Source organism: Lactuca serriola, chromosome 9 (genome assembly GCF_051521515.1).
Source record: "Lactuca serriola cultivar US96UC23 chromosome 9, Lser_US96UC23_V15, whole genome shotgun sequence".
In the NCBI taxonomy this organism is placed as follows: Eukaryota; Viridiplantae; Streptophyta; class Magnoliopsida; order Asterales; family Asteraceae; genus Lactuca; species Lactuca serriola.
This window is the reverse complement of record NC_136416.1, coordinates 221,050,410-221,122,498: the sequence shown is the minus strand read 5'-3', so window position 1 is coordinate 221,122,498 and position 72,089 is coordinate 221,050,410. Positions and strand designations below refer to the sequence as shown.

Below are 72,089 nucleotides of genomic sequence, written 5' to 3'. Positions count from 1 at the left end.
GATCTTCGTCAGAACTAAGTGGCACTACAGAGACGTGTTTGGGAAACGGAACAACAGCTAGTTGAAGACAGGCTTGAATCAAGTACCAACTAGAACAACTCCCCTTGCGAGTAGAGTCTACTTTATTTTGCCATTTGGATATAATTTAGGTCTTTGTATAGACTCTAGTACTAACTTCCTGCTTATATTAAGACCTTGAACTTTCAGTCTATTAGGTCTTAGTATTGTCAAAATTTTCTCATTTCTGGTTTGATGCAAGACCTACTTTAAGGTCATTTTCCCGAACCTACTACATCTTTAATGCCTATGATATTGACAGACATCTAATCTTAAGGGAAAACCACGCATGTTCATACGATGTGTTAAATTGTCATTTTCTTCATAGTAATAACTGATTCAACCTAGTGAATTAGTGATTTCATTACTCGCATTGGGTTCTAAATTTATGGTCTTTTCTGTCATGACTAACAACAATAAATCGGATCATGAAATCTCAATTGAGAGTGATTATTTCTCAAAACTCATAAGTCTCTTTTATGTAGAATCTATTATGAGCTACTTTCAAATCATTTAGAAAGTTAGAACATGATATCCTACAACCGAAGATAACTTAATTCGAATGACACCCGCCTTATGACAATTCTAGAAACTTACTTCTATTCCTTACCAGGACTGCATCATAGGGATGTAGGTCGAATCATAGGAAAACAGTATAACAAAACAAAAGAGTTATAGTCACATAAATGATTAGAACACATCTAGAGCCAACCATAAATGCTCACAAACTCATTTTCTTATCATATAGCAGAATCATGTCCAAAGAAATGAAATCAACCCGTTGGCAAAACACCAATCCTTCAGATGGATATGGCTAACTTTCAAGTTGCAGTCACAGCTGCTGTAGCAGCTGTCATGACTTACCTTAACACTAACGACGCAAATGGTAGTGGAATTGTTATCGGCAATCCTAATCAAGGTGATAACCAAGTACAACGAGTGCCTACTCGCAATGACACTTCGAACCTCAAATCTAAGAACAAGAAACGGATGTTTTAGGATAAAAAGAAGGGCAAATCCCCTCAAAAGTTAGCCAAGAGACAACAACCAGTGGCAGCCTCTGCGACCACAACATCTATTGCTCCTACTACCGTTTCTACTGGTATCCCCATTGCCCTATCCCAGCAAGGTAGTATGCCGGAAATCTACCCAAGTGCAGAAAGTGCAGCTTCCATCACCTGGGAGTCTGACGAGTGATACATTACATGAACTACAATAGGACCATGCACACTACCCGTTTCTGCCGAATTCCAATCCGGCACATTACTTCAACCACCAATGTTGGAACCAGTCCAATATGCCACCTTTGTGGTGAAATAGGACATTTCAAAGGGGAGTGTCCAACAGAGAAGAATATCGGGGGAGCAGGAGGAGTTTAACCCCAAAGTATGGGAAAGCATCAAAGAACCCTGCTATAATATTGGTACGCTTACAAACCCCATTAATTAATTATAATTACAACTACTCTCTTGTTCAAACCGAATCATAACACTCGTATAAAACTCAGAACCCTAATAGGTAAAGATATGATGGCTTAGTGTATGCGTTATGGTCATTTATAATTAAGATTTTTAAACTTTGTGTGAGTGACTTCGCCTCACTTCCTGTTCCTTGTTTGGTTGTGGATTTAGGGCAGGGTCACTCAGTCAACTGTCCTTCCAATCTTAATTATACATAACTGGTGTACACCAAACGATTATAGAGAGACCTAGTAGGAGTCATTTCACGAAATCTCCTTGTTTCAAATTATCATAACCCTCGTTTAGTTATATTTGGTAATTTTGGTAAAATAGGGTTCGTCGTAATCATTTTCTCTTCCAATCATCATAATGTCTAATTCATCAAGAAGTTTCGACATTATCATCCGACATGGTTTGGCTTGGTCCCTACCATGCAACATTTTTGTGTTGTGTAAAAGAACTCTTCCTTTAATCAACCGTCAGATGAAATTCTTCCGATCCATAACGCAAACCCTTATATCATCTCTCACTTCAGAACTTCAGGAGTACCCATGCGAGGGGTACCCCGCCCTTCTAACCTACCCAATAGTTAATAGCCTTGAAGCGAAAAACACCAAAGAAGTCTCAAAAGTCAGTAACCACCCGAAGTATACCCAATAGATCTCCGAGAAAGACCACTTGTACCGCATGCCAAGTTTAAGAATAAAGAATAAGAGCTCATTAGGTTAATCAACTGCTGCTAAGTGTATACGCAAGAGTGGTATATAATTTAGACTTCACAAGATTTAGGATGTGTGATTCTGTCCTATCTCCTATTCCTTGTCTGGTTGTGGATTTGGGGCAGAACCACCCATCCGAACGTTTAGTCAATTTAAATTATATACGAATTGTATACACGAGGTGATGGTGGAGGACCTAAGTATGAGTCTTATCATGAACTTCAGAGCAAAAGCCCACAAGCTTAATACAAACAACCGGAGATACCTGAGTGGAGGTGGTAGCGGATTGCAAAGAACTTCATAGTCAAGTTAACCAAGGCAAAAAGTGGACTTGATTGCTATTTTGGGTGATCGTCGTCAGATTCGCCAAATCCGCGCCCTTCCTACAAATTTTAAGGAATCAGACAAAATATAGAAGTTAACTAGGCCATGTGTCCGAGAAATTTGTTAGACTGCACAGTGTTCCAATATCTATTATCTCCGCTTGAGATAGAAGAATCATCTCCCAGTTCAGGCAGTCACTTCAAAAAAATTTGGGAACTAGGCCAGTCATGATGCATAACCTACCATCCTTAAAACAACAGACAGAATAAGAGAACGATTTAATCATTAAAAGTTGTGCGGCTAGCATATGTGATAGACTTTGGTAGAACATAAATACCCACTTACCAACTAGTCGATTCCTTGACCATATTAGCATTTAAAATTTGTTCCATTCGAAACCCTCTTTGGTCGCTAGTGCAAATCCTCTATGCATTGGGTTAAAGCAGGCGACACATAACTAGCTAGAGGTCCAATTTCCAGACGGCACCTTTGCTACTCCAGAATTCATCCAAGAAACGACAGAAAAGAGAGTACAAAACCAGGAGCGTCTTGAAGCTCCCAGGTTCAGGTAGAAAAACTAACGCCTTCGATAAGAGAAAACCCTTGGAAATTCCAGGTTGGTGACCTCGTCAGGTGATGGTCTCACCCGGAAGGGCAGAATACGCTTCGGAAAGCGGGGAAGGCTAAATCCAAGGTACATAAGATCATTTTAGATTCTTACTAGGGTTGATCCAGTAACTTATCGACTCTGACTGCCTCCGGAATGCAATGACATACACCCTACTTTCCACGTCTTTAACTTGAAAACTAGTCGTCCGACGAGACTTTTGTTATCCCACTTGATTTGATCGTGGTAAGCGAGAACCTCAACTTTGTGGAAGAACCAGTAGAGATCATGGACCTTGAGGTCAAGCAAACAAAGCAGAGTTGTATTCTCGTTAGTGAAGGTTTGCTAGAATGCCAAGTGGGGACCTGAATTCACTTGGGAGCGGGAGGATCAAATGAAACTGAATTATCCCCATCTTTTCCCTTAGTTTATCTATAATTTCTTAAACTTTAATTTTGATAAAAAAATTCCCTTTAACATGCGAATGATGTGACAACCCAAATTTTCTATCTTGTAAAGCCAACCAACTCAATCAAAAGTCAGACTTGTTTCTGGTATCATTTAGCATTGTTAAGGTTCTGTTTAAGAGTTATAAGCCTAGTACATCCAAGGATTGTGTTAGGATGTATTAACTTAAATTCATTGAGTTGAAATCGAGCCGGAAGCACCTTCACAAGGAGTTCAGGGCCGCAAACTAGGGTTTACGTACGTAAACCCATTGTAGCTGTGAACCCCTCTCCATAAGTATGGTTTTCCTTCATTTCTTCCTCGTTTCTCACATCTTCAAGGCTAAAAACTCATTTCTCTCTCAAGTATCATCAAGAACACTTCCATTTCTCTTCAATATTGTAAGTGATTCTTTCATTATTGGTGGATATCCTTCTTATTCAAGAAAAAACCCATTGATTTCATCCATGAATTCAACTCTTTTGGGTTTAGCTCTTCAAATCACCAAGAACACACACTTGTTCTGTGGGCCGTAATCACCATATAAGCTTCCAAAATGTAAGTATCCTTTTCATATACGTGTTATCCATTAGGAGCTCTTGAATCCCCATGAAACAAACACCTGTTAAGCATCATCTTCCAGAGTTCACGGCCGTGAACCCTTCTTGTGGTTGTGAACCCTTCAAGTGATCTTGTTAGGGCCGTAAACCCTTCTTAGTTCATGTGGTAGCCGTGAACTCTTCAACCCATGGCCGTAAACCCTTCTTAGACCAAGCTTTGTCCGTAAACACTTAAGCATTATTGGCGATGAACACATCCTTGCGTGGCTTAACACCCTTTCATACAATCATATGTGATTGTAACAATTCATTCCAAGTGTTTCCTAGTCCCTAAGGTTGTTTCCCTACATGATTAGTTGTTATATACTCTAATTATATACATATATGTGTCATTATATGCTTAATAGGATCCGTTTGTGCTCGAGACTTCACTTGGCATACTTAGATCCTATCGATCTTTCGTTCGAACAACTCACTACAGGTGAGTTCATACCCCTAAACTTATCTTTTAATGATTTTAAATGCTTTTATGGGGGAATACAAGTAAAAAAACATTATAGTTATAATATCAATCATATGTGATTTATAACTATCAAACAAAAGGATTTCTTAGACTTCAAAACTGTATTATCAAACAAAGTGTTTCAAAACCTTTTTATAAGCTGACATCAAGTGATCAATAACCATTCAAATGGTTAAAACTCTTTTATATGATAAACTCTTTAAATCACTACAAGAAAAAGACCCTTTTACGACGCGCAAATCACGACGCTCATTGATTTATGTTACGCAAAAGAGAGTGACATTAAAAACGTGTCATCTCTTCAAAAAATTTAAAGATTTAGGTCACGCATTGTTGCACGCCCTTAATTTAGTGTCTCATGTAAAAAAATTAAAAACACGGAGGGCATTTTATCTAAAATGTGCGTCCTTTTCGAATGTCGCTTTATGATTTTTACTCGAAACGCGCGTTTCTAAAATTTTTAAATACCCGCTTCAAGATCTCCCTTCGCTCTCTTCTTCCCTTCTCTCTGCAAACCCTAATCGCGATACCATCTCTACTATACACCTCCACACCTCATATAATAATTCTATAATTTTTTTCTTAAAAACTCGCGTTCATTCCTGAAGATCAGAAAATGGCGACCAACAATTAGGGCTTTTATTTCCCAATTACATATAATCGTGATTTTTGTCAAGAGTTTCAAAAACACCTCCCTCACATACGCTTTTATTCTTCAATCTCACATCCAACAACAAGGGCTTTTATTCCCTCACGGCAACTGCAAGGTTCGAGGAAAAACTTCAATCGATTTAGGAATGGCGCGAGAATTGAAATTACGGATCTGTAATCAGGTGCCTAGAATAACGAAGCGTCAAAACTCGACTCTCAGGAAAGAATCAAGATGGAGACGAGGCAAAGCAGTAAGCCAGTAACTCTCAAGAATCATTTATTCTGTCTCTCTCTCAATTTCTGAATTTTGGATACATCCAATTTCCATATACCCTCGTCCATCTTTCTATCGACTTCTAAATACCTCTCTGTAGCTTGTGATTTTCTCATAACTTAGTTGCAAAACACGTATTGCAGATCCTACTTCTTTGGACCGCAATGATTAGGCATCGCCGAGCTCTTTTGGCAGTTTCTTTTTGACATCAATCAGGTACTTTACGTGTTAATAGATTTCTAGGGCTTATGTATGTTTCAGTTTCTATGCAACTTCCCCAAATTAATCTACATAAAATTCAAGGGTTTGTAATTTTTTAGGTTATATGCAGTGATTAGGTTAATTTACTCATAGTTTTGATTAAATTTTTTTATCATCATGTCCAGGTCCCTTCTCTACTGTGTTCCGTGAAATGATACTCTCCTACATTATGCAGCCATGTTTTATAATCTTAGCCATTACACCTGCAAATTCAGATTTGGCAAACTCAAATGCACTTCAAATGGATGGGATTGTTGATCCTGATGGTAATTATCAAATATACTATGCTTTGTTAATGGTAATTATCAAGAGTTCCATTTGTAATTCACATAGCATTTCAATTTTGAGTAGCTAAATGCTTATGATAATAATATAAATATATATATTTTTTAGATTGGATCTTCACCTGGATTTGAAGATGGAGAGTTTGAATCTTCTAAAATAATTCGCCCTGCTGCTTTGTTTTATCACAATGAGGATGATTCTTTCTATTTTGTTGACTCAGAGGTATTCTTTTTTAAATGAATAATTACAAATATATTGATGGGGATATAGTCTTATTATGGTTTTTACTTTTCATATATCAAAAATAATTAAGAACAAAAAGTAGTTTAGTGACTTGGATCATTGATAAACTTTAGAGTGCGAAAGACATTCCTTCAAATTCTGAGGAAGTTGATCCTAAATTACATTTTTACCCCTGGCATCTTCTCAAGTCATTGGAAAATTACCACATTTTACATGTCATATTTTAATTAACATGATATACTATTAATCTGCTATATAATGTTTTCATGCAGTTTTGAAACTTTATGGATCATGGATCTGTCATCTGGTATCATTCAATAAGTGGTCAAAGGTTTGACTTCTATTGTCCACATATTCTTTTGATGTTTCTAGCTTAATTATGATGTTATTCAATAATATTTTTTGTGGTGTGAAGGATCTTCAAAGATTATAGAGATCTGTGCACAGTTGATAAAGGAGAAATCATCCGTTGTAAAAGAAATAATGCCTAGTCAGCAGCTGCCACAAAATAATTTCTCGGTGGAGGGTATTTCACGTGCGGGTCTGCTTTATTCTGTGGTAACTTTTCAGGACAATATCGTAATTTGTGACACAGGTAAAATTAAATATTTTCTTTTTGTTTTAATTGATGAACTACAATATCCTCTAAGAAACAAGAGTGTTTAGATGGTCAGGTGGTGCGGAAATACAACAAAACTTGTGAGCCAATGACAAGCTTTGAGTTTTCAAATTTTGGAATGCTAGGATTGCCATACTGGTTGTTGCCCCTTATGAAATCAACTTATGATGTGTGAGTAATCTTATTCTAATTCTATAACCCATGAATCGACCCGCCCCACCCTTTTAGGACACTCATGTATGTATACCTTTTTCTATCGATGTGATAGTGGTTTTGGTGTCTCGGGACTTCCCATGGATCATATTCAACATTTCAGCTTGTTACCAGGTAATTAATTACCTGTCTCTATCTACATGCTCTTTCACTTGATCATTGAATCTTAGCTAGAAAAACAGGTTAACTAATTTAGTTAAGTAGGTAACAGCTTTTGAAATAAATTACATGGCAATGTAATGGTTATTTTATATGAATATTTTTTTTTTGTAGGAAAGATATTCTAATATAATATATGGATAGACATTGAATCGTGCATAGTTGGTAGGGATGATACAGTCACATTAACTTACATCTCAATGTTTATTAGATTAACTCTCTAATAATCTGTAGTTGCCATGTGGAATTGGATTCCAATTCCTGCCAATCCCATGGAGGGTCATTATGAAGTTGGAGGTAGTCCTGCTCGACCTCAACATGAAAATCCCATGCACTTTCACTACCAGTCAAATCTGTCTCTTTTAATCTTGTATAAGGAAAGTGGCCTTGGGTTAGAATTGAATTTAGATGCATGAATAAATAATTCACACCACTTTTAATCACCCTGTTGATGAGACTGCATTTCAGGGTAATACATTCTACTACATTTGAAATTCCTTTTATAATTAGTAATGCATTTACAGTTGGATCTTATGTAATTTGCTTCCTTTTTTTTCTTCTAGAGCCTTGCTGGTATGCTTGTAAAATTTTTAGCCATTCCAAAAAAAAAAAGTAATGCATTTACATTTTTCTGAATCACTCTGTTGATGAGACTAATAAAATATCGACACAGTATCGCCAACCTAGACAGAAAACTTAATTTAGTCAATTCAAACAATATATCAGCTTCCTAATTACTAAAAAGAAACCTAAATTAAAGTAAAATAATCTTCCATAAAAGGCAAATTAAATGACAGGAGGAAAAATCCTGATGATAGAAGGATAAGTCAAACTGAATAAAAGGATAAAGAAACAAAATAAACAGATAAGGAATCTAAATAAAAAGACAAGGATGTTTACTAAAGGGAGCGTTTGGGTCGCGAAACTGGTCTTTATGTCAGGATTTTGGCTGCAAACATGAAGTAATCATTTTTTTTCTTTTCATTGATTGCCTTTTCAAATTATGTACCTAGGCATAAACAAGTAAGTGATCTCTTCATACTTGAAAGCATATAAATTTGGGCTAAATGCCAGAAATATCAACATACTTTCATCTATTTGTAATTTGTGTATTATAGCATTCCCCTTCTATTACAGCATAGTAGTTTAAATGTGCAAGGGATTTTCAGTCACATTAACTTACATCTCAATGTTTATATGAGCTCTATTTTTCACATGGTCTAGGACCACTAATTGCTTAGGATGGTAACTGGGTTGTCTTTTCACGCCCTCCTTTGATACACCATAAAGGCATGAAGATTCTCTCTCTCTCTCTCTCTCTCTCTCCAAATACTAAAACAAACAACAACAGGTAAATAGATGCCAACATTTTGCTTAAAATTTTGTGAACATTGAAAAAAACGAGGTCGATAGTGCCTTTTTCATGAGATTGTCAAAAGTTGAATAAAATAAAAAAATAAACAAGGGTAATATTGTAATATGGAGGGTCTTAATACATAAAGTGACCAACCTCTCACTTAGCACGACAAGTCATTTTGATTTTATTAAGTAAAAAAGAAACAACCTTATCTATCTACATGCATTTAGTCATGTACTGTTGTCCCACAATTTGTCATCATAGAAGAAGACCCTGTTGTCCCACAAGGGTAATATTGTAATATGGCTGCTTTATATGTCATCATAGAAGACCCTGCTGTCCCATAATTTGTAACAATTTGTATTATCATTATTTGATTTTAATAATAATTTGTTTTGTTTTATTGTTGAGGTTATAAACTGATAGTCTTATGTTTTATTAAATCTGGAGGATCAGCTTTGAAGAGGAAATTACCAGAGGGAGAGGGAGAAGGATCCCATTTGAAAAAGCATATGAAACATGTTCATTACAGCTTTCCCAATAATAATATTTAGAAACATGTTCATTATATATATATATATATATATATATATATTTCATATGTCATTGTCACAGGAAGTAGATCCATTTGAGAGATTAACTGATCAAGACATCCGCACTGCAATCCATAATGCAACTGGTCCTAGATCCGCTTTATTCGTGCCAGAGGTTTAAATTTTTATTTATTTATTTATTTATATTAATAATTTAACCCTTTAATACATATATATATAGGTTCCACTTCAAGTTTTGGTCCGAAGACAAATAGCTTGGTTGTTGGATCATTGTCTTCAATGTGCTAGACTTGTATACAATGAATTAGTAAAGGTATTATCTTTTTTTCTTTTTCTTTTTCTTTTTCTTTTTTTATAATTCAGAATAAATAAATATTTGGGAAATATTTCAGATCAGCCATAGTTTTCTAGTGCATAAACATCAACCTTCACAAACAATGATTGGACACTTAGTAGAAATGGAGGTATTAGACCAAAGTACTTCAATTGCGATTTTTATACATACATGTTCCTGTTCATTAAACCAAAGTATTTATACTGTCAGGTTACTTCAGTAAAAACTTGTAGATTGTATTGACCATTGACTATTGATTGACTTACTTTTTTCTGTTTGATGCAGAGTCAACTGGTAGGGAAATTGTTAATTTTTCAAAGTAAAACAAAGGGTTGATTGAACGAGCGAAAAGAAAACACCAACACTCCATGGCTAATAAGAATAAAAAAAATAAAGATATGAGGCAAAAAAGGTAAAACAAACTCGTATGTATGAATATGATTTGTATGGTAATTAAATTTATAGTGTATGTATGTTTTGGCTTGCATGCAGTCTTTGTTTCGCGGCTTGGACAAACTTTGTAGCACCTGATCGTCCATGCCATTCTTGGTAAAAACAAATTTATAGTGTACTTCTTCCATTCATGTTAGCATTTTCTCATTATGATGTGTTGTTTCTTTTGTAATTTTATTTTTAGGATGTATTTTACTTTCTTAAATGTTTAAAGTTACAGGACATGAGTATGGGCACATCATGGAACATTTTAGGGCAGTTGTTGGTTTTCCTCTTGGTGATCCATCAATGAAGTGGCCAACATCATGTAAAAACATTTTAGGGGAAGATGTAAGTATATGTTTTTTTAATGAATAATGTAATCATATGTATGAATATGAAATAAAGTTTGTTATTTGTATGACAATAAATTTTATGCAATGGGTTGTATTTTTTGTATATTGTATTTTATTTTCTGTTACGAGGCATTAAATGCAAATTTAATTTGAAAATTAGTAATCTGTAACTAATATTTTTTTTGAACATTTAAAATTATGATACGCAAAAATGTGTGTCATCTTCATTTATGACATGCCCTTTCTTGACAGGGCTTCCTTGATACGCATTGCGTGTCATAAACACGCGTGTCGTAAGGTTATGACACGCAAATGCATGTCGTCTTCCTTTATGACAGGGCCTTCCTTGATACGCATTGCGTGTCATAACCGCGCGTTGTAAATGCGCGTCATAAATGCGCGTCGTAAAAGCGCGTCGTCTATAGATGACGCGCAAAAGAGCGTCGTCTCTCTTTATGATAGGGCCTTTCTTGACGCGTATCTGCGCATCGTCTGAGTGTTTTACGACGCGCAAGGAGCGTCGTAAAAGGCTGTTTTTCTAGTAGTGAATGTTTTACAAAACTCTTTTAAACTTATATATTGTCAAAATCATGTTTATATAGATATAGTAATATTAATAAGATTTAAAGCACTTCGGAGTGATAATTCTCTTTATTTCCTTTTCATTGTTTGGATGTGGACTTAAGGTATCGGTTGTTTGTATGAATGTCGTTTAAATCTTAGTTATATATTATGTATATGTATGTAGATATAAAAGTACTTTCAATCAGTTCAATACCTTTAGGTAGCAAAGGTGTACAACACTTGATCAGTCATTCAATTACAGAGCTTACTAGTAAATTATAATTGGTATAGTTTAGGAGGTTACTACTTACTATTTCTAGAGCAATTAAACTTACATGAATTAGTTCTTATGTAACAACGTGAATTTCCAAAACAATTTTTCATTTTTAAAACAGAATTTCATTCATAACAAAATCAATTGTATTACATGTCATCTCAATAAACAACTCCAGAATCTCAAGTACATAAATCTTCAACAGTGTGTACAGATCATGTCGGCGCCTTCCCGCGATCCTCACTAGTAGCTGAAACACATATCACATAACACGGTAAGCATAAATGCTTAGTGAGTTCCCCAAAATACCACATACAACACATACGCCACTCAGGGCCATAGCATTATGGGACCTTCCGATCCACATATCTCAGGGGTCTTCCTTCCCAACCCTAGTAGATCTTCCCGCTCTACTCGTAATGACCTTCCGTCCCTCATCATCTTGACCTTCCGGTCCATACACTGTTAACCTTCCGGTCCATATCATAATGACCTCCCGGTTCATACCATACTACTCACAACATAACATAACACATATATATATCATATAACAGCATACATCACATTCTACTCATAGCACATAAGACCTTCCGATCACACATAACTACCACTCTAGGTAAAGTATAGTGACAAGACTCACCTTGTACGATGTCGGATAACCTCTCGTGCTCGATAACCCAACCTAGCCTCTTCCTATCAACATAATAACATCTCTAATCAATACTTCCTCATGTCCTCATTTCTAAAGGATGGGTAGAAGACCATTCTACCCCTCCCTGACCTCTCTTGAACCAGCTTGACCAAAATCCAAAGGTCAACTGAAGTCAACTCTAGTCAACGGTCAAACTTTGACCAGACTCGTCGAGTGCACTCGGGTGACTCAGCGAGTCCAAGCGTGTCCTCTGAATCCTTCTAAGGCCTCACTCGACTCGTCGAGTGAACCTTCCACTCGATGGGTTACCACTAGTCATGAATCACGGGGCAAGCCCGACTCGACTCGTCGAGTTCTCTTATGGACTCGGCGAGCTTCTTCCATAGCAACACTCAAATGACCTTCTGAGGTCAGATCTGTTTCGCTAACCTATAAATCTGACTTCCCAATGCTCAATAATCACGTAAAGGTCCCATCTTGACACTCATGCATCGTCCATAATGCTTCTTTTGGTGAAATAGCTTCTAAAATGGCAACCTAGGTTCATATCTCTAATGGAACAACATAAAGCAGAATGGAAGGGACTCTCTAGACCTCTTAAGGTCCAGATCTAAGAGTTATTCCACGTTGGGAGCTTAGAAGCTTCGAATCCAAGCTAAAGAAGGTATAAGAAAACCCTAGATTCAAGTAAATCACCATAAACACGAGATTAACCATAGATCCATACCTCTAATAGCCTCTTCTGATAAAATGGTAGCAAATCTAAGCTCCTTAAGCCGACTAGCTTGCCCTCCTTCCATCTTCCTTGCAAAATCACACTAGAGAAGATGAAAATGGCTTCCTCTCTCTCTCTCTCTCTCTCACTATGCTCTTTGGTTCTCTGGTGCTCTCAAGGGTGAAGGTGGCTGCAAATGAGGGCCAAAAGTTCCCTTAAATAGGGCACAGGCTCGAGGATTTAGGGTTTCTACCCACAGTGCGGACTCATCGAGTTAGCAAATCGCGATCCTACTCGACGAGTCTAGGCGTCAACTCGTCGAGTCCCTCTCCTTGACAAAAATAAATAATTAAAATATGATACCTGGAATTCTGGATGTTACATCTTACATGAGTTAGTTCTTAAATGAGTCAGTTCATACATGATTCAGTTCAAATATACAATAACTAGAACAGGAAGGAACATACAATAACTAGAACAGAAAGGAACATACAATAACAAGAATAGAAAGGAACATACAATAACAAAAATAGAAACGAACATAGAATAACAAGAACAGAAAGGAACATACATCCTTTCACAAAAACAGATAACAATAATGTGAGATACTACTTCACGGCATAGCAATATATTTCTTATGTCGTGTTTTGTAACCAGAGTCTCCTGGACGGAGAGCGTGCATTGTGTGTATAGGTCTATACAGGACTAACAATCCCACATCCCAACTATTAGCTATAGTCCGGTAGGCAAGCAAAGGGGGTGATAAATGTCACATAAATTTTGACGCCAAAGGTATAATCATAAATTGTTAGTTCATAACTTTATGAATTTTGCGTTTTTTCTCGGGAAGTCTTAAGGCGAGGATGTGTTGATAGAAGTGTAGAATTTCTCGTTACCTTTATATGGATATAAGGAACGTAGAAAATGCACTTAGAACGAAGGAGTTATAGTCGATTGAAATTTAAGTGTTTTGGAGCTTGGTCGAGTACGTGGGGTGTACTCATCAAATATGTAGGGTATAGTAGATGAAATGGTTGCGGGTGGCATCTGATTATGACGGACTTACTCATGGGTACGCAGGGCGTACTCCTTTCTACTTGAAACCTTAATTTTTGGGGACTTAACCCTATTTAAGCTTCTTTTATTCATTGAGCCATGCAAAAGCTCAAAGTTAATGACTTTATGGATCAAGGCATGTTTTGGAGCTAGATCTAAGCATTAGACATTTTAGCTTAAGGGGTTAAGACATTTTCTAAGTGGATTGTGGATATAGTGCGTACGTGGGGCGTACCTCCTGGTTCGCGGCGCGTACTGAGGAAAGTCATGGTACGTTGAGCATACCAAATGAGTACACGGGGCATACTCAGTCTGTTGGGGTTATCTCAATGTGTTGACTTTTTGACCTTGGACCGTTGTCCAGAAGTTTAACCTGGGTTAACCATTGGGTATTTTGGGCCATTTAGGATATTGGGCCTTCTCGGATTAGGCCTATGACGGGTTTAGGCCCAATTTGGATATTGGGCCTTATGGTGTCATTTAAGGGATTGGGCTTGTGATGCTAGTGGATTGGTCTTTGGATTTTGGCAAAGTAAGGAAAGAGCTCAAATGTACTTTTACCTTGAAGGTTGGTCGTTGGGCTAGAATTCTTGTCAGGGTCAGATTTGGGCGTCGTTTGGGGGTGGGGCACGTACCATTCTGATGGAGGAGGTGCACAGGTCGAGGTTCTCGATCCATCCTGGGGCCACTAAGATGTATTTGGACCTGAAGAGAGACTATTGGTGGCCCTGTATGAAAAGGGATGTTGCGTGGTTCGTTGAGAGGTGCTTGACCTGTCGTAGGGTCAAGGCCGAGCACCAGCGTCTGCATGGCAAGTTGTAGCCACTTGAGGTTCCCCAGTGGAAGTGGGAACATATTTCTATGGACTTTATCACCAAATTGCCAAGGACCGTGAGGAGTGTCGATGCAATTTGGGTAATCATTGTCCGGTTGATGAAGAGCGCTCGCTTCCTTGCTATCAGTGAGAGCTCTTCTATAGAGACACTAGCAGAGTTATATGTGAGGGAGGTGGTATCGCGGCATGGTGTACCGATCTCGATTGTGTCAGATCGAGATGTATGTTTCACTTCTAGGTTCTGGAAGAAGTTGCATGAGGAGTTGGGTACGAGGCTGCATTTCAATACCTCTTACCACCTACAGACGGACGAACGGACGGACAGGGTGAGAGGACGATTCAAACACTCGAGGACATGCTTCGAGCATTTCTTTTGGACTTCGGAGGAAGTTGGGACACGTATTTGTCGTTGGCTGAGTTTTCCTATAACAACAGCCACCATTCGAGTATTGGTATGCCTCCCTTCGAGTTGTTATATGGGAGGATGTGTCAAACTCCCATCTGCTGGGGAGAGGTAGGGCAGCGAGTGATTTGCAGCACTGAGATAGTTCTTCAGACGACAGAGCAGATACAGTAGACCAGACAGAGGTTGTTAACAGCTTAGAACCGCCAGAAGAGTTATGCGGATAGGCGACGGTCCGAGCTCGAGTTTTAGGTGGGAGACATCATACTCCTAAAGGTATCTCCTTGGAAATGAGTGATCCAATTCTGGAAGAGGTGAAGCTGGGACCCCGGTACATTGGTCCTTTCAGGGTGACCGCTAGGGTGGGCAGGGTAGCATACCGTTTGGAGCTACCTGCGGAGTTGAGCCAGATACATGATACCTTCCACATGTCTCAGTTGAGGAAGTATATTGCCGACGAGACAGCAGCTGTACCGCTAGCGGACATTCAGGTGGATGTGAGCATAAATTATGTTGAGAGGCCAATCGCAATTGTGGATCGAAAGATCAAGGTTCCGAGGAACAAGGAGGTGCCCCTGGTTCAGGTCCAGTGGCAACATCGGAGAGGGTCCGAGCTGACTAGGGAGCCGGAGTCAGAGATACGGGAGCAGCATTCGTGGTTGTTTACGGCATGAGACTTCGAGGGCAAAGTCTAGTTCTAGTGAGGGAGAATTGTAATATCCCGAAATTCAGGTATATCTATTTAACCCTTCTTCCCTTCTAAGTTGTCAAGTTTAGTCCTTAAAAGAAGATTATGGCAAATGAGTACGTTGGCGTACTGAAGAGTACAATGCACGTACTCATGTGCTTAGATTGGACGCGGAGTCAGTTGGCTACGCTGGGCGTACCAAGGTTACACCGGGCATAACCGGCCCAAATGCAAAACCCTAATTGTGGCTTGAGCCCTTTATAAGGAATGTTATGGCCTTATCCTCAACCACCATTTCAGAGAGTGAAACCCTAAGAGAGATCTATCCTTCGTTCTTAACCTGTGTGTGTGCTTTTGAACTTGGAAGTTCCTTTGTGTGTTTGTGAAGAAAAAGAGAGGATCATTGTGGGAGCTAGTCTTGGAGTGCAAGCTTTGGATATAAGCTTTGCAAGGGTGGGAGCATCACTTGGAGGTAAAAAGCTCAGAACTTTCCTCTTCATTTTGGTTTTGTGTTTCATGGTCCAATTTCTTAGGGTTTTGTCCCAAGATGGAGACTTTTTTAGTAAATGGTCTCCATAAGCCTTGATCTGCCCCCTTTCATCTTTGGATGTGTTGTAGACGCATAAAAATCCAAACTTGGTCGTCATTATGGAGTCATGCATGAGTTATGGTCTTAATGATAAAAGGGGATCAGAGGTTGGAAGGAGTTATAACCTTTTCAGCCATGCAAAGGCCTAAAGGTTTCGACTTTATGGTTTAGGAGGTAGTAGAGTGCCTAGATATGTATGAATCGTTGTCTTAATCGATTCAGACCAAAACTTTTGAGAATGGGAGACTGGGACTTACTTTGGGCGTAATCCCAGTATGCACCGCATAGGGGGTCGAGTCCCCCGATTTTGGTTAGCCGAAGTACGCCCCGCGTACACGAGTTGGTACGCCCCACGTACTGCTTGCTATTGACTTTCGTTGACTTTTAGGGTTTTGGTCAACATTTGGACTTTTGGGTCAAGGAGGGGTAAAATGGTCTTTTAGCCTTTTGTGGAATTGTAGAAAGAGTAACCTAGCCTTTGGGAGTCGTTATTTAATTGAGGAAATTATTTATGTGGTTAGGCGGAGGCTAGATTAGTATTTCGAGAGCGAGATTATCCAAGTTACCCGCGGTGAGTCGTCTCACTATACATTACCTAAAGTGGTATCTATGTGCAGACCAGAGGGTCTTAGGTGTATATGTATGTTTGAGATTTTGTATTGTGATATATGTATGCTATGTGTTGTATAGACCGGACCGAAGGGTCCAACAATATAGACCGGACCGGGGGTCCAATGATATAGACTGGACCGGAGGGTCCAATGAGTTACGGGACTAGAGGGTCCCGCTGAGACACATCGACCGGAAGGTCATACAGAGATATAGCGTCGAGTGGCGTATGTGTTGTATGTGGTATTTTGGGGAACTCACTAAGCATTTATGCTTACAGTTTTTTGTGATGTGTGTTTCAGGTACCAGCGAGGATCACGGGAAGGCGCCGGAGTGAGTCGTACACACTGAGGGATTTTATGTATTGAGATCTTGAGATTTGTTTTATTCGGATAATATGTGAAACATTGGATTTTGGGATTTTCTTATGAATGAAATTATGTTTTTTAAAATGAAAAATTGTTTTGAAAATTAACGTTGTTACAAGTACTCAATGGCTATCGAATTAAATTAACCAATTATAATGTTATTGTTCGGTTGGGGCCAAACACCGAACCAAAAATCTATATACACAACCCTAGTTATCTTTACTATGTTAATTTATAAGTCTCGATATTTGTGGTTGTCTAGGGTAATATGATTATCTTCAACTAGAAAGACTATATCGCTATTAGGATTATAAAATAATATATATATATATATATATATATATATATATATATATACACACACACACACACTAGATGTATGCCCACGTAAAGCAGCGACGATAAATTACTATTTCGCAAATAGTTTTGTTATGGGGAAATATATAATTATTAGATTTTATTATTAGTTATTATGTAATAAAAAGTTGATATTTTAAAATAAAATATTTATGTTTAGAACTTATATCTATATTGTTTGCTTATACACTTCATGTATATTAATTATTTTTGGTGTCTAGTTCAAGAAATATAAATTAATTTATATAGATAAATTTAATATCTTAAAATTGTCATTTTGCTCCATATTAAATTTCTTAATGACCTTTCTTAATTCAAGTCTTTAAACTTTTGGTAAGTATTAATGATTTGTTTATGCATAACTGATTTGTACATAAAGTTGTGTATCTTGTACCTCTTAAAATTCAAGCTATGACTAATATGTTTTATTATATATATATATATATATATATATATATATATATATATATATATATATATATATATATATATATATATATATATATATATATATATATATATATATATATATATATAGTTTATACCATAACTTAACGTCCCCTCTCCCGGAACTGGTTTTTAAACATTTTTTTTCAAACTAGTAAAATTATGGTCCTTTCATGCTTTTTATACTCGTTCCCAAACTATTGGTCTGACCCGGTTTACAATAAAGAAGATGTGCATTATTATGTTTAAAATGTACAATTTTAATATAAAACTTTATCATGTTAGTCGGTTCAGATTTGATTCGATAGTCGACTGAAACTACAACCTTTTCTTTTTGTTGGTTAGATGGTCGGTGTGTAGGGTTTTATAAGGTTCACATCCAAACCAAAATAAGTAATTATTATATTTTAAAAGATATATTATATACAATTAGATATAATATTAAAGCCTTGCTTTTTTATTAGTTGCATACTAAACTTGGTTACTTGGTTGGTTTGTTGAAAATGATTCATTGCAATCATCAAAACCAACTAATAATTTTAAAAAGAAAAATTAGTCTTACATAAATTATACCCTATGAACCTACAAAAGCGCATTTTATACGATTCGGTTTGTTTGTTGTCTATGTGACCATCTTAGGCCTGTCAAAAATAACCGAAACCCGTTTTATCCACCCGACCCGTTCCGAATTAAGGTAAAATGGGTCGGGTAGAACGTGTAAGGGTATGAATATTTGGGTAATAGGTTAACCCGATAATAATATAGGTCGGGTTTAAGATTTGGATATTAATTTTCGGGTATACCCGAATACCCGAATTCGTTTTTTAAATAATACCCAATATACATTATAGTATCAAAGGTAGTCAGGTCATGCTTCAAAAAAAACCCTTTGGTTTCTGCTTATGATCGACGCAAGCAAATACCACGTTAAACCCTCATCGACTCAACCTAAACGACGTTAAACCCTCATCAACTCCATCTGAACCTTGATCGATCAAAAGTTGGTTCGAGTATGCAATCACAATCACAGGTTCGATTTCTTTGTTGTGTTATATATGCATGTCGATATATCACAGAACTACGTTCCAATGTTATGATTAATAGAGGTCTTTGCATTCTTAGTCTCTTTACTTTACTGAATCCATGTGGGCGGATATTGAAACCATATGCAAAATGTACATTTGAGAAATACTTTTATATTCAATTAGGGATTTCAAACTTTGCATGTACCTTTTAAGTAAAGAAGAAGACCAATTTGAATCATCAATTTGAGAATGGTTAGGGATATCAAGTAAATTTTGGCCATATATATATATATATATATATATATATATATATATATATGTGTGTGTGTGTGTGTGTGTGTGTGTGTGTGTGTATTATATATGCATGTCGATATTCTGAAGCTTACTGAATGAATTTTTTATGTGTTGAAACCATTTTGATCTATTTGTTTATCCTTCTTTATCTTAATTTAGTTATTTAAGTTGATATCAATCTAGTTGGATTGTTGAATTGTGATCCTCTAATGGCATTATTTGATATGGAAAACAGTAAGATTTTTTTTGTGCTCTTTATCTCAAGTTTGATTGAAAGTAGTATTGGTTTTGTAAGGAAAATATCAAGGTAGTAAGTATTGGTAATTTGTTACTGTTTTATATGTAATTGTTGGTAATTTGAAAGACGAATATTTTATTTTTTGCAGCGGGTCTCTAATCAGTTTGCACCCCCCCCCCCTCCCCCCCCCCCTTTTTTATATATATATATATCTTAACCTTCATACAATTCATATTTAATTTTCATACTTTTTTTATATACTTGTAGATGTCTGAAACGAATGAGTATTTTGAAGATGAGACGATTAACCTTGAAAGCCCAACCAATGATTCAGTTCCGGTAGTAAATGAGAGACAACCAAAAAAGTACAAACCAATATCCAAAGTTTGGGATGAATTCGAAAGATTTACGGACAAAGAGGGAGTTGAAAGATCGAAATGTAAGCATTGTGGTTCAGAGTGATACAAGTGTGAAGGAAAAGGGTATGGTACCAAAAACCTTTTAACTCATTTAGAAAAATGTGTGCCTTACTTGGCTAAAGTAAATGCCGGTCAAACACAAATAGCTTTTGGTGATGAAAACAAACTAACATCTTGTAATTTGATCAAAAAGAGAGTAGGAAGGATTTGACACACATGTTAGTAGTTGATGAACTTCCATTTAGTTTTGTGGAAGGTGCAGGCTTTAAATATTAAAATAGTGTTACTCAACCAATGTTTAAAATTTCATGTAGAAGTACAAGTACAACCGATACCTACCAATTGTTTCAAGAAGAAAAAGAAAAACTTCGAGCTTTTATAAAAAAAAACATTGGTAGGATTTGTTTGACCAGCAACACTTGGACTTCTACACAAGTGTGAAGGAAAAGGGTATGGTAGTAAATGAGAGACAACCAAAAAAGTACAAACCAATATCCAAAGTTTGGGATGAATTCGAAAGATTTACGGACAAAGAGGGAGTTGAAAGATCGAAATGTAAGCATTGTGGTTCAGAGTGATACAAGTGTGAAGGAAAAGGGTATGGTACCAAAAACCTTTTAACTCATTTAGAAAAATGTGTGCCTTACTTGGCTAAAGTAAATGCCGGTCAAACACAAATAGCTTTTGGTGATGAAAACAAATTAACATCTTGTAATTTGATCAAAAAGAGAGTAGGAAGGATTTGACACACATGTTAGTAGTTGATGAACTTCCATTTAGTTTTGTGGAAGGTGCAGGCTTTAAATATTACAATAGTGTTACTCAACCAATGTTTAAAATTCCATGTAGAAGTACAAGTACAACCGATACCTACCAATTGTTTCAAGAAGAAAAAGAAAAACTTCGAGCTTTTATAAAAAAAAAACATTGGTAGGATTTGTTTGACCAGCAACACTTGGACTTCTACACAAGTGTGAAGGAAAAGGGTATGGTAGTAAATGAGAGACAACCAAAAAAGTACAAACCAATATCCAAAGTTTGGGATGAATTCGAAAGATTTACGGACAAAGAGGGAGTTGAAAGATCGAAATGTAAGCATTGTGGTTCAGAGTGATACAAGTGTGAAGGAAAAGGGTATGGTACCAAAAACCTTTTAACTCATTTAGAAAAATGTGTGCCTTACTTGGCTAAAGTAAATGCCGGTCAAACACAAATAGCTTTTGGTGATGAAAACAAATTAACATCTTGTAATTTGATCAAAAAGAGAGTAGGAAGGATTTGACACACATGTTAGTAGTTGATGAACTTCCATTTAGTTTTGTGGAAGGTGCAGGCTTTAAATATTACAATAGTGTTACTCAACCAATGTTTAAAATTCCATGTAGAAGTACAAGTACAACCGATACCTACCAATTGTTTCAAGAAGAAAAAGAAAAACTTCGAGCTTTTATAAAAAAAAAAACATTGGTAGGATTTGTTTGACCAGCAACACTTGGACTTCTACACAACAATCAAGTTATATGTGTCTCACCGCCCATTTTGTAGAAAATGAATGGAAATTGAAAAAAAAAAGTGTTGAGTTTTTGTCCTCAAGAGAGTCATCATGAGGTTGATATTGGATTAGTGGTTGAGAAATGCTTAATAGATTGTGGAATAAAAAATGTTTTCACAATTTCCGTTGACAACGCAAGTGCTAATGACGTAGCAATTGAGTTTTTAAAAAAAATCTTTCAAAATTCCAATAAGTGTCTCTTAAATGGGAAATGGACACACATGAGATGTGTTGTTGAGATAATTAAATGGGCGGTAAAGTGGATTAGGCAATCACCTTCAAGAATTGGTAAATTCACCAAGTTTGCTTAGCTTGTTAATTCGGGTACAGCAAAACACTTGGTTAGAGATGTTCCAACAAGATGGAACTCTACTTATTGTATGTTGAATATTGCCCAAGCTTATGAAAAAACTTTTGAGAGATACAATCTAGAGGAATATGAGTTTCGTTCCAACATTAAAAAGGCAGGTTTATCGATTCCTTCACCGAGCGATTGGCAACATGTTAGGCATTTGTGTCATTTTTTAAAACCATTTTGTGATGTTACTGAAAGGATTTCCGAGACACTATACGTGACATCAAACACGTGCATTGAAGATATTTATTCCATTTGTACACTCTTGGATGATGCTATTTCTGATGCTAGCATTTGTGATATTGCATTGGCAATGAGAGTAAAGTTTGATAAGTATTTTGGCGACGTAGAAAATATGAATTGGTTGCTTTACTTTGCTTTGATTCTTGACCCGAGGAACAAAGTAAAGTATTTGGTTATACTACTTGAGGATCGTTATGGAAAAGAAAAGATGGAGGAGAAAAAGAAATATATTATGGATTCTATGTATGAATTATATAATGATTACATTAGAATTCATTCTCCAAGTACTACTTCTAGTACTACCAGGTCTAGTAATTCATCGTCAATTTTAGGGAAATGCCAAAATACGAATGCTACAACACCAAAACCACCATTGACAAATAAACTAAGAGAAAAGTGATGGGTTTGAGCCATAAGAACTTTCCTATGTGCACATGCAAACCTTAATGTTTGGATCTAGGTTTCTCTAATTGAACATGCATTGAATCCAAGACTTACAATACTAGATCTAATGTAAACAATTGAATCTAATTAAATGAAATTGGATCTAGAACAATACCTTGGATTACTTGCTTGATACTTCTTCTTCTTGGAGCTTAGAGTCACAATTGTCACTCCTCTAATGGCTTACGAACACCAACTAGCAAGAAGATGATCTTAAGAGAGAGAGATAGAGTAGGGTGAGAAATCGGCCCTAGGGTTTCTTGCCTTGCATGAGTGCCGATTTCCCTCACCCAAGGGATCTATTTATACTATGAGCTACCAGGGTTTCACCCTTAACCCTAATTGAATAACTTAGGCCCTAAGCAATCCAAGATCCTCCTAGATATTAGGCTTGGACGATTTTATGGTCTCCTAAACCTAAAATCCATCCACCCTTATATCCATAAGGATACATAGCCCAAAACATAACTATCACACATTTGACAGTTTATGCCCCTTTATTCAATTAGCCTCTTTAAGTCACAAAATTAATTCTCAATTAATATATGACTTATATTAATCAAATAACATTATTATTCCTTTAATATATTACTCTCATAATATATTAACAATAATATCTCTTCTCTCTTAACAAATCATCCTGTCAAGTTGCTATGGTGAAGGCAACCCAAAAGGACCATGCACAACCGGGTCAAGTACTTACCAAATATAGTTACAGCCTTAGACACTAATCCAACAGTCTCCCACTTGGATAAGTCTAGTAACTATATATGCAAACACAATCCGATTAGCAATCGTAGCACTCAAAGACACTGTTAAATTCTGATCATATCAGTATCCTGTCCTTTAGATAAGGGATCGTATAGTCCTCTGTTTAGATATTGTGCAGACAATCTCATGGAACTTATTGTCCAGCAGTTGGTTTCTCGATCTCATATTCATTTGACATAGAACTTAATTGAACACATCAATTCAGTCCTGACCGGGCCCAGCACATAAGTCAAATAAAATCATCGAGGAGCCCTGATATCGCTTTTACCCTCTTGGGATAAAAGTAACAGATAAACTTCCACTTATATGCATTTACTTATTCACTAATCAACTATACACAACAATGCGTTTTATGACATCAATTTACTGATGCGTTTTCGCATTATCAATGCACAACCAATTAGTAAACAACAAACCATATATCTTGGTTTTAAGACCATATGATATTATCGTCTTGCGATCACCCATTTGTCACATTCCATAAGGTGATTCCAGCAAGCACAGGTTTATTCCAATGCTATAAACTTATTCATAAGTACTCATGAACGTTGTAGCAAACATTTGCTATGTCCAATACCTTTTAGACAATCTACACACCAATTCATGACAATCTTCATTCATACCTACTTCCAACATATGAACGATTGTGGACCATTCGAATAATTCGATTATTCTTAATAACTCAATTATTCAGGAAGTCAAAACATGCAAAGTGAAACAATAGTTAAACAATTAACATAAGACAGTATCTTTACTCATAAATAATACTCCTTTATTTAATCATCAAATGTCAATTACATTTATCTATTACATGTTTCCAAACTATCTAATCTAAACTAATATCGTCTTTCAGCACAATGCTCCTAGTGTGCTGCAAATTCTTAACCCTACTCAGTCCCTTCGTAAGCGGATTTGCTGGATTATCTTCTGATGATATCCTCTTAACCACGAGGTGCCCTTCTTCTACTCGATGTCTAATAAAATGATACTTTTTGTCGATATGTCGAGATCTACCATGATCCTTTGGTTCCTTGGTCAAGGAAACCGCTCCCTCATTATCACAGAAAGTTTCCATAGGCTCCTTTATGGCAGGCACAACTCCAAGATCACCAATGAAGTTCTTCAACCACATCGCCTCCTTTGACGCTTCGCTCGCTGCAATGTACTCTGATTCGCACGTTGAATCAGCTACGGTCTCTTGCTTGGAACTTTTCCAAGTCACTGCTCCTCCATTTAGGGTAAAGACCCAGCCCGACTGCGAACGGTAGTTGTCCCTGTCGGTCTGGAAGCTTGTGTCACTATACCCTCGCACCTTTAACTCATCACTTCCTCCGAGGACTAAGAACCATTCCTTGGTCCTCCGAAGGTACTTAAGTATATTCTTTACTGCAATTCAATAAGCTCTGCCTGGGTTCCCTTGATATCTACTGACCATGCTCAAAACAAAGGCCACATCAGGGCGAGTACAAGTCTTAGTGTACATGATTGAGCCAACTATGGAAGTGTAGGGTACTCGGCTCATTTCAGCTATCTCGGCTTCGGTACTCGGACTTTGAGTTTTACTCAATTTGGCATTACTCTGTATCGGTAGTTCTCCCTTCTTCGAGTTTTCCATACTAAAACGTGTTAGTACCTTATCCAAGTAAGTATTTTGACTAAGTCCTATTAGTCTCTTACTTCTTTCTCTCACTATCCTTATTCCGAAAATACAGGAAGCCTCTCCGAGGTCCTTCATAGCGAAGCACTTCCCGAGCCAGGACATAACCTCCTGCAGAGTCAGGACGTCGTTTCCTATGAGTAGTATGTCATCGACATACAAAACGAGGAAGCTAACTATACTCCCACTGGCCTTGACATATACACATGATTCATCTTCACTTCATACAAATCCAAACTCTTTGACTTTCTCATCGAAGCAAAGATTCCATCTGCGAGATGCTTGCTTAAGTCCATAAATGGACTTCTCAAGTTTGCACACTCTATTGGGATGTTTCGGATCGACAAACCCTTCTGGCTGAGCCATGTAAACATCCTCAGCCAACTTCCCATTAAGGAAAGCGGTCTTGACATCCATCTGCCATATCTCATAATCATGAAATGCAGCAATGGCTAGCATCACCCTAATAGACTTTATTTTGGCAACTGGCGAGAAGGTCTCATCATAGTCAACTCCGGGAGTTTGAGTAAAGCCCTTCGCCACCAATCGCACCTTATACGTGTGCACATTCCCATCCACGTCGGTCTTCTTCTTGAAGATCCATTTGCACCCAAACATCTTACGTCCGGGCACATTGTCAACCAAATTCCAAACTTGGTTGTCATGCATGGATTGAATCTCGCTGTCCATCGCCTCTTTCCATTTTGCAGACTCTGGGCCTGCCATGGCTTCTTTATAGCTATTAGGTTCATCTAGATTTATTAGTGTACCATCACTAATATACGTGTCCCCTTCGGTAGTAATATGAAAGCCATAAAACTGAGGCTGAACTCTAACTCTTTCAGAACGTCTAAGAGGTAAGGACTCGTCAATTGGTTCAACCGGAGTTTCCTCCTCGGGTTGAGTGCCAGTGTTAGAGGTTTCTTCATCGCTCGATTCTTGAATCTCTTCAAGATCGATTTGCCTCCCACTGTCTCCTTGGCTTATGAGTTCTCGTTCTCGGAAAACCCCTCTCCTCGCAACGAAGAAAACATTGTCACTCGGTCTATAGAAGAGATATCCAAAGGATTTCTGCAGGTAGCCGATGAAAATACTGATGGGTTTGAGCCATAGGAACTTTCCTATGTGCACATGCAAACCCTAATTGCTTGGATCTAGGTTTCTCTAATTGAACATGCATTGAATCCAAGACTTACAATACTATATCTAATGTAAACAATTGAATCTAATCAAACGAAATTGGATCTAGAACAATACCTTGGATTACTTGCTTGCTTCTTCTTCTTATTAGAGCTTAGAGTCACAATTGTCACTCCTCTAATGGCTTACGAACACCAACTAGCAAGAAGATGATCTTAAGAGAGAGGGAGGAGGGTGAGAAATCGGCCCTAGGGTTCCTTGCCTTGCATGAGTACCGATTTCCCTCACCCTAGGGATCTATTTATACTATGAGCTACTAGGGTTTCACCTTAAACCCTAATTGAATAACTTTGGCCCTAAGCAATCCAAGATCCTTCTAGATACTAGGCTTGGACGATTTTAAGGTTCCCAAACCCTAAATTTCGTCCACCCTCATATCCATAAGGATTCATAGCCCAAAACACAACTATCACACATTTGACAGTTTATGCCCCTTTATTTAATTAACCTCTTTTAGTCATCAAATTAATTCTCAATTAATATATGACTTATATTAATCAAATAACATTATTATTCCTTTAATATATTATTCTCATAATATATCAACAATAATATCTCTTCTCTCTTAACAAATCATCCTGTCAAGTTGCTATGGTGAAGGCAACCCAAAAGGACCATGAACAATCGGGTCAGGTACTTACCAAATATAGTTATAGTCTTAGACACTAATCCAACAGTCTCCCACTTAGATAAGTCTAGTAACTATATATGCAAACACAAACCGATTAGCAATTTTAGCTCTCAAAGACGTTGTCAACTCTGATCTTATCAGTCTCCTGTCCTTTAGATAAGGGATCGTACAGTCCTCTGTTTAGATATTATGCGGACAATTTCATGGAACTTATTGTCCAGCAATTAGTTTCTTGATCTCAGATTTATTTGACATAGAACTTAACTGAACACATCAATTCATTCCTAACCGGGCCCGACACATAAGTCAATTCAAATTATCGAGCAGCCGTGATATCGCTTTTACCCTCTTAGGATAAAAGTAACAGATAAACTTCGACTTATATGCATTTACTTATTCACTAATCAACTATACACAACAATGCGTTTTATGACATCAATTTACTGATGCGTTTTCGCATTATCAATGCACAACCAATTAGTAAACAACAAACCATATATCTTGGTTTTAAGACCATATGATATTATCGTCTTGCGATCACCCATTTGTCACATTCCATAAGGTGATTCCAGCAAGCACGGGTTTAGTCCAATGCTATAAACTTATTCATAAGTACTCATGAACGTTGTAGCAAACATTTGCTATGTCCAATACCTTTTAGACAATCTACACACCAATTCATGACAATCTTCATTCATACCTACTTCCAACATATGAACGATTGTGGACCATTCGAATAATTCGATTATTCTTAATAACTCAATTATTCAGGAAGTCAAAACATGCAAAGTGAAACAATAGTTAAACAATTAACATAAGACAGTATCTTTACTCATAAATAATACTCCTTTAGTTAATCATCAAATGTCAATTACATTTATCTATTACATGTTTCCAAACTATCTAATCTAAACTAATATCGTCTTTCAGCCCAATGCTCCTAGCGTGCTGCAAATTCTTAACCCTACTCAGTCCCTTCGTAAGCGGATCTGTTGGGTTATCTTCTGATGATATCCTCTTAACCACGAGGTGCCCTTCTTCTACTCGATGTCTAATAAAATGATACTTTATGTCGATATGTCGAGATCTACCATGATCCCTTGGTTCCTCGGTCAAGGCAACCGCTCCTTCATTATCACATAAAATTTCCATAGGCTCCTTTATGGTAGGCACAACTCCAAGGTCACCAATGAAGTTCTTCAACCATATCGCCTCCTTCGACACATCGCTCGCTGCAATGTAGTCTAATTCGCACGTTGAATTAGCTACAGTTTCCTGCTTGGAACTTTTCCAAGTTACCACTCCACCAATTAGAGTAAAGACCCAGCCCGACTGCGAATGGCAGTTGTCTCTGTCGGTTTGGAAGCTGGCGTCACTATACCCTCGCACTTTTAAGTCATCACTCCCTCCAAGGACTAAGAACCATTCCTTGGTCCTCGCCCACGGGTCTCACCCAACCATACTACTGAGCAACCCTGCTCTCAGGTCTCACTTACACTGCTAATCTCATACGGGCCTCGCCCTTACTCCGCTAACGAAGCTACTAAGGAATGCTACGGCTTACCTGCAGTCTTACATCACCTTCCATCACTGACTGCTAGTGAATGTTACAACTGCTTTGTAGTCTTACAACACTTTCTACCATTGACCGCTAATACGAAATCACCTCGTGCTATCAGTTCTCAAGATCCACCTTCTGGCTCACTCTAGTCCTACAGGCGATCCTCCAACCTAAATTCCCAACCACATACTAACCATCACCATTATACGCACTAGCTGAGGGGGGGGGGGGGTTCTCAAACTCCCAACCCTAAACTCCTCGATCCATCAAACGCTATACTACTTCCTTTCCTTCTCAGAGATCGAGCACTCATTCTGGATCTGCGTGCTCCTACCTTTTCATACTCGGAGGATTCTCCCCCACTTCGATCCTGCTTACCCCTTGCTGCTTAATACTCAAAAAGAAATCCCAATCCTTGCTACCATTCCATAATCAATCTGCTGAGGAACCCAAGCTTACCATAGCCAGGGATCTAACCAATCCATCTCCAAAACTATACTACTCCGAACTAGCGAGACGTACCAAGTCCCTCCCAAGCATGCTACAGTTACTGCATCCTATGAAACCTTCTCCAATAGAGCACATCTCCTAACTACCATTCAAATATCCTGGGTATGCAGATGGCATATAACTCGATCACAATCAACCGCTAAAAAATAAAATACTCAAACCGATAATGATGCAGAACCATAACAATATAATCATGCACATATAAAAGAACTGAAAACGGAAGTCGCATACCTGCAACGTCCGGCGCTGCTCGCGTCTCCAAGGTAGTCATCTGAAAAGCCCTGCCTCTTACCGCAGGCACTTCTGCACGGCCCTGACGGCCGTCTGTGATCCTCAAAGTTGCAGGGGCAGGTGCCATCACCTGTCCTGCTACAAACAAACTGGGGCACTGGGCCTTCTTGTGGCCTTGTTGATTGCAGTGAAAACATATCAAATCCGATCCCTAAGTGGTGGTAACAGTACAATCCCTGCAAAAATGGCCAGTCCGACCGCACTTGAAGCAGCTAAACTCACCACCGCTACCACTCCTGCATGCGCCCCCATGCGCCCTGCCACACTTCTCGAACCGGCTGCGGTCCTGATGATCCCTCGATCTCGAATCCGATCCCTTGGGCCTTTTGCCCGAACCTGCAGCTACCTGAACCCCATCTGGCTTTCTCTTCCGGATCTGCTCCCAATCAATTTCCCTCTCTCTAGCCCAAGAAATCATATCTTCTAGCGTCTTACAGTTGGATCTGCTCACGAACTCCCTGATATCATCCCTCAACATCTCATGGTATCGGGCCTTCTTCATCTCCTCATCCGCGACATACTACGGTATAAGAAGATCCCTCTCCCTAAACTTGGTGATGATCTCCGCCACAGTCTCAGTGGCCTGCGTCAAATCCTGAAACTCCCGTGCCAACTGCTGCACCTCAATAATCGGTGAAAACCCCGCCCTGAACCTGGCCGAGAAATCGCTCCAAGTCATCGCGTCCAACGCGGCATCATCCCCCAAAGCATGACCAATCTCCTCCCACCAATCCCTCACTCTGTCCTTCAGAAGACAGGAAGCGAGTATGACCTTGTCCCCCTCAGGACGTCGGCTCGTACGGGATGCGTTGGCAACATCAGCCAACCACCTGCTGCTAGCGATAAGGTCCCAAGCCCCATGATAATCTGGTGCCCCGCAAGCCCTGAACTCCCGAAATGTCAGGGTACGCGCTCCCACCAAGGCCATCATCTCGGTACGGAAGGCTCTCATCCTCTCATCCAAAATCTCTGGTATACCCTCCTTGACCGTGCCAAAGATCACAGGAGTCTGGTCTAGAATACTGCGAGTAACCTCAGCTGATATCAACTCCCTCATTCGCTCCTCGAGCTGCTCGGCTCCTGAACCCGAGCCTGATCTCTCTCCGGCGCCTGATCCGCCCGTTGGTCTCTCTCTCAACGTCACCATGCTGAAAATATAATACATCCACTACCAGAATACTCATCACTACGGCGAGACCAAACACACACCCTACCAGGTTCCTGGTTTTGTCTCGGCCCTTCCCGAATTGAGTACGGATCCTCTGCTTTTAGTAGTACGGGCCCATACTACCTTCCACATCTATCCGTACTTTCCTCAGGAATTGCTTTGACTCCACCAGGTCCCTTATCCACTACTACTGCTCCCAGCACTATCTCATCCTAGGCTTGCCCTAGGGAAACCTATGACTCAACTCAAACCAGTCCTCAGCTGCTGAAGGTCTCCTTATGATGCCAATTAGCCATCACCTAGATACCATCACATGTGACGAGGCTTAGATAATCCTTCGAGTAAAAGACTCGTCCCTACAATGGTTAGACTCAAACGAGAGCTGCAAAATAGGGTCAAATCCAGCACTCTAAGATTATTCAACCCTGATCACAGGTGACGTGACGTATCCACCTAATGGTTAACTCCCATCACTCGGAATCCCATATTGCACCAAGCAGGCAGCATTCAGACAAGGGGAAAATCTAACCACAACATACACCAGCAATCATATTCACATAGCAAGAATCTGGACTAGCATGCAACACAAACTCATATACTCAGGCATAACCTAAACAGTCTATCCTACCACTGTCTAATCAGCACTATCATGCAGCTCAAAGCACATATAACAGGCACATAAGGAATCCTCCCTAGATCCTTAGTCCTAAGCTAGCATGTTGTTCTACTAACTGATAATCAAATCATAAACTTGTATGGGTAATTTGGGGTACATACTTGAGCTCGGCTGATTGCATGCACCACACCCTTTTTCTCTTTTCAAAATTCTTTTCTTTCTGAATTCTTTTTGCTTTTCTAAAACTGTTTTCTTTCCCAAAACTCTCTTTTTACAAAACCGTCTTTTCATTTTGAAAACTTTTTATCCGACCCCTTAGTTTGAGTTCAGGCACACCCGAGAGTATGCCCGAATCCCTCAAACCAAGGCTCTGATACCAACTTGTAACGTCCCAAAATTCAAGACTAAAAAATTTCTTTTAATAAAACATTACTTAAAGTAAAATCATCAATTCCAAACATAATTAGAGTATTGGTTTCCAAACTACATATCCGTTATCAGAGTAAAACATTCTCAGGCTGTCCGGTCTATGGTGTATGCCATGCGATTACCCCGAGCTCTTCCCTCCGCTACCGGGAGTACCTGAAACCAAAACTGAAAACCGTAAGCACGAAGCTTAGTGAGTTCCCCCATCATACCTCATACCATACAATCACATAACATACATACTGCCGGGCAATTTTTGGGTGCCCGACCTACCTGGTACAGCCATTCTGGGGTGCCGACCTACCCGTGTCAAGCCATTCTAGGGTGCTGACTACCCATGTCAAGCCATTCTGGGGTGCTGACTACCCTTCGGTCCTCACGACCGAACCTCGGGGACTATTTCACTCCATACTACTACTACTAACACATATCATAACGTAACAGATTATCAGACATATCTGGGGTGTCTGAACTACCCTTCGGTCCTAACAACCGAACTTGGGGACTGCTCCCCTCTTACTACCTCTAACTCATATAACAGATCATGCTAGCATGTAAACACAACATCACATACTGTCAGACGTATCTGGGGTGTCTGACTACCCTTCGGTCCTAACAACCGAACTCTACTGATGAGTCATGGAACCCCGTCCATGCTCCTACTGATAGTGAGATACGGGACCAGCCCACACTCACTCTTTCCCTTACTTGGGCCTCGCCCCTGATCTGCTGCTAATGATATGTGGAACACCATCCACACTCTGCTATTGGTGAGATACGGGACCTCGCCCACACTCACCTCCCTACTAGACACATACAAGTATCACACAGACAACAAGTATAAACTATCACATAAACCATTCCTTGGGCACCCGCCCGCTATCATTGGACCTCGTCCTAAATATCATACTAGCATACTGTGTCTAGGGCTAACCCCCGGGTCTTCTACTCATAACTACATGGGCCGACATTGTGGCCGTAGACCCATTCACAAAAAAAAGTCACCTACACTGGCTGAACACGTTGATGATCCCGCTGGCTGCTGCCCGGAAACTCTCTGAACCCCTGCTCCACTAGCTCCCCGAGCTATCAATATCAATGCAACACTTAGTCTAACTGACCCCCGAAAGACAACCAAGTCAACTCTGGTCAAGGTCAAAGTCCTGGTCAAAGTCAACCTCCCAGGTCAACCCTACTCGCCGAGTCAACCTACTGACTTGCCGAGTTCATAAGTTCAGAGCCTTCCATTCGCGACTCGACTCGCCGAGTCAGTCCATGACTCGCCGAGTCTACCGATTACCAAGTCCTGACCTGTCCAACTCACCGAGTCTCTATTCGACTCACTGATTCGAGTCTCAACTCGAAGGGTTTGGGGTTTCGCGACTTGACTCGCCGAGTCTAAGAACAGACTCGCCGAGTCCAAGACAACCTTCAACAGACTCGCCGAGTTGTTCTTCAAACTCGCCGAGTTCCTGCCTAACTTCATCCGACTCGACGAGTTGTTCGTCCCACTCGTCGAGTTCCTCCTAATCTTCATGCTACTCGCCGAGTCCACTCAAAGGACTCGTCGAGTTCATTCAGATCTACATACATGCAGAGGACTTTTGAGTCATGCATGGACTCCAAACCATAGATCCATACTTCCAGAGCTCAATCCCCACGTAAAGTTGCAAAATTTACGTATAACTAAAGAGATCTAGGCTCAAAACACACTAGGGTTTGGTTTAAGGAAAAAAAGGGCTTCACCACTACTCATCTTCTGATGCTTTATGACATATTGGACCATCCCAACACTAAATCTGAAGTGGCAAAAACACATCTAAGCCCCCAAACTCGAATTGGGTCTCAATCAACCATAAAACCCCCCAAATCTCATAACAAAATAGATCTAGATGCAAAGGAGGGGAAATGGCAGCTTATTACCTCCAATATGGACACAAACTGAAGTAGATCTCGGATCTACACCTTTCCTTTGAAGCAACCTTCTTGATCTTCAAGTTCCCTTCCAAAATTTCCTTCCTCCAAAGCTATTTCTCTCAAATGATGGAAGCTCACACGAAATCTAGGGTTTATAGGTTCTCTAGGATGATATGGAGGCTGAGGGAGGGACATAACACCCTTTATATAGGATACAACTCCCGGAATTAGGGTTTTCCTCGTTCAGACCAGACTCGCCGAGTCGCCTTGGCCGACTCGCCGAGTCGGTCACTTACTCTTCGACCCGGATCCCGCTCGGACTCGCCGAGTTCCTCCTTGGACTCGTCGAGTCGTCCCTTAAACTTAGGGTTTCCTTTCCTTTCTTGGCCTTTCTGACTTTGGGTGTTATATATGGCTTGATCTTTCCATCCTTGATGGATTGCAGATATTCTGGGCAGCTTCTCTTCCAATGCCCAATTTTGTGGCAATGGTGGCACTCTGCCTCCTTTGGGTTTGGGTTAGGCTTAGCAAGGTCAACCTTGGTCCTACTAGAAAAGGAACCATCTTGGGACTTTCCCTTGCAGTGGTTCTTTGATGAAGCCTTCCTCTTCTTTCCCCTTCCCTGCCCAATAGCCAAAACAGGAGCAACATGTGGATTGGGAGTTGGTGCAACAGACTTGTCCTTGAGGTTGCTCTCTGCAGTCCTTAGGAGCCCTTGGAGTTTGCTTAGGGTGACCTCTTCCTTGTTCATGTGGTAGGTCATCCTAAATTGATTGTAACATGAGGGCAAGGAGTGAAGAACAATGTCGATAGCCAAATCTTCCCCAAAGTTGACATTCAACTTGCGAAGACGATCAACATACCTTTGTATCTTTTGCAAATGCACGGTTAGAGACTCTCCACTTCCCATTTTAGCAGTGATCATATTCGTTATGATCTCATAGCGCTCTTGCCTCGTGCTTTGATGATATCTCTCCATCAAGTCTAGATGCATCTCATAAGGATACATGTCCTCATAGGACTTTTGAAATTCGAAGTTCATTGTGGCTATCATGATGCAATGGACTTTCGTTGCATCATGCTCATGGGTCTCAAAGATAGCCATTTCTTCAAGAGTAGCAATTTTTGGATTGATCTTCTCGAGCTTCTCATCGAGAACATACTCTTTTTCCTCGTAAAGCGCGATTGTGCGAATGTATCTTATCCATTCGCTAAAGTTCGATCCATCGAAAGTCATTTTTTGACAAAGGATCATTAGCGTGAATGAGCTAGCAGCAGCGTTGTTTGCGTTAGACATCTATGAATAGAAAGGAACAAAGTTTGATTAGAGTTAAGTCCCTAATTAACACCCAAAATGAAAATTTAGGGCTAGGACCCAACAACATTATCTACACATTAGAAAAGAGATACTATAATCCAATATGCAAATAATTTGGAGGTAAGTGAATGACGATTCACTAATTCTTCACCATGAAAAACATAAGCTTTCAATTTTAAATGTATTGAGAATTCCTATATTTCTTTGAGATTCATTGAACCTTTCAATGGCATGTTTAAATCTCGATATGCCCCTCTAGTTTGTGACTAGGATACCGAGGATCACAAAGTGGGTGTGAATAACCATGCAAATCTACATGGTGCCTTCATTGTTACAATCACCTATTCGATGTGCCGGTAAACCACACACGCTCCACCAAACTATGATAAACAATGAATCACCATTTTCCGCCTTTGCTTAGAACCAATTAGTGTGCCGGTTAACCACACACGCTCCACTAACTTCTTAGCAAGGGTGCAAAGTGTACTTTCATGGGATTGCATCAATTCACTTTTCCTAAAGTAACTAAGATTGGGAATTTTATGAAATATGTTTAGTTACTTTATATAGATTCATTATACTTATTAATGAGAAGAGGTTTGCCCTATCCTACCTGTTCAGCTAACGACCCTCCACCAGTCAAGCAAGCGATGGGTGTGAGTGTACACCCATTAAGCGCCATTTTATAGGCAGCAACCTTATACCCACCTTATAGACTGGCTTCGTGAATGAGGCCTACTAATGGTCAGACTATCATATTTTAACTCATACATATATATATATATATATATATATATATATATATATATATATATATATATATATATATTAAGCTTGTAATAATATATTAGTATGGTGTTGAATTTTAAACTTGTAAAATTCTAAGGTTTGAAATTTAAATTATTCAAATTAAACTTTTAATCACAAAACTTAAATTTCAAAACATGAGGACAAGTTTTAAACTTTTCAAAACATAACGATCAAATAGAAAATAATATAAATCAACTAATTAGATTATCTCAATTTGATCTTATTCAATATTACTTGCAAGACAATTCACCAATTCAATTCAAATAATCAATTATTATCATATAAGGAAATTATTATTCAACTAATTGGTAATTATCTTTTCTTTGGTCAAGAATATACTCATATATATGTTTAAAATCGGATTTTAATGACCCAAAGCAGTTAAGGCAAGTATCCTCAAGTAAAACAACAAGAAATCCCAAAACTAGCTCCTTCTGACGCTCGAACTCGTCGAGTTCCACTATGGACTTGCCGAGTTGGAGCTACTCGCCGAGTCCACAGTGGAACTCACCGAGTTCATCAGGCAGAAGCATAAAAATCGAATTTTTCAAGCAACAAGAAATCAACCAATGAATCAATTCAATAGAAATCAATCAAAGCTCTGATACCACTGATGGGTTTGAGCCATAAGAACTTTCCTATGTGCACATGCAAACCCTAATGCTTGGATCTAGGTTTCTGTAATTGAACATGCATTGTATCCAAGACTTACAGTACTAGATGTAATGTAAACAATTGAATCTAATCATATGAATTCAGATCTAGAACATACCTTGGATTACTTGCTTGATACTTCTTCTTCTTGGAGCTTAGAGTCACAATTGTCACTCCTCTAATGGCTTACAAACACCAACTATCAAGAGGATGACCTTGAGAGAGAGATAGAGGAGGGTGAGAAATCGGCCCTAGGGTTTCTTGCCTTGCATGAGTGACGATTTCCTTCACCCAAGGGATCTATTTATACTATGAGCTACTAGGGTTTCACCCTTAACCCTAATTGAATAACTTAGGCCCTAAGCAATCCAAGATCCTCCTAGATATTAGGCTTGGACGATTTTATGGTCTCCTAACCCTAAAATCCTTCCACCCTTATATCCATAAGGATACTATCACACATTTGACAGTTTATGCCCCTTTATTCAATTAACCTCTTTAAGTCACCAAATTAATTCTCAATTAATATATGACTTATATTAATCAAATAACATTATTATTCCTTTAATATATTACTCTCATAATATATTAACAATAATATCTCTTCTATCTTAACAAATCATCCTGTCGAGTTGCTATGGTGAAGGCAACCCAAAAGGACCATGAACAACCGGGTCAAGTACTTACCAAATATAGTTACAACCTTAGATACTAATCCAACAAAAAGCTGAAAACAAACATAGTTGAATCAATTGGTGAGTTAGAAAAATATTTGAAAGAAAGTGTTGAAGAAGATTCGTCGGTGTTTAACATTTTAGAGTGGTGGAAAGTGAATAGTCGAAGATTTTCGATTCTATCCTTGATGGCTAAAGATTTGTTTGCCATTCCCATCTCAACTGTGGCTTCAGAATCTGTTTTTTAGCACTAGTGGGAGGGATTTGGATCCGTATAGGAGTTCTTTGACTCCTAATATTGTTGAAAGTTAAATTTGTACCCAAGATTGGCTTTAGGGTGGTATAAGTGACAACATTGATTTTGAACAAGATTGGGAAAACCTACAAGAAATTGATAAATGTAGTTTTTTTTTATCTTTAATATTTTGGCATGTTATGTTTTGTCCTTTTAATGCTTATACTATTTGTATAGGATTGGGAGAAGTTGGTACGTCTACTTAGAGCTCGGATTGGATATGGAAATGAATATCACAACATGAAGATGCAAGACATTTTTTTTGTTATGTTTAGACTTTTATGTTTTGAGTTGGGTTATGACTTATGAATTTTACTCTTTTTGTTATGTTTAGACTTTTATGTTTGGAGTTGGGTTATGACTTATGAATTTTACTATTTTGTTATGTTTAGACTTTTATTGTTTAGTTGGGTTGTGTTTAAACTTTTTTTTGTTGTGTTTAGACTTTAATTATTTAGACTTTTATTTCCAATCATATTCATGGCTTTTTCTTTCTTTTTTTTTTTATCAAAAATTGGAATGAAATTAAAAAAGTACCTAACATATTATAAGGATTTGTAATTTTATTAATCGTAAGGATTATTTTCCTACTCAATTCTTTATTAAACCAACCAAAATGTTAAAAAATTATCAATAAGAGTCACTTAAGAAATTTTCAGGTATACCCGACCCGAGCTCAACCCCAAATACCCGAAACCCAAATTACAATATAGGTCGGGTATCGAGTATTATTTTCTTAAGGAAATAACCATTCTACCCGACCCGTTCTACCCGAAAGCCGAAAATTTTACCCGTTCGACACCCCTAGACCATCTCACATCCGAATACACTGAACTGATTAACCTTATGTGACCATCCCACATCTGAATATACTGAACAGATTAACCACAAACCGCCAACACAGACCCTATGCTACACCTTTTTTTCATAATCCAAATATTAAAAAATCGGAATTGTTTTGTACCTAAGTTAGAGGTGCACGTTCAAATTGTTTATTTTTACCAACCAAAAAACTAAATGGGAAAAACCAGTTAGGTTAATTCTGGACCGCTAGTTAATAAGTTCAATAAATATTTGAAATATGTTTTTTTCCTGGGTTTTCTAATATAACAGAACCACTTTTTTAACTGAAAAACATTTTTATAACCGAAACCGGTCTAAAAAAATGATAAAAAGTCGGGCCGACTTTTTAAAAATCGAAAAAAGTTAAAACTGGTACATATCAAGTTTGAAGTTCGTAAAGCCCATACGAAACCTGTGTTCGTGGGCTTTTCACTGTTTTAGTGTTAAGTTATTGAATATGGATTTATGGTAACATACATACATTTTGCCTTTGCGTTTCGATGAAACGTTAGTCAAAACCCAAAATCCTACTTCCCTTTATACAGCCGAGGAGGAAACAGATTCACTACGCTACTTATCTTTCAATAATTGTTCGACAACTGATTTCTTGTGTATCTCTTTTCTGTGTTGTCAGAGAAGCACTAGAGTTGATATATATGGGCAGTTTGATGATTGGTTTTGTTCACTCTAATTACTGGCGTTAAATTTGGTTTTTGATTTTCTTTTTGGTTTGGGGTCAGATTGATTGTTCGAAGGGGGAGGAAGGAGAGTGATTTGATACAATATATCATTTTAGGTTTTTAACTACACACTTCTACATTCTTTGTTTCTGATCCGAATACCTTCTCAAAACATTTTTTTCTGGTGCTTGGCTGTGGATTTGAGCATACACACATGATGGATTATCTATCAGATATTCAATTTCAAAAACGAAGACTAAGATTGAAACCCGTCGGATTCAAGCATTTAAGCGAATAAGCGATTACTACTGTACGAAACATTTATGTGAAAATATATGGTTTTATAAACTCTTTAAAGTATGTATTAATGTCTGATGATATGTTCATAATGAAAGTTTTAATGTTGGTCATTATGCTTAACAAATTTCATCATGTCACTTCTTAGAAATGTTAATGTTGATGCATCTCTATTAATCTTAATTCCATGCTCAAATGGGTTCGTAGATAGAAAACACAGTGGATCTAATTGTCTCCTGTCTCGAGTCTATCCTGCTTTTCTTTGTGCATAGTTTCATGTTATGGTCAAACAAAGTTAAACAACCACAAATACAAATAATTGCTTGTTTTGTGTCATAGCAGGTGAAAGACCAGTCTGATTGACAATGTCTACTTTTGCTAAACTAGAGAATGCTTTGAAACGGGCTGAAGGTGAGTGGCATATTATTGATTCATTTTCTTTGTCCTCTTCAATCATTGTCATGCTTCCATATCTGACTTATTATTTTGTTTCTTTTCATGATTAACCCACACTTGTTAACACTCGATTGCAGAATTAATAAATGTTGGTAAAAAAAAAGATGCACTTCAAGCTCTTCATGATCTAATTACATCAAAGAGGTACAGAGCATGGCAGAAAACACACGAAAAGATCATGTTCAAGTACATCGAGCTGTGCGTTGACATGAGGATGGGTAGATTTGCCAAAGATGGTCTCATCCAGTATCGAATAATATGCCAACAAGTTAATGTAAATTCATTAGAGGAAGTCATAAAGCACTTCATGGATCTTTCAACCAAGAGGGTTGAGTTGGCACGTACACAGGATGAAGCTTTAGAGGAAGCTCTGGATGCTGATGATCTTGAAGTTGACAAAAGACCAGAAGATCTGATGTCAAGCTATGTCAGTGGTGAAAAGGGAAAAGATCACTCTGATAGAGAGCTTGTGACTCCATGGTTCAATTTCTTATGGGAAACTTATAGAACAGTTCTTGAAATCCTGCGAAACAACTCCAACTTAATGGCACTTTATGCAGTAAGTTTTGGTTTATAATATAAATTTTTCTCTTTGATGTTATCTTTTATTATTATTATTATTATTATTATTATTATTATTATTATTATTATTATTATTATTATTATTATTGTTGTTGTTGTTGTTGTTGTTGTTGTTGTTGTTATTTAGAATACAGCAGATCGTGCGTTTCAATTCTGCAAACAATACAAAAGAACAATTGAGTTTAGTAGGGTTTGTGAGATCATCGGGAATCATCTTGATAACTTAAACAAATACAGAGATCAAAGGGATAGACCTGACCTAAATGCCCCTGAAAGTCTACATTTTTATCTTGATACAAGATTTAAGCAACTCAAAGTTGCAATTGAGCTAGAACTTTGGCAGGTAGGGCTCGTTTCTATGTGATATTTATTGGCCAAACTGCAGGAAATAGCTAAATACTTTGTTACATCCAATTTGCCCTAATTGTTATATTGAAACATGTAATTGTGGAATAATAGTTTTGTTGTATGAATTATGTATCTTCAGGAAGCTTTTCGTTCCGTGGAAGATATTTATGGACTAACAAGCATGGTGAAGAAAATGTCTAAATCGTCCCTGATGGCTATTTACTATGCAAAATTGACTGAGATCTTTTGGATTTCATCAAGCCATTTATACCATGAGTATGCATGGTTTAAGCTTTTTCAACTTCAAAAAAGCTTCAATAAGAATCTAAACCAGAAAGATCTGCAACTGATTGCATCATCAGTTTTGCTAGCTGCACTTTCAGCTTCTCCATATGATCACCTTAAAACTGCTTCTCATTTGCAACTTGAGCATGAAAAAGAACGCAATCTCAGAATGTATAATCTTATTGGGTTCAATACTGATGCAAAGATTGAGACAAGAGATGTGGTATTACTTATTAGTCAACTTTCAACTGGTTTTTGTTTTCATGGTTATTTATATGTTTCTCTCATTAATGGTTTGTTTTATTTTCCTGCAGCTTTCTAGGTCATCTCTTCTTGTAGATCTGGTAAGATCAAGTTAATTTTACTCATTGTAGAATTTAAAAAGCTGAATGCAAGAAATTTTGAATACTTGCATTGTTTGTCTATTATACCATCCTACTTTTTATCTCATAAAACATACTTCTAATTATTTTTCTTATAAGGACTAATTTTCAATATACAATAGATGAAAATCTATTGCAGCATCATACTTTCCATTTTTTTCATGATTAAGGCATTCTGGAGAACATATATGCATTAATTATGGCATCATATTGTATCTTTATTTTTCAGTATATAATATATGTGAAATGATTTTTTTTTAGGTTTCTAAAGGGATGATGACATATGTAACCCAAGAAGTGAAGGATTTATACAATCTTCTAGAAAATGAATTTCTGCTATTGGATTTGGCATCAAAAGTAGAGCCATTGTTGACTAAGATAGCAAAACTTGGGGGGAAAATATCATCAGCTTCTTATGTTCCAGAAGTGCAGCTTTCTCAGTATATTCCTGCTTTGGAAAAAGTAGCCACCTTAAGACTACTACAAAAGGTAAAAAAAATTCAAAACCTTATCTCATTTTAAAAACTTCACAACTTCAAATAAAGTATTTACCGTTGTTTCCCAAAAGTTACTATAGTTGTTTTATTTTTAAATTTCCTGGTTTTCTTGTTAATGTTAATGTTTTTTTAGTAAACTTTTTTTAAATGATAAATAATAAAATTTTAGACTACTTGTTTGATTCGTTTTCTATGAAAAAGAAGTTGAAGCTTAATATTTTCTTTTTCAGGTGTCCCAAGTATACCAAACAATGAAAGTTGAGACTTTATCAAAAATGGTTCCTTTCTTTGACTTCTCAGCTGTAGAGAGGATCTCTGTTGATGTTATGAAGCATAATTTCATTGCTATGAAAGTTGACCACATGAAGGGTGCAATCATTTTTGGTGATTTGGTAAGAAGTCATATTTGTTTTTTCATTTTTCATAATTTTTTGGTTATGTTCTTTCTATACTAACATTGTTTTCTTTTTATTTGAAGGGTTTTGAATCTGACATTCTACAAGACCACTTGAGTGTTTTGGCTATAAATCTGAATAAATCAAGGTCCCTAATATACCCTTCTCAATCCAAAGCATCAAAATTGAGTGCTATGCTACCAAGCTTGGCAGATATTGTAGATAAAGAGCACAAAAAGCTTCTTGCTCGTAAATCCATCATTGAAAAACGAAAAGAAGAACAAGAACGACACCTTCTTGAAATGTTATTATTCATTTCTCCTTTGTCTAAATTACATTTTTACCCCTGTTTCCAAACCCTAAATTTCTTTTTTTTTTCAAAGGAACGAGAAAAGGAGACAAAAAGAATAAAACTATAGAAAAAAGCCGAAGAAGCAGAACAAAAAAGACTTGCATCAGAATTTGAAGAAAGGAAGCACCAAAGAATCCTTAGGGAGATTGAGGAACATGAGCGTGAAGAAGCACAAGCTTTACTAAATGATGTTGGGAAACGTATCAAAAAGAAAGGAAAGGAGCCCATCATTGAAGGGGTAAATTTGGAAATCTCAATTCTCCCATTTTCTTTTTTATGTTGACCAAGTTGAGTTGACCATGCATGGCTTTTCGGTTGACAGGAGAAGGTGACAAAGAAGTCATTGATGGAGCTAGCAATGCAGGAGCAAGTTAGAGAGAGGCAGGAAATGGAAAAGAAGATGCGAAAACTAATCAAGACTATGGATCACTTTGAAAGGGCAAAAAGAGAAGAAGTTGCACCTCTCATTCAAGCTGCTTTCCAAAGATGTTTAGCTGAAGAGAAACTCCACCATGAACGCGACCAACGGGTACTTACTATACTTTGTAAAAAAAGACGTAAATGCCCCTAACTGTCTTTACATATGCAACTTTAGGTTGAGTTGAGCAGAGAGCGTCATGAGGGAGATCTAAAGGAGAAGTATAGACTTGCTCATGTTATGGAACATAAGGTATGTAATGTATTTTTGAATATTATTAATTATTATTATTATTATTATTATTATTATTATTATTGTTATTATTTTAAATTTGTTAAAAAAAATATGTTGTGCAGATGGAACTTGAAGAAAGAGTTGTGAGGAGCCGAAAGGCAGAGTTTGATAGAATGAGAGCTGAAAGAGAGGAAATAATTGGTCAAATCCTCAAGGCACGAAGAGAGGAAAGGGACTTAAAAAGGAAAATGTTGTTTTATTTGAAAACTAAAAAAGAAAGGCTCAACAGGTTGCTTGAGGAAGAAGAAACCCGTAAACGTAAAGGTATCTTTATTTATGTCTTTTATTTATTTATAAGATTAAATTACATTTTTGGTCCCGAGATGCTTTTTTTTTTCAATTATTTGTTCAAAGTAAAACGACTATTCAATGTAATTTATGCATGTCATGCAATATGTATATAGAGGCTGAAAAACATAAGAAAGAGGGAGGCTGAAAGGAGGGCAAAGTTGGATGAAATAGCTAAAAGACAAAGGAAAAGAGAACAAGAATTGGAAGAAAGAGAAAGTCTCAGAAAGGAAGCCATCCTACGTGGAACACCACTGCCACTTGATGGCCCAACCATACCCTCTAAGCTTTCGGTTGCTAGAGTTTCCACTCCGGCAGCAGCGACGACAACACCAGCTGCAGCTGGGGGAGGATCTGGTGGTGGGAAATATGTCCCCAGGTTCCGTAGCGGTGGGGCGGTAGAGACAACGGCGACACAGGGTGGGGGAGTGGGAAACAAGAGGAGCGTGAGGCGGCTCCACCAAGTGACAAGTGGCGTCCGTCTTCATTTGGTGGTGGTGCTACTAGCGGAGGAGGAAAGAGTTGGTCTTCAGCTAGGTTTTCACGGTGAGAGTTTGGTTTTTGAGTAGAATGGGGCGATATATATTCTTTTTGAAGTATGGGAAGAATTATGAGAGAGAGAGAGAGAGAAAGAGGCGGTGTATCTCGTTTTCCAAATGATTAAGAGACTCATAATATTATGTTAAGATCGTTTTACTTCCCTAAGTTTTTTATTATAGGTATTCATTTCTATTATTTGGTTCTTGCTTGCATTGCAGTCACACTTGTTACTTTGTATTATCCTCTGTTTATAAAGAATTTTGTGTATAGTATTCATCTACATCTAGAGTTTACATAAAATTAGAAATACAATAAAATTGTTCAAAAACCTAAACCACTCAAAAGTTACCATGTAAGTCTTTGTTTGGGATGTATTATTACTTTATTAGATATTACCAATAACAAATACTTAAATTTCTATCAACTTTTTAGTTTGGAAAAAGTTTCATTGAAAGATGATGTATGTTTTTTTTTCTTCGAACGGCTGAATATATTAAAAAGAGAGGTTAGCGCAAGGCTAACAAAAAATTACAAAGGAATAGACAAGATCGGGTTTAATCTCCAAGACAACCAACTAACACTAATTTTTCTATTTCTAAGCACAATACAATTATAAGAATAGTCAATCAATATATCAATCAATAAATTCCTTCTAATAATAAAACCATTAAAAAGAACATCGTTATGGAAGCTCTAAAACCGCATGTTTGAAAGAAGAAAAACGAACATTGTTGATCCAATTCACAATACCTTCGATCCCCACAAATATATGAATGCTCAAATAACACCATCTGTCCAAAAAACACAAGTCCGCAACTACTTGACAAGAAATGAGAATATGCAAAAGGTTTTCCAAGTCCGAGTTTCGAATGCCGCAAACAATGAAAGGTAAGTTAAAGATTCATGTTATTTGTCATGTAAATTACAAGTTGGAAATAAATTTATATAGATTTCTATCAAGTTGGTTTGCTTGACAAGTTTATATAAACATATTTACAAGGCCAAATGACTTCAAAATGTTAAGTTTGATAGAAATGTTAGGATTTATCATTTTACGTTTTTTAGGTTCGTTTGCGAAAAAAATTTAATCTTACAATTGTTGCAGGTTTACTGTTTAAAAACAAACATATCTATGAGGTTAATGACTCAGAAAAAATTAAGTAAAATCAAATATTTTTGTAACAACTAAAGGTTTTGTTGAAGAGTAATATGCCAAAAGATAAAATTGAAAAAAAAAAAAAGTTAAAACCTAGAATATACAAATGATAATCTGTACATTTCCTTACAAACTCAAATTCCATTTGGTTAACAATAATTATTTTTAGTTGCAACGACCCGAACCCGTTTCCCGACCTTCCCTCGCCCTACGAATTCATAAACCCTTCTTCAACCCTCTTCAGTTCAATCAACTTTTCTGTTCTGCAAAATATGAGTTCACTCGCTATGAAGCTCACAAGATCGTTACGCGTCTCTATTCCTTCCCAATCCAGCCCTCCATTAGGTATCTTTTTCATTGAAAGTTCTCTATTTTAGTTTTTCATTTTCCTAAATGAAATGATAAGGCGAAACCTGGGGTTTTCCTTTCATTGACAATCAAATGGTGTGTAAAAGCCCTAGTAATACATGAGATCATCATTTAGAATCGATGAGTCGTTTTTTTGGAACATGCGTAACGACGCATTGATTATGCAGCAGTGGGCGCCCAAGGAATCTGGAAGAAGTTTTACTCATCTTCTGCTCCGTTCGACAGTGCTGATGAGGCAGATGGTAATCCAGCTGATACAATCGACGATGATGATTTCCTTCCCCAAAAGCCGGAGTTACAAATGCAAGGAGTTGATCCCAGAAAGGGTTGGGGGTTTCGTGGTGTGCATAAGGTACGCATAATACAGCTTTAACATCTGATCCCTTTCTTTATATACTAGACTAAACCTATGATCTATATACATGTTTGTGTTTATATATGTGTATATAAGTCTAGAACCAAAGCAATAAATGAAACTACTTCATGATTTATAAATTTGCCATGGAATGGAAGATAAACATACATGAAAACCTAATTAGTTTTACTAATTTGTGAATTGACAGGCGATTTTATGTGGAAAAGTTGGGCAAGCACCTCTGCAAAAGATCTTGAGGAATGGTAGAACTGTCACCATTTTTACTGTTGGAACTGGAGGCATGTTTGATCAAAGAACAATTGGAGCCAAAGACTTGCCAAAACCAGCTCAATGGCATCGTATTGCTGTACACAATGACACACTTGGTGCTTATGCAGTTCAACAACTTGCCAAAAAGTATGTTTATATATTTACCAAAAGAATCAAATGCAAAAAATAGCAACATACTTTCATTCATTTCTTTATTATAGCATCCAAGTTTCTTTTTTCTTTTTTCTATTTCTTGCATTTAGCCTCTCACCACAATTTAGTGAGGTTGACTTTTTTGATTGATGCGTGTTTACATCTTTATTTTCTCCTGATGTGGAAACATTTTTTTTTGCAGCTCTTCAGTTTATGTAGAGGGTGATATTGAAACAAGAGTTTACAATGACAGTATTAATGGTGAAGTAAAAAATATACCCGAGATCTGCATTCGTCGTGATGGTAAAAAACATTCTTTGAAAAACTCTAAACGATGTAATATTTATTGTATTTATAATCAATATAGACGTCATTAAGAGCTTTTTTTCTTGAATTAGTATCTGTGTCGCATTTTGATAAAATTAATAACATTTTAAAACACTTGTCATTATTTCATATGGGTAGGAATAAAAGTAGGAGGATATTTAATTTCTCTTAACCAAATGCAATCACCAATAAAAGTATGAACAATATTTTTCCAATTTTATTTTTTGCCATTTTCATGAAGATGTAGTTTATGAGGATCTAGTTGGTAACCCAAAAGTAAGGTCTGGTGTGAAGGTATGCCATTTTATTGAAATACAACTTATAAACAACTTAAAAATCCAACATATTACATGTGATATAATTAATAGAGTGACATGAAAGTACCCTTAAGTAACTAGCAAGTGAATAGCAAAAAACTAATTTGTTTAAACAGTAAATGTTGTATGTGGAGTGAATCCAAAATTTCAAATTGTTCTGCTTAATTGTCTAAAATCGGTGCATAATCTTGCAGGAAAGATTCGTCTTGTGAGATCAGGAGAAAGCATGACCAGTATTTCCTTTGATGAACTACGTGAGTCTCATTTCTCATAAATTATTTACATGATAATCTATAATCCATGATTACGTGATATTCTTGATACCAAAATTCATCAAAACATTCTAGTGGGGTGGAGCCACTGTGTATCTGATTTACATATCACATTATGTTTTTTGGGCGGGTGTGGGCTAGGTGCTAGGAAAATAACTTTTTAGTAGAAACTTATTATTATTAGTGTGCATGGGGTCGTTGGATTTTGTCACCCGCGTCGGTGGGCTGTGGTACCGCCTTTTGCTTGTTGCAGTGAGTTCGGCGACGTCAGCTTGGGCGGGTATGACGGCAAAAAAATAAAGAATCGTTTTAAAAGACAATCCAAGTTGCTAAATATAAGTCATAAACCAAAGTGCATGTTCTTACCATCAACTTGTTAATATTTTTTAACATCAGATATTTTCAAAAGATATACCATTACGTATGTTCAAATTGTTTTATAGTCATGAGTTCAGCCATTCACATTAACATCAGACCATTTGTTTTGATAAAAAAAACGTTCAAATATGACTTATTAGCATGTTATATCCAAGATCTAGTTAGATAGTCCCAACAAATGTCTTAATCATCAACATTGTTACGGCCAATTCGTTTAATAAGTATTTATAAATTTTAAGATTTCGGAACCGGTTCAACGGTTAGTCATAACCTGACGGGAGTAACAGTTCCTAAAAAATGAAACTTGAATTAGAACCGGTCTTTAGCGGTTCCCACTTTTTGGAACCGGAAGCAGAACCAATGGCCTCGGTTTCAGTTCTAGAACCAACAGTTCCGAGGCATTTCCAGTTCCAAAAACGGGTACCTGCTATCCGTGCTCACCCCTAGCATCTACAACAACAAATGCAACATGCGTGCAAGCAGGAGATTAGATGCAAATTTACTAAAGGTGACACATACTAAGTACCACAACTTGCAAAATCTTTTCCACATGAGGTGGCATGCGATGTTCTAAAACACCATGTTAAATGGTGTACCATTGGCTAGATAGGTGACAACCCCCCACATCCTTCATAAAAGGAAGCAAAACATCAGATCCCAACACATACAAATGTGGATCGGATGCCCTATTTTCAAGTCACATGAACGAGTGAGGTGAAGATGGTTTTGGTCCAGAGTTAGGCTATGTTTTGACGTATTAGCTGATAGTTGAAAAAATAGTTGATAGTTGAAAAGCTAGCTGTTATATGAAAACCCAACTAATAGTTGAAAAACTAGCTGATAAAAAATAAAGTTTGGTAAAAAACTAACTGAAATATATAAAATGACATAAATAGACATTTAAAAGAATATGTTTTTTATAATTAATTAAGTGTATATTTGGAAAATTAAAAAAAAAAACTCATAAAAAGCTAGTCTAAGGGCGTGTTTAGCAAAACTAGTTGGTAGCTTTTAATTTTGGAGCGTTTTGTGTAGGCTAAAAGCTAAACGCTCCCGTCGCCGAACGACACTTTTTATTTTTTACTAGCGTTTTCTTAAAAGCTGCGTGCCGAACACGCCCTAAGTAGCTTTTTGAAATGCCAGCTTACTTTTTGATTTGCTAAAAATGATAACTTAAAAAAGCTCGAAAAATAAGCTATTGATTTGCTAAAAATGATAACTTAAAAAAGCTCGAAAAAGAAGCTATTGATTTGCTAAAAATGATAACTTAAAAAAACTCGAAAAATAAGCTAGCAATGACATGCCAAACACAACTTTATTGTCTTGTGATATATGTGATTTTGAATTTTATATTTTATTGGTGGCAGGTGAAGGGTTGATTTAAAAGACAGTCATTTTTTACTTGTTTGTAAAATGGAATTGACTCAAGGGTCTCAATGGGTTTAGAATTTACACCGACACAATCATCAAAGGGTAGGTAAGTAATTTTGTTGAAAACAATTTTTTTTTTTTTGTATTTTAATTGCTTAGGATAGCAAATTGTTTTTACAGACAGACGGATAGTAGGTTTGAGTTTCTCTAATCAGGAATCCTTTATTTGGCTTGCAAATATTTGTTTTTGTAAGAAATGACATTTGATAAAAGATTGGGATCTTAAAGAAGTATAATTTGTAACGTGTGTCGTTGGTGATGGTAATTTAATACTAAATAAATAAATAATTATTAAATTTGCATTTAACGATGTCAAGATTGAAATCTTGTCAAGATCGAGATGATAATAATATCGGAGCGAATTTACAACAATAAACTATCTTCTTTTGTCAAGATCGAGATCATAATAATATCGGAGCGAATTTACAGCAATGAACTATCTTCTTTTATATGAGTTGTAATTTATATCAAAGATTATTTATACTAAAAATTCATACAAGATTTGAAATTCAAATTTCGAAAAAGTATAATCTTAATGTCATATAGCATTTTTAATGGTAGTTTTTTCTTATTTAAAAAAGCTTTTATAAAACTTTTTACAATTAGAGAAGAATGTTTTTCATAAAGGTCACTTCAAATATTTACTGTCCCGTAACCTTTTAATTTTTTTTCATGTGTTTGTCACATATGATTCTTACATTAATTAACATTATATTTTATACCCTAATAATATTTAAATACTATATTCTTTTATTAGTTAATCAATTGATTTAATGAAAAATAAAAAATTAATATACTTTATATAATTTAAAGTTGTTGTCAAAATTAAAAAATATCAAATATTATAAAAAATTCGAGTTATATAATTATTTATTGTTTTTTTAGTTTATAATCTTTTATAATTTTGAAAAAAAAAAGAAAATCTAATAACGATAAATTATAAATTATATGACTATACGATGGCTTGATAAAACATTACTATAGATAAATGATAAATTAGTTAAATTGAAGAAAAGAAACTTTTAAAAAGATTAACCATTGTAGAATGTTTTACTAAAAACTTTTATTAAATAAAAATTAATGGATGAACGATGTGACAAAAGTAACAAATTTTTTTAAAGTTAACCATTAACAAGGTTTTACAATACAAGGAATATAGATATGCAAATCTACCTATCTAAATGCATCCATTCATAAAGATAAAATTATAGAGATACTTGTAAGTTTATTGGAATGAGGCATTTGCGAAATAGGGCATTTAAGATATTAATAATATAACATATGTATGTTTTATATTCATATTTCAAAACACTTTTAAAAAAATCTTTCTATCCATTTAGATCTGAAAGAAAAAATATCCTTCTATTTTTTCTTCTTATTCATCATGATATCAATATTAATATTAAGTCCGACCAATATTAAATGTGATGTGTTCTAAAATATTGTTAACTTTTTAAATGTGACACTTATCACATTTAATATGAATAACAAGATGAATATGAATAAATGTAGGATGATATTTCGGTTTTATATCCAAAATATTTAATATTATGAGTTTTTTTCTTTAAATAACACAATTTCTACCCTTATATCGATATGCTTAGCTTTTTGCTTCCTTTCTTTACCTTTTAAAGTTTTTTAGTTTAATAAGAAAAAACTTGAATTAAAAAAAATGTTTTGTTCATAAATACATAGAGTATAAAACTTTCGTTTTAAACAAAAAACCTTTAATCCAAAAACTATTTGAAATATTTTTTTCCAAGCTTTTAAGTTTTTAATTTTATGTAATTTTTACATTTTAAAAGCTTCAAATTAGTTTTATTGAACATTCTATACGAATAAAAACTATAGTCTCTAACAGTCAACTATTAGCTTCAAACTTTCAATTAGTTTGGTCAAACATGTAATTTTCTAAATTTCGTTAAAATGAAGTATTTTATTGGAATTCTGGACTTGTTCATTAATTTCGGACATATTCCTATATATTTCCTCATATATATATTTTTTCCAACACATAATGCTTAATCGGAAATCCAAAATGTAATTTTTTGCGGAAAAAATATTTTTGATGTGATATAAAAGTAGTTCAAAAATAATTTTGATTTAATCCAAAGGACTGGATTTTGAACATGTTATGCTATTTTTTTAAGAAAAATTAAATATACTTATATATTTTATTTTTATCTATATTTCTATTCATATAGAATAATAATATGTTGATACCATTAATTTTCTCTCTTAATCACATCTCTTAATTTTAACACTTATCTTAATTAAATTGGTAAGAAGATAAATAAAAACTAATGTAAGAGGATAAAATAATAATATCAGCTCATTAATGATTTTTTTTATAAATATATTTGTTAATGATTTTTGTTGCTTTTGATTGGTGCTAAATAATATAAATAGGGTGATATTGCATATGGAAAAGCAAATACACAAAAGATAGTAATGAAACAACACCCAAGTGGTCAAATCATCTTCTTGTTTCATGGGTTTGTACCTAATTATATCTTTACAGATCAACAAATCCCAGAACGTGAACATAGCTAATTGGTAGTTTGATTTGGTACACCACGAAATGTATGTAAAGTTTGATTTTTCTCCAGGGGACACGTAGTCTAAATCTAAATAGTACACCTGTCAACATGCCCCAAGTGCGCCAACTATATTCTACAAATGAAATCAAGGGTATTTTATGTAACCAATAACATAACATATGAGAGTACCATTTTGTGGTTTACTCGTTTATTACCTATAACCAATTTTTATTATAGTTAAGATTATAAGGGTGAAGGATTAAGAAAAAGGTGACTTTCCATCTCTTGTTTACATAAAAAACACATACACTCATTCATTCATATATATGGAGAGATACAACTAGTAATTGAGACAAAGATACGAATAGACTTTACCATATTTCAATCATTCCAACAGTTTTGCCACAATTTTTTCTCGTATCATTCTATTTTATTTTTCTCAACCCACTACATAAAAATCTCAACTTTATGAACCCTACCAATCTTTTCAATTTTGTTTTAAAAAACAAGTAAAATTTTCAATAAATTAAAAATTAATACATAAAACTAAAATTAATAAAATCATTTGATTAAAAAAACAAACTACAAACGAGAAACATAAATATGGAAATTGAAATCATTATTAAAACAATAATTAAAATCAACTAGTTATCTATGTAGACATGCTCAATGTGATATAGAAAATTCGATTGAAGTTGGTAGTAAGTTCCAGATTCGTACAATTCTAGAATCATATCTCCATTTATTTCTACTTCGGTTGGGAGATCGGTATCATTATTCAAAGATAAAACATCTTCATCTTTTAGTATCATTTTGTATGATATAAGAAAAGTATACATTATATCTTTATACATAACATCTGTAGACTGCATAATGAGTCTTATTATGCCCCCGACAACTTTTTAGTACGCCAAATGTCCATTCTACATCCTTTCTTGCTGCTTGTGCCCAACTTGGATATATCTCATCCATAAGAAAGTACTCATGCTTGTATTCTTCTCCGTTTAAAACAAATGAACATTTTGGTGTTTTTCCAAGTAGTTCGTCATTATTGGTAATTGGCAGCGGAAGTTTAGATCAATATTGCCACCAACACCAAAATATGCATGTCATACCCACAAATCTTGGGATGTTATAACTTCAAGTGTCATCGATGGTGCTCTATGATAACATCGATGATACTAGCTTGCTACCAGCATACTTGTAACATCATAATCTTTCGGTATGAATTTTAAGCTTATATGTTTATATTTTCAGAGCAACTCGACGAGTTGGAAGGCTCCAACTCGTCGTGTAGAGTTTTAATGACCAAAACTTTTATAGGACCTACTCGACAAATTGGAAGACTCTAACTTGACGAGTTAAAGGTTGATCATGAAAACCCTAATTTTTAGGGTTTGCACCCTATTTAAGGACTTAGCTCTCATTGTTAGCCTCCCTCATCGTCCCTTCAGTCCAGAAAAACCCTAAATCATGCCTCTTCTTCCATTTTGAGTGTGTGAGTTTAAAGAGTGTTCTTTGGTGCTTTTCTTGAAGAAGTGTGAAGTTGTTGGTGCATAATTGAAGGGAGAAGCTTTAGATCTGATATTTTCAGTGTTGTAGTCATTTGAAGGTATAAAGTCGATATCTTTATCATCCATTTGTTATATCTCTTCTTTTGAAAGTTTATGGCCATTATTGGCTTAGTTTGGGACCATTCTTGGATTTGAGCATGATATGAGGCTATGTTTTCAGATCTGGACATCTCATGGCCTCCATGGGCTTAGAGTTGCCAACTTTATCAAGACTTAGCCCTCCTTCATGCCCTAAGTCTCATAATAAGCTTTACTTGAGTGTTTTAGCCCCTTGATGCCTTGCATGGATGTAAAGTTAGTAACTTTACATGGTATCTTAGCCCTAAGGGACCAGATATATAGTTTGGGGCTTTGGATTCACTTGGAAAGGACTGAAGATGCTTAGACTGGGAAAACTCGACGAGTTGTCCTGACAAATCGACGAGTTGGATCGAGATTTCTTGTTTTTTGGATACTGGAGGAACTCGATGAGTTGTTCTACTAACTCGGTGAGTTGACTAGGGTTTTTCCCGGTTTTCTAAATAATGGAAGAATTCGACGATTTCATAGATGCACTCGACGAGTTGGGTCAACATGGACTGTTGGCCTTGACTGTTGACTTTGAATTTGATCATCGTTGACCATGTTTGACTCGAAGGGTATTTTGGGTATTTCGGGATTGTACTAAAGTTAGTCACAAGGTGGTTGTAGGCAGTTGATTTCAGGCTGCGAGTTGGGATTTGATCTTACCAGTTCAACTGTAACAGCCCGAAATCTCAGGTATTATTAAATTATGTTTTTGGGGTGATTTAAGAGGGGACTCGGTGAGTTGGAGCCTAGACTCGCCGAGTAGGATCGCAGACTTGGTCGCGGGATCGCGACTGGACTCGACGAGTCCAGATATGGACTCGGCGAGTCGACGCTGTTCAGCGGAAACCCTAACCGCTTGGTTTTGGAACGTATATAAGACACTTATAGGCCGTCATTGTTCGTCTTTAGTCGACTGAGAAGAACCCTAAACGGCTGTGGGCATCTAGAGCAAGATTGAAGGGTATTAGGGCTTTTGAAGAAATTGTTGTGCAAGGAGGGGAAGAGTTTTGACTAAAGGAACAGCAAGGGATTCGAGTTCTGCGGTTTGGGGACACAGAGAGTGCGTTATTCAGGTAATATCTCGGATTCTTTCTGTCTATATTGATGTATTTATGGATTTAGGGTTTATGGAACCCTTGTGTGATTAGATTGACTATTACCCTAGTCCCCTAAACGAGTGTAACCCTGTATTGAGACCCTTGGAGGTCCAGAATGTCCCATGTTTATGCATTTCGGGAATTGATGAAGGTTTTGGATTGGAATCCTTATGCCTTAGGTCAAAATGTAAATTATGAATCACATGGTGTATTATGAGCACTGAAATGAGGGCTTCACGTGGTGGATCATCCTAGGAAGGCCAGACCTAGGAATGGTCGAAGCAGTTCTGACCTTAGGATGCAGTTTGAGCGGTTGCATGGCATGGACTCGCCGAGTTCGATGAGCAGACTCGGTGAGTAGCTTGAAGATTAACTGGGACTCGTCGAGTTGTTCTTCAGACTCGGCGAGTTGAGTCGGGGTGGCCCCGCGATTCTTCCTGGAGTAACTCGTCGGGTCAAGGAAGATACTCGACGAGTAGATAGGGAATCCCAGAGAAGTTGGAGGACGTCTAGACTCGCCGAGTCGCCATGGTACTCGCCGAGTCCGGTCGAGTTGACCGTTGACCGTTGACCAGAGTTGACCTAAGTCTGACTTCTTAGGGATAGTCACACTTAGAAGATAAATGAGATATGTGATGTTATAGGGAGGTTGTAGCTCGTCGGATTGTGCACGAGTGATTTCAGGAATTACTAGCTTTCAGCATTCGCGAGGTGAGTCTTCTCACTATACTGTACCCGGAAGGGTTTGACTGTGTGACCGGAAGGTCAGGTATGATATGTGATATGTATGCTATATGTGGTAAGCTGTTTTTCATATGTGCTATGTATGTTATGGGCCGGAAGGCGATTATGTCATGGGCCGGAAGGCGTTGTGTTGATGACCGGAAGGTCAGGGCCTGGAAAGGCGTATGTGCGTAAGTTGTATATTGGGGAACTCACTAAGCATTTATGCTTACAGTCGTTATGTATGCGTTTCAGGTACTAGCGAGAACCGTGGGAAGGCGCCGGCGTGATCGATACACACTGAAGGATGCTTCTATGATCTTGGGATTTATACAATTTGTATTTTATATGACACTTAAATTATTTATGTCTTGTTTTGAATTAGAATACTTTATTTTTTTAAAAGAAAAATTTGTTTGAAAATTTGCGTTGTTACATCAATACTACTTGTGAGGTGAGTTTTTCCTCACTATACTCAAGGGCCGAAGTCACCACGGCCGGTCCTTTGGATTGTTATCCTACTTTATTACTGTTGTGATCTGTTATATCGGTATCCTGGTAGATAGGATGTTTCTATGTGGTTATGATTTGTTAGATCGGTATCATGGTAGATAGGATGTTGCTATGCTTAGTGTTATGTAAATCAGTTTGATTGTCTGTAGGCTGGTTATGTGCTTAATTGCTATTTATACGTCGACATATATGTGTGTGTGTGTGTGATTGGGTTGAGGTGGTCCTGCTTTGTGTTGTAGGCCAACATACCCAAGGTGGTATGGATAGACTAAAGGCCCTACAAAGCGGTCCAGTTAGGCCGAAGGCCCGACGAGCGGTCCAGATAGGTTGTAGGCCCTGTGAGGCGGTCCAGCCATGCCGATGGCTCGGAAGCGGTCCATATAGGCTGAAGGCCCTACGAGGAGGTCCAGCCAGGCTGAAGGCTTATCATGCATGTTGTTGGTTATGTTTATGTGATGGTATTTTAAGGAGGACTCACTAATCTTTGGGCTTACAGTTGTGGATTTTGTTTCAGGTACTTCAGATGATCACGGGAAGGCGAAAGCATGATCGTGCACCTCCTCGTTTTTCATATTGTGATTTCTGTGAAAACTTTGATATTGGATTTTGAAAACAATTTGTAAACAATGGATGTTTTTGGAATGTTTGAAAAGTTTAAAATTTTCACGAATTTTATGGATGTTACAAGTTGGTATCAGAGCCTTGGTTTGAGTGAATTGGAGGAACACTTGTGTGAATCCAATCTTAAACTAAGGAAAATATTTTCAAATGGTTTTCAAAGTACTAAAGGAAGATGCGATGTGCACGATCAGCCGGAGCAAGTAAGTAGGCCCCAAAATACCATACTGTTATTTGATATTGTGGTATGTTAGAACAACATGCTAGTGATAGGCTAGTGATCTTGAGGAATTGCATGATAGAATTACCTGATTATATGATGCCTGATAGCCTAGCGTTTTCCTTATATGAAATTGACATCATTACTGGAGATGCTTAGTGTATGCATCACGATTGTATATAACTAAGATCTTATAGCCTGAGAATGTTTGGTTTGGCCTTATTTCATGTCCTTGTTTGATGAAGGGCTTAGGGTAGGATCGGATATTGGAATGTCTATAGGCTCCAGTGTTATGTATGGCTAGCATACACTAGTGTTGAAGGGTTGGTGGAAGTTTCATGGATGAGTTGTACGGGGTCTGTCGGCCAGTTGTGAGATGTTTAGCCTTCCTCTAGAAGTGAGGAGATCAACCGGATGTTTACCGAGAGGGTGATGTTTTTCCCGGAGTTTGCGAGTCATCTGAGCATGCTCAATATTGACATTAGACAATTCGTTGCTACCCAACACTGTGATACTTTACTGGAGTTACAGGAGGCCGCCTACCGCTAGGCGGCGTGAGTTGGAGATCGAGCGGGAGCAGAGGTAGGCCCCGACGCAGGCGCAGCCAGCGCCCCCTCTGGCACGTATCACAATATTGTCCGCTTTGGGGCACTCGACACGAGGACTTCCCAGGGGGTCACCCATCCTGGTACTACTCCCGCCCGAGCACGCTTAACTGCAGAGTTCTTATGGGATCTGCTGCCCTCACGGCTTTAAAACGTGTTGTGATAGGGAAGGTATCCACACTCCTTATAAGGAATGCTTAGTTCTCCTTCCCAACCGATGTGGGATCAGATCTAACCCACTTGTAACGCCCGTAGATCCGGGCTAGTCAATTTAGAGATAATAGGGGTCGAAAACGACTTTTCGACAAAAGATTATTTAGAATAAATAATTTGAACCAAGTTGTAGTATATGTCACAAGGTTTCCGTACATATAAAGAACGCCGAAATCCGAGTTATAACGAAGAAGTTATGACCCGTCGAAGTTTCGCGATGGAACCGACACGACACCGGGAAGCGTAAATAGTGAATTTACGATAAAGCGAGATTTAGCCTTAGAAATCTAAACGAAAGTCATAGAGTATGTTAAACTAAGAACATCGATAAAAAGAACGCCCAAATCTGACTTTCTTATGAAAAAGTTATGATTTTTCGAAGTTTCGGATTAGCGGTGTACAACCCGAAATTTGAATAATAGATCTATTGATTTTTAGCCGACACGACCTAAACGAGAATCGAAGATCTCGTTAAGAGTAGCATAACGAAAAAAAGATGGGCGAAAACGGACGTCGGATGAAGAAGTTATGAGGATTTAACGGACCAATCCTGTCCCGACCTGTTAATAATATAAAATTTAAAATCGAGTCAAATTTAGCCGACGGAGTCTAAACGAAAGTTGTAGAGTACGTTCCCACCTTCGCGTGGATATAAAGAACGTCAAAAACGGAGCTCGTACGCGAAAGTTATGATTTTTAGAAGTTAAGAGTTCAATTTGCGAAATCTGATGCAAGAACGATGATGTGGCAAGATCCCAGCCGTCGCTTGCAATCACGCCTTGTTTCGGATGAAGGACACGTCGCCTCTCGGACGCCCAACGTTCTCCTTACGCGCCGCGTGCGAGGTCGGAACGCCTCGCGTACTTCAGTCTCCTGCGGTCCGAGATTAAGCCACGTCGAACCATCCGGAGTCTGCCACCTCGCATCTTATCCGAAGCTACGCGCAGTGTAATGCTGCTGAATGCCCAACGTAGTTTGAAGGTCCAGCACTATAAATAAGGGTGCGAGGCTGCCATTCTTCTTCACACCAAATCCTTCTACTTTCTCTCTCTACCTTCTCTCACTACCCCCTAACCCCCTCCTAAGCCTAGGTAAACCCCCTAGCACCTTAAGGAAGCCCCGGGGCTCCCGGAGTCCCGAGAAAAAGGGTCTTTTGGTTTCAGAAACGCTGCTTCGAGCAAAGCCCGATTTTCTTTAAAATCCGATGTAAGTGAGCTATGCTTACGCAATTTTTAATATAGCTTCCAAATAATTATAGTAATGTTATTAGGTCCTTAAAATAATTATTTAGGCTATTATTATGAGTTATATTGAGTGTTATTTAATGCTTATATAATAATAATAATAGTTAGACTATTAATTTGTCGCGGTTATCGTTAGACTAAACCCTAGTGGTATTGATACTAGGTTTTATCGAAGGAAAATTGTTTTGAGAGTATCGAAGCGCTGTCCGAGTGCTAAGTCACCACCTTTTAGGTGAGTGCATGGTCCCTTTCAACTTACACATAGATATGAAGTATTTACTACGTGCTATGTGTGCATATTGTCTGTTTACTTGCTGTTTATGCTCAGTGAAAGATTTTATACATGTTTTAAATGATTTAAACTATATATGTATTTTATATCTACGAAAATGTTGGGGTAAAACATGGGTAGATATAATAGATGAAATATGAGTTGGACGATGAGTTGAGAGGTGATATAGACCATGAGGTATGGGTGAGAGGAGTACGATGTGAGAAGCCTTTTTCCCAAACGTTGTCCCCGTTATTCAGCAAAGTATGGATAACAACCACGGACTATTCTAGACAGTCCAGTGGAACACTAGCAGGCTCGCAACCTGTAGGTGTTGTGGATGATGTGCTCACCCAGTGTACTCTAAACCTTGGTGACCATGCAGACTTGGTGCCTAAACCTTGGTGATCATGCATACTTGATGTTTAAACCCTGGCGACTGTGCAGACTTAGTGTCTAAACCCTGGCGACTATGCAGACTTAGTGCCCGTTGTGTAAACCATGGCAACGATGGACTTCGTGCCGATTCCTTTGGATGATCCTTAGGAATGAATGAATGAGGAATAGCTGATTCTTAGGGTAGATCCTTAAGAATAGAGAATATAATGGGGATGGGTAATGGGGTTTAATTGCTTGATTGTTTAAACATAATAATTATATTATTGTGGGTTGAAAACCCTATGTACTCACCAGGTTTCCAAACCTGACCCACTCAGTTTATTTATATCACAGGTGTTGATATGAAGTCACATTACACTGAGAGATTTAAAGAGATGTAGATCACTAGTGTAAATAAATGTAAGTTCTGTTTATGCTTATGTTTTTGTATTAACGATGACATCCCAAATGTTTTAAAATGAATAAAATACGTTTCTTCGAAAATGTTTTAATAACGTATTTATCGTGTTTTTCTGGGAACAAATTCCACAACATTTTTATTAAAAGAAGTACTCTGATTTTTATAAAGCATAAACAAAATCGGTCTTTTCCGGCCGTAAAAATGGGGATGTCACAGTTTGTACCTATGTTAAGTACGTTCTTAGTGAACTCTTTGCATGCTCTGGTATTGTTTGACTAAGGAGAGAGTCAGTCTTTTGTCTCTTGATCTTTTAGCAGGGAGTTTGGTTTGCCCTTGGGAGAGCTAGAGTGTCCATTGCGAGTTTCCATCGCCAACGAACACGGGGTTTCTGCTGCAACAGTTTATTGGGGCTGCATTCTAGAGATATCTGGGGTTTATTTTCCGATTGATTTGATTCCGATTCCCATGGGGGATGTTTGCGTTATTGTGGGCATGTTCTGGCTGAGTCGTTTCGGTGCCATAATTGACTACGAGGGTTAGCATGTGGTAGTTCGAACCCTAAGTTGGGGAGAATTGGTTATCTATGCTGAGGGCACCAGGTTGGGTTCACGGTTTTGCTCAGCCGCCAGTGCTTGACAGTATATATGTGACATACCCAAATTCACGGCCAAAAAATATCGATTTAGTTTATGCTTTTAAAATAAAATCAGAGTAATCCTTTGATTAAAGGTGTTGTGAAATTTGTTCCCAAAACAAAATATAAGAAGAATTTATCAAATCATTTTTTAAAGAAATATATTTTCCATTTCATAACAAAACCTCGAGATGTCATGTTCCGATAAAGAACAAAAGCATAAACAATATATTATAAGCCTTACAACATTTATTTACATCTACTGGCCTATAATCCAAAATCTCTCGTTAAGTCATCCAACTATGCTCTTGCTGCTACATGTAATACAAGAAATTGAGTGGGCTAGGCTTGGGAGCGTGGTGAGCATATAGGGTTTCAACCCACAAATAATAAATTTATTAATTTAATCAACCAACAACAAATTTATTAATTTCATCAACCAAAGATAACTCTGATTACCCGTTCCCGTATTCCTCACTTTACGTCCCTAAAGTATCTCTTTATAAGGGACCTAGTCTAAAGATTTTCATCGGGGCGACAACACTGCTTTTTTATCAGCAATTTATGTCTAATAGGCACAAAATCACATCGTCACCAGGGTTTATACAGTAGACACTAAGTCCATAGCTGTCAGGGTATATACAACAGGCACTAAATCCATAGCTCTAATTTATCGACATTATTTTTCACAGGAATCCACCTGCAATACACGCCAATGGGTTTTTAGAGTACATCTGATGAACTTATAGTTCACAACACCTACATGTTGCGGGCCTGCTAGTGTTCAACGGACCGTCTAGAATAGTCCATGGTTGTCATCTATACTTTGTTGAATGACGGGGGCCAACATTTGGGTAAGTGCTTCTCTCATATTTTACCCATCACCCTCATCTCATGATCTATATCACTGATCATCTCATTTATCCAATTCATCTTTCATCATATACCAACTATTTCATCTACCCATGTTTTCCCTAACATTTTTGTAGATATAAAATACATATACAGATTAAATCATTTAAAACATGTATAATTCATTCATTCAATATCTATCTCAAATAAATAAATAATATATATATATTCACATAGCACGTATTTTATATAAAATACTTCATATCTAGGTGTTAGATGAAAGTGACTACACACTTACTTGATAAGACGACGATTGTACAACACCCCATATCTTAAAAAAAATCGTTTCAGATAAAACCGGGATGTTTTCCCAAAAATCGGGCTTCACGCCTGTAGAGCTTCGGCTCGAGAACTCTTTTTCTTGGGATCTTCGGGGATTCGGAACTTACTTTGGGTGTCGAGAATGATACCGGGACTTTGAGGGGTTAAAAGTAGGCTAAACTAGAGTAAAGAGTGAAAGTGAGTTGAGTTTGTAAACAAAAACCTGTAAGTCCTCGGTTACTATTTATAGGGGCTGAACCATCGGATTACGCTTGGCGTAAAAGCCAAGTACACGGGGTGTACTACGATGCGAGCCTTTAAGCGGGGCGTAACCCTTCGTACGCTGGGCGTAGTGTGATTCATGGCTCCGGACGTGTCAAGTTCGTATGATATGTGTCGCACGCAAGGGAAGGGTCGACGTGGTCAATCTGAGACCTTGCAATTCTTATGTTGGGCGTACGAAGCGAAGTACGTTGGGATACTCTTTGGACCAGCCTCGAAGTTTGTGCCAAAAACTTCAAAAGTTCGTAACTTTCATATACGAACTCCTTTTTTGACGTTATTTATATCCACGCGCAGGTGAAATTATACTCTACAACTTTCGTTTAGACTTATGGGTTTTAACCATAAGAACATCCTATGTGCTCATGCAAACCCTAATGCTTGGATCTAGGTTTCTCTATTGTACATGCAATTCATCCAAGACTTTAAACCCTAAATCTAGCATACAATTAATCATATGAACATAAGAATGGGGTTTAGATCTTACCTTGATTGTTATGTAGCAATAACAATCTCAAATCCTCCTTGTAATGGCTTTAGAAAGCTTAGAGTCACAAGTGTCACTCATCTAATGGCTCACAAACACCAAGAGCAAGAGGATGAAGAATGATAAGAGAGAAGGCACCCCAAAAACGTGTAGAAACCCTAAGGAATCAGTTCACCACGTTTTTGGTGCCCTAGGGGTCCTTAAATAGTGAGGCTATTAGGGTTATCTAACAAGGAAACCCTAATTTGACTGCTCAGGCCCTAAGCAACCCATGGACTCCTTCCTTAGAGGCCTTGGACGATTTCTTATGGGTTTCCCCATAGAATTCGTCCATTCCATCCTCTATGGAGTCCATTAGCCTATTATTCAACTATCACACAATTGACAGTGTTAGTCCCCTTTATTTAATTAATGTCTTTTAGCCACAAAGTCAATTCTTATTAATTATTGACTAATATTAATTAAACAATATGATTTCTCCTTTAATATATTATTCTCATAATATATTAATAAATCATAATTAATTCTCTCTCTCTCTCTCTCTCTCTCTTCATAATTCATCCTATCAAGTTGCTTTGGTGAAGGCTACCCAAAAGGACCACACACCATCGGGTCAAGTACATACCAAAATAGTTATGGACTTAGACACTAATCCAATGGTCTCCCACTTGGATAAGACTAATAATTATTTTGCGTATGACTTCAGATCCTGATCTGCAATCGTAGCTTTCAAAAACCAATGTCAACTCGAATCCTATCAGAAGCGTGTCCTTTAGATAAGGGATCATATATTCCTCCATTCTAGATATCGTATAGACTGAGACATGGATTTAAATCATTCTCTCTATCTGTGTGTTGTTTCCCGATTTCCGATTTATGATGAATGACAACAGACTACAATTGAATACATCAAATTAGTCCCGGCTTGGCCAAGCGCTTAGGGTGTCATCACTAAATCATCGAGGGGCCCAAAGATATCGCTTTTATCTCATTTTGGATAAAAGGAACGGATAAAATTTGATTCAATGCTTGCTTGCACTCACTCACCGAATCACACACAACAATATGTTTTATAACACCAAGTTACTGGTGCGTTTACATATTATCAATGTATAATCGACTCACAAGATACAACTTACACATCTCGGTTTCAAGAATATAAGATATTATCGTCTCACCAATCACTCGTGATAAAATCCATGAAGGGATCCAAGTGAGCGTGGGTTTAATCCAATGCTCAAATCATATTCATAAGCACTCATGAACGTTGCAGCAAACATTTGCTTATGTCTAATACACTTTAGACAATCCACACACCAATTCACGACAGTCTTCATTCATACCTACTTCCAACATATGAACGAATGTGGTCCGTTCAAATAATTTGATTGTTCTGAACCAATTTAATTATTTAGGAAGTCAAAACATGCAAAGTGAAACACAAGAATAATACTAATCCCATATGGCCCTAAACTCTGGGTATAAATAAAACATTTTATTTAATCACCATATTGATTACTCATTATTTGTTGTTTCGGGTAATCAACTTCTTACTTGAATTATTACTACACTTGTCCTATGCTCTCAGCATGCTCACCATGTTTACCTACGGTCCTTACTTTTGTGAAATAGATCAAATGAACACATTTCCAATCATACTCATTTCACAACTCCCAATCCTTATCACAAGTATAAGAATATCAAATTCTTGCCACTTATAGAATATGCTAGATTCTAACATTTTATGCAATGATCCTTTCGTAAAGTCATAGCTCAAAATCATCAAGAGTTGGCCAATCTCTATCAGAAACAATTCTATAGATATGATGTCTCTCACTCAAAGTACATTCCTTTGAACATCCTTCTTGCATAAAAGTTTCTAATCTAGAAATAGATTCTCAATATCCAACTCCCAATATGGAAACATTTCCATACTTGCCATATGACAACTCATTCTCAATAGAATCTTATCTATTCATAATAATGTCAATATGGTCCATCCAATATCATACTTCCAACTACTTAGAAGCGACCAATCCTTAGCGAGCTTTGGATCGTCCTTTGATAGTTGTTTAATTATCTTAGTTAAAAACCGATTCTTGTCCTTTTTCCCTCTTAATGCGCCAGACATTTGGAAAATTTTAGAATGGTCAAATATAATAGCATCTACAATCGATCCTTTACCCGAAGCGTATGGGACACGATGCATAATGTCTTACATAAAGATCTGATACTTTATCAATCTTCTGCCATAATATTTTATGTTCCACGTTCTCCCAATTTGAACTATGCCATAATCATAATCGAAATTTGAGAACACACTATGTATCATTGACTAAATTTATTAACATTCCACAACCTAAGCCTTTAGATTTGAAATGAAGCATAATATTCTCTCCCTTAATTATAGCAAAACAACTATTCAACCCTTACGACTTTGCAAAGTATAACTCTTGTTTTTTATAATTAATATTGCTAACTTGCAATACTTGCCTTAATAATCATACAAACACAACATTTATGCTCCCACTATCATGATGATTATTATCATATATGCATAACACTTACGCTCCCATTAGCTTTGACATGTATTCAGAAAACAACTTAACTTCCAGAAAACAATACATATTGAATTTCTTAAGTTCATATTTCTAATACCTAATGCTTTGATAATCCTTTATCTAAGCTTCTCAAACTTATACACCTTTGCCTTAGATAGCTCATATGTGTGTCTAAACAATTCAGACTAATTGCCAAATCTCATAATTCGAATTATGGAAAGGGATACCGTAACCATAATCGAATTCGAGAATACAATTTTCACTATCACTATCTTCTTAAAATCTCTCTTAGTGAAAGCATTTCCTCACAGTCTTTTTCATGAAGGAGGGAATCTTATGACACTTAGATTTTAATGGTGTATGTGTTCCTATCCATGCGAATTTGTCAAAACCAAAGTTTGCGACAAATCCAAAATCATATGGACCGAACCTTCTCAATCTTGATTTCTTGCCTTATGGTAACACGAGTGCCCACCATGTCTTCCAAGTAGTTAAGCAGCTCACCCTTTCCTATCAATGTACTTTTCATTGATCAAGGTGCTTGCCTTTTATGCGTTCAAATGAGAACTCATAGAACTCACATGCATAATTAACTCAATTGGAACGGCACAGAAACAAGATAGTATCAACACGATAGGTTGTAAACCTCATGTCGTGTGCGAGTGATGATTGATAAGGTTTATTCTCGATTAGCTTTTGAAACTTTTCAAGACCATTAAGACTCCCACTAACTCCTTGACATATAAGATTCTCTTGTCAATAAACATTTCTCGACAAACAAATATTCAAGAGTTAGTGTTGCTTTTATCAAGACAAAACACTTCACGAGATTGGTCCTAGTTGGTCTTTGTCTTATCCAAGACATCACAACTTTCCAATTTAAAATGTGCAAGAATAAGAAAACCTTTTTCAAATTCCACATTTGATGAATGTTATAAATCTTCTTAAGACTTGTCACTCAATGTCACAATCTTATCTCTAAGACTTGCTTTTGGAACGAAGTATGATTGACTTCTTGATTTAACCATTTCTTCAATTCTCAATTCCTCTTCTTAGACATACAATTGCACTAAGACTTACTTATAGGATCAATTGAGATATGGTTCTTAATCATTAAGACCTACCATAAAACATAATAAAAGGTACTTTCCCTTCTTCTTAGAATAGAGAAACTTTTATCTTTCTGCCTACTTGATTCTTTTTATTCGTTCTGCTATTGATTGAAACTTCTCTCAATCAACTCATAATTACACTTAATATTATAAGTATAATCATATTTACTTAACCTTAGTAAATCATGACGAATATCTTTGTTATTTTTGTGGTGGACTTGATCAACACACTACCTTGTGTACTTGATCTCCTAGTACTTCACTTGACACTTTGTCAACGAATTAGTCCAAATTCCAAAACATGGAAGTTTTCATTCGTCATACAATACTCGTTGCATGATTCCAAGTTTCTATCCACTTGAAACTTGGGCGATGAGAAACTCCCCTTATTTGGTAAATTTTTGACATTTCCACAAATAACATTATTAAGAATCAAATCCATTATTGCTAATAATAGAAACATTCAAACATCAATTTTTCATACATGCCATTGCAAGGATAAATAAATAATATAAAATCAAATTTTATTTTATTGCAGAAAAATTTGTCCTTACAATGCAATTCAATTGAAAAACTATGTTAATACATATTTCTTAGCAATCTATTCTAAATCCAAGTAGTAGCTCAAAATCTAATCTTCAAACAATGCGATCGAAAACCATTTCTTCACGATTAGATTCCGCTGACTTCTTCCTTTAAGCTTCCTCTCTTTTCTATGATCCTACAAAACACCAAATGTAATCTTATCACATCATGTATTAAGAATCTAGAATAGGAACTTAAAAGAGTTAGTTAATGGACTTTACCTAAAGTAGAGCCATACGTTTTGACTCTCCCATCTCTTAGATCTCTTAGGTAAATAGGGCAGCTTCATCTCCAATGCCCCTTCTCTTGGCAATAAAAACAAATCGACTCTTTTGGAATAGCACACGAAACTACTTCATACTTTGCCTTTCTCTTATGATCAAACTTTTCGACCATGGCATGCCTTTCGCTGCAATTGCCCATATCCATAGAAGTTTGGAAGGCAAATTCACCAATCAACTTTGCTTTTCTAGTGCACCAAACCATTGCTGATTTAGCAGCAATAAGCATATAGGTAAGATCGATGAGGGTCACATCGTGATTCATCATATAGTACTCCCTTACGAACTTACTATATGAGTCAGTAAGCGACTGAAGAACCCAGTCAATAGCTAGCTCCTCACAGACAACGGATCCTAACATTCTTAACCTATAAATGTGTGACTTCATCTCTAGGACGTGTGCACACACTGACTTTCCTTCTTCATGTCTACTTTCCAAAAGGGCTTGAATGAGCTTGAAGTTTTCAAGCCTTTGAACTTGTGGGTTAGGGAGAATAATTGGAGGAGGTGGAGGAAGTGAAGCATGATCTCTTGTTCCTCGATCGAATCGTGGAATATCATCTTCATGTGGAAAGCTTGTTCCACGGGATTTGGGAAGACCATAGTTGTCGTACTTTGACATCTACAAAACAGGAGAAAAATTCAAGTTAAGTTGATTAGAATCCTCGATGTGACACCCAAATGAAACATCGAGGCTAGGATCCAACACAATACTCTACAACCTAGAAGAGGGATGCCGTAATCTAGTTGCAGAATATTTAAAGGTAGGTAAATGACGATTTACCAATTTCCACAATGAAAAACGAAAAATTAATTTAAGTTTTAAATCTATTGAAAATTCCTATATCTTTTGAGATTCATTGAACTTTTCAATGGCATGTTTAAATCTCGATATGCCCCTCGATTTGTGACTGGGATGCCGAGGATCACAAAACATGGTGTGAATAACCATGCAAACTTACATGGTACCCTCAATGTTACAATCACCTATTCGATGTGCCGGTTAACCACACACGCTCCACCGAACTATGACAACCAATGAGTCACCTTTTGCTACCTTTGCTTAGAACCATTTAGTGTGCCAGTTAACCACACACGCTCCACTAACGTCTTTGCAAGGGCACAAAGTTTAATTTCATGGAATTGCATCAATTCACTTTTGCCTAAAGTAACTAAGATTGGGAATTTTGTAAAAGCATTTAGTTACTTTTGTACTTCATTATACTTATAATGGAAGGTTTCTGTCCTATCCTACCCGTTCGGCTAACGACCCTCCACTAGTCAAGAGTGCGGTGGGTAAGAGTGGATACCCATTCAATCGCCATTTTATAGGCAATTTCCTTAAACACCCCTTATAGACCAGCTTCGTGAATGAGGCCTACTAACGGTAAGACTGACTGTTTACTCATACATATATATAATACTAGACTTTTAATGTTATATATAGTATAGGGTGTATTTTACACTTTTAAAATACTAGGCGGTCTAATTTAATAAATTATACTTTTAATTTAACTAAATGTGAACCAAAACTTTATGGATTTATTAAATCTCCTTTAATTATACACTTTAATTAATTAATAAAACCATAAGGGTGTGATTTGAACTTTTCAAAACAATACTAGGGTTTTAGAATTTAATATTTCTAAATTAAACTTTTAATCAACTCTTAAATTCCAAAAACTTGAGGGCAAGTTTTGAAACATTTCAAAACACTAAGGTCTAGAATTTAAATATTTCAAAATCAAACCTTTTAATCAAAAAATTTAAATTCCAAAACTTGAGGGCAAGTTTTGAAACTTTTCAAAACACCAATGATCTAATAGCGAATAAATTAAATTAAATAATTAATTTAATGATTATCTAAATTTGACCTAGTCAATATTACTTGCAAGACAATTTACCAATTTAATTCAAATAATCAATTATTACTATATAAGGAAATTATCATTCAATCAAATGGTAATTATCTTTTGTTTGGTCAAGGATATACTCAAATATATATCAAAATTCGAATATTAATGACCTAAAACAATTAAGGCAAGTATCCTCAAGCAAAACGGAAAGAAATCCCGAAATCTGCCCTAACTGACGCTCGAACTCGTCGAGTTCCACTTTGAACTTGCCGGGTTGGAGCTACTCGCCTAGTCCACTATGGAACTCGCCAAGTTCATCAGTCGGGGGCACAAAAATCTATTTTAAAGCTTGAACAAACAAACAAGACATCAATAAAATAGAAACCAATCAAGTCTCTGATACCACTGATGAGTTTTAGCCATAAGAACATCCTATGTGCTCATGCAAACCCTAATGCTTGGATCTAGGTTTCTCTATTGTACATGCAATTCATCCAAGACTTTAAACCCTAAATCTAGCATACAATTAATCATATTAACATAAGAATGGGGTTTAGATCTTACCTTGATTGTTATGTAGCAATAACAATCTCAAATCCTCCTTGTAATGGCTTTAGAAAGCTTAGAGTCACAAGTGTCACTCATCTAATGGCTCACAAACACCAAGAGCAAGAGGATGAAGAATGATAAGAGAGAAGGCACCCCAAAAACGTGTAGAAACCCTAAGGAATCAGTTCACCACGTTTTTGGTGCCCTAGGGGTCCTTAAATAGTGAGGCTATTAGGGTTATCTAACAAGGAAACCCTAATTTGACTGCTCAGGCCCTAAGCAACCCATGGACTCCTTCCTTAGAGGCCTTGGACGATTTCTTATGGGTTTCCCCATAGAATTCGTCCATTCCATCCTCTATGGAGTCCATTAGCCTATTATTCAACTATCACATAATTGACAGTTTTAGTCCCCTTTATTTAATTAATGTCTTTTAGCCACAAAGTCAATTCTTATTAATTCTTGACTAATATTAATGAAACAATATGATTTCTCCTTTAATATATTATTCTCATAATATGTTAATAAATCATAATTAATCCTCTCTCTCTCTCCATAATTCATCCTATCAAGTTGCTTTAGTGAAGGCAACCCAAAAGGACCATGCACCATCGGGTCAAGTACATACCAAAATAGTTATGGACTTAGACACTATTCCAACATAGACTTCTTCGGCTAATTTTGACTTTATTTTTAAATTTATATTTTTAACAGGACATGACAGAAAAAGTCCGTTAAAAATTCATAACTTCTTCGTTATAACTCGGATTTCAGTGTTCTTTATATCTCCGGAATCCTTGTTTCAACCACTACAACTTTGTTCATAGATATTAGCTTTATCTAATATTTATTTTCGATGCATAATTTTATCCTTATTCATAATAATTAAGTTTAAAACACATAATTCATTCTTATTATTTTAAAATGAATTCCAATGGTTGACCGAAACTATTATATCATCATTAATGCTTTTAGCTCAGAAACACGGGCGCTAAAATTCTCTCCTCCTTAAGATGATTCCATCCCCGGAATCATGCATCAGCAAACAAATACGGATAGCAACTCATCATGTCACTCTCCGTTTCCCAGGTGAGATTTGGCCCATTTGTATGTTTCTATCGCACAAGCACTAAATCGACCATCTTGTGTCGCAACTTCTTAGTCTTATGGTCAACGATTGCCTCTGGTTCCTCGATTAACCTCTTGTTTTCATCCAACCTTAATTCAAAATTTGGAATTATGTCGGGAACTTCTCCTGTGAGCTTTCTTAAATAACACACGTGGAAAGTGTTATGAATATCTTCTAGTTCTTCTGGTAGTTCTAGCCTTTAATTCTCAATCTTCTGAAGAACTTTAAATGTTCCAATAAACTTTGGACTCAACTTTCCCCGAAGCAGAACCAGATGAGTCTCTGCACTAGCACCATCCACCTGCATTGAATCAACATCCTTTTCAGCGGAAGTTTTTCCTTTCCCCGAACCACGTAACATACTCATCTTAGTCGGACTCGATTTGATATGACCAATGTGGTAGGAAAAGACCGGTTTCGTATTCTTAATCATTACCGAAACAATGGTAATTCTATACCTGAACAAAACGGAATCAATTACTAGCTTCTTGGTAACCTTGTGACTTTCCCTGATCCAAGTATGAGTCCTATGCTTCCAGTAGTATAGGCCACTACTACTATTCACACCTACTCATACTCGTTCCGAGTATTGTCTCGCAGTTTTCCAAGTCACCATACAAGAAAATCAAATAAACACAAACACACCAGATAACAAAACAAAGCTTTACATTATTTCCTAAAACGATTACATAGATGTTAAAGTTCAACCAATACTATGCCTCTAATAGGTTACACCACATGTTATTACGGCTACTTCATATATGATACAGTCCTCATCCTTGATTCCTCGCGTTGTCACCTTCTTTTTCATGGATTTTCTGAGATACTTTTTGGTTTTGGAAGTGCATTCACTTTTACTACTTCATTTTTCTTCGGGCATTCCCTAGCTAAATGCCCTGCTTCCCTACATTCATAACACACCTTCTTGGTAAGTGTACACTCATCAGCGTAATGCCCGATCTCTCCACACTTGAAACAAGTCAACTCCCTTCCAGAGTATTTATTTTTACACTTCCCGCACCATTTTTCTTTGCCTCCTTTTTTGCCAAACTTTGAGAACATGTTGCTCTTGTTGGACCTTGAATACCCCTCAAATTTCCTTTTCATGCCAACTTCAACCTTGTTGGTGGTCCTGTCATTGATTATTTCTTCAATATACGTAGCAACCCAGATAGTTTCCCCAAGAGTAGGTGCTTGGCATACTGGCACAGTAAGTTCGTCCTTACTTTGTTGAAGTAAACATTTTGTCTCTTCCATCTGTTGATCCAACATTATTAGCACCATTTCCTGTACTCCTGCCATCGTGATTGGTTACCGTTTCCAAAACCGCTTTGAGTTCTTGCGATTTTGATCTACATACCAAATTAGGCGAATTTAGATCTTTATTCACTATAGACTTTCAAATCTTCATTATCACTCCGAAACGTTTACATGCTAGTTCTAAAATCATAGTCATACACTTAGAATCCTAAACACATAAGGTTTCCAGATCCGGTCGACAACAAACCATAGATCCAAACGAATAATTGCATATATTGCAAACATATAGCATTTAGCACATAAAAGAATATTAGGCATCTTTCCTAAAATATACTAGTGCTCGTGTCTATAATATGGTAGACACTTATCTCATAATCATCACTTAGCATTCTAAGTTTAAGTCTAGAAATCCTACAAATTCCTAATTCGCTTAAACTAATGCTTTGATACCAAATGTGACATCCCTAAATTCACGGCCATAAAAGACCAATTTAGTTTATGCTTTTAAGTTAAAATCTAAGTAATCCTTTGATTAAAGGTGTTGCGGAATTTGTTCCCAAAACAAAAGATAATAAAAATTTATCCAATCATTTCTTAAAGAAATATATTTTCCATTTCATAACAAAACCTCGGGATGTCATGTTCCGATATAGATCAAAAACATAAACAATATATTACAAGCCTTACAACATATATTTACATCTATTGGCCTATAATCCAAAATATCTCGTTACAAACTGAGTGGGTTAGGCTTGGGAGCCTGGTGAGCATATAGGGTTTTCAACCCACAAATAATAAATTTATTAATTTCATCAACCAACAATAAATTTATTAATTTCATCAACCAAAGATAACTCTGATTACCCGTTCCCGTATTCCTCACTTTATGTCCCTAGAGTATCTATTTATAAAGGACCTAGTCTAAAGATTTTCATCGGGGCGACAAC

The 72,089-nt window shown here is 37.0% G+C and overlaps 1 protein-coding gene and 1 pseudogene across 3 annotated transcripts; both read left to right on the top strand.

Moving 5' to 3' along the window:
* The first annotated feature begins 39,246 nt into the window (after positions 1 to 39,246).
* On the top strand, positions 39,247 to 43,729 carry LOC145076588 (eukaryotic translation initiation factor 3 subunit A-like; annotated as a pseudogene).
* A 1,303-nt stretch (positions 43,730 to 45,032) lies between these two features.
* On the top strand, positions 45,033 to 48,977 carry MTSSB (mitochondrially targeted single-stranded DNA binding protein). 3 transcript variants are annotated; one of them, XM_079022553.1, is made up of 6 exons: positions 45,035 to 45,220; positions 45,412 to 45,596; positions 45,808 to 46,016; positions 46,225 to 46,325; positions 46,861 to 46,920; positions 48,684 to 48,977. In XM_079022553.1, the coding sequence occupies exons 1-6, from the start codon at positions 45,148 to 45,150 to the stop codon at positions 48,698 to 48,700; spliced, it is 645 nt and encodes a 214-aa protein (XP_078878679.1). In that variant the 5' UTR covers positions 45,035 to 45,147; the 3' UTR covers positions 48,701 to 48,977. The 3 variants fall into 3 exon arrangements, with proteins under 3 accessions (XP_078878680.1, XP_078878678.1, XP_078878679.1); XM_079022554.1 differs by lacking the exon at positions 48,684 to 48,977 and having other exon boundaries at positions 45,033 to 45,220; positions 45,415 to 45,596; positions 46,861 to 47,149; XM_079022552.1 differs by lacking the exon at positions 48,684 to 48,977 and having other exon boundaries at positions 45,034 to 45,220; positions 46,861 to 47,149.
* Positions 48,978 to 72,089: the final 23,112 nt, after the last annotated feature.

Bases quoted from the DNA above. Each gene is read 5' to 3' on its own strand.
- MTSSB (XM_079022552.1), top strand. From the start codon at position 45,148: ATGAGTTCACTCGCTATGAAGCTCACAAGATCGTTACGCGTCTCTATT. The intron at 45,597-45,807 runs GTACGCATAATA...GTGAATTGACAG, and splicing joins GGTTTCGTGGTGTGCATAAG to GCGATTTTATGTGGAAAAGT. The intron at 46,017-46,224 runs GTATGTTTATAT...TTTTTTTTGCAG, and splicing joins GTTCAACAACTTGCCAAAAA to CTCTTCAGTTTATGTAGAGG.